This window comes from Capricornis sumatraensis, chromosome 6, assembly GCF_032405125.1.
Source record: "Capricornis sumatraensis isolate serow.1 chromosome 6, serow.2, whole genome shotgun sequence".
Taxonomy (NCBI): domain Eukaryota; kingdom Metazoa; phylum Chordata; class Mammalia; order Artiodactyla; family Bovidae; genus Capricornis; species Capricornis sumatraensis.
This window is the reverse complement of record NC_091074.1, coordinates 57,848,404-57,920,492: the sequence shown is the minus strand read 5'-3', so window position 1 is coordinate 57,920,492 and position 72,089 is coordinate 57,848,404.

The following is a 72,089-nucleotide window of genomic DNA, read 5'->3' as shown; positions in this document are numbered from 1 at the left end:
AGTTGCAAAGAATAGCAAGGAGCGATAAGAAAGCCTTCCTCAGTGATCAGCGCAAAAAATAGATGAAAAAAGTAGAATGGGAAAGTCTAGAGATCTCTTCAAGAAACTTCGAGACACCAAGGGAACATTTCATGGGTACAATAAAGGACAGAAATGGTATCAACCTAACAGAAGCAGAAGATATTAAGAAGAGGTGGCAAGAATACACAGAAGAACTATACAAGAAATGTCTTCATGATCCAGATAACCACGATCACTCACCTAGAGCCAGACATCCTGGAATGCAAAGTCAAGTGGGCCTTAGGAAGCATCACTATGAACAAAGCTAGTGGAGGTGATGGAATTCTAGTTGAGCTATTTTGAATTCTAAAAGATGATGCTAGAAAGTGCTGTACTCAATATGCCAGCAGATTTGGGACTCAACAGTGGCCACAGGACTGGAAAAGGTCAGTTTTCATTTCAATCCCAAAGAAAGGCAATGCCAAAGAATTTTCAAAATACTGCACAATTGTATTCATCTCACTCACTAGCAAAGTAATCCTCAAAATTCTCCAAGCCAGGCTTCAACAGTATGTGAACTGGGAACTTTCAGATGGTCAAGCTGGATTTGGAAGAGGCAGAGGAACTGGAGATCAAATTACCTACATCTGTTGGATCATTGAAAAAGCAAGAGAGTTCCAGAAAAACATTTACTTCTCTTTTATTGACTATGCCGAAGCTTTTGGCTGTGTGGATCACAACAATCTGTGGGAAATTCTTAAAGAGATGGGAATAGCAGAACACCTTACCTGCCTCCTGAGAATACTGTATGCAGGTCAAGCAGCAACAGTTAGAACTAGACATAGAACAGCCTGGTTTCAAATCGGGAAAAGAGTATGCCAAGGCTGTATATTGTCGCCAAGCTGATTTAACTTATATGCAGAGTACATCGTGAGTAATGCTGGTCTGGATGAATCACAAGTTGGAATCAAGAGTACCAGGAGAAATATCAATAACCTCAGATAGGAAGATGACACCACACTTATGGCAGAAAGCGAAGAACTAATGAAAATGAAAGAGGTGAGTGAAAAGTTTGGCTCAAGAAACAACATTCAGAAAGCTAAGATCATGGTATCCAGCTCCATCATTTCATGGCAAATAGATGGAGAAACAATGGAAATTGTAAGAGACTTTATTTTCTTGGGCTCCAAAATCACTGCAGGTGGTGACTGCAGCCTTAAAAACAAAAGATGCTTGCTACTTGTAAGAAAAGCTATGACTAACCTAGACAGTATATTAAAAAGCAGAGACATTACTTTGCCGACAAAGGTCCAAGTAGTCAAAGCTGTGGTTTTTTCAGTAGGAATCTATTCATGTGAGAATTGGAGTATCAAGAGAGCTGAGACTGGAGAACTGATGCTTTTGAACTGTGGTGTTGGAGAAGACTCTTGAAACTCCCTTTGACCGCAAGGAGATCCATCTAGACAATCCTAAAGGAAATCAGCCCTGAATATTCATTGCAGGACTGATGCTAAAGCTGAAACTCCAGTACTTTGGCCACCTGAAGTGAAAGAACAGACTCTTTGGAAAAAAAACTGATGCTGTGAAAGGTTGAAGATGGGAGGAAAAGGGATGACAGAGAATGAGATTGTTGTATGGCATCACCGACTTGATGGACATGAGTTTGAGCAAGCTCTGGGAGTTGGTGATGGACAGGGCAGCCTGGCGTGTTGTATTCCATGGGATCAAAAAGAGTCTGACATGACTGAGTGACTCAACTGAACTTAATGATATGCACAGACAATTTTAGCCATTTAATTTAAATGAGTTTCCTCACATATAGTAATAACTAAAGGGTGGCAGATTAAAGATGACTAGAGATTCTTTGATGCTCCACCATCCAGAGGTGTGTTCTCTGCCCTTCTCCCTGTTTTGATTCTGAGATTTCTCTGTGACTGTTCTGAACAATTAGATTCAGCAGAAATGGTGCTGTGCCAGTAATGGGTCCAGGCCCTCAGAGACTGGCAGCTTCTTTTCTCTCTTGGAATGCTCATGTTTAGGATACTGTCTGTCAGAACACAGCTGCCATGCTGGAAGAAGCCCTGCCGCATGGAAAGACTACATATTGGTGCTTCAGTGATCAACCCCAAATAAGAGCCTAGCCAAAAGGCCAGCAAAAACTGTGAGTCATGTAAGGGAGATATTTTGAACTTCCAATTCTGTCAACCTTAAGATGACTGCAAGACCAGTCTACATCTTCCTTCACCTTCATGACAGGCCCAAGGAAAGAACCCCTTAGTTTTGTGCTGCTTTCACTCAGAGTCATGTGGGATGATACATTATTGCTATATAATTATGTTCTGATTTTTAAAATTATTTTTGCACAACAATAGAAGGCTAGAACTTAAACTAAAAATTAAAAATCAGTGTGATCAAAGTTTCATTCAATCAGATTTTTTTTTTCTTTCTTTGACCTTCCATAGCTGTGTTCAGCCATATTGTGGTAACTATCACGATGTTGATATTCCCAACAGCTAGAACTGCAAAATGATAATGAAATAGAAGCATATTCTTACTTAGATACTAAAAAGGACATTGCAGAGTTGAGAAATAGCTGCCAGATTCTGCCTCCCTCTTGCCTTTTCCCCTCCCCCAAACACACAGATAAACTCAGCCAGGAAACTGAAGGCAATGGAATGTAACTGGCAGTGGTAATGCTGATATATTCTTTTTGGTGCCAAAGCAGTCTCTTGGCTATATCCACAGCACTGTTGCCCAAACAGAGGATCTTCTGTTTTAGGGCTGAGCATGGAAAGAATTCTAGTCCTTTGCCTTCTTCTTTTTACCATTTAAATTAGTAGAAAACATTTCCTTATTTTGCTCTCTAAATAATTTTGCATAAATGGAAAGGGTACCTGAATTTACAACATAAAAGAGATCCTTAAATGCTTGCTGGAATTAGCAAAGTTATTTTTCATTCAGGGACACTGGATTTGAATGCCCTGAGCTTCTTACTAAAGTGCTCCTTGTTTTCATTTATGCCTTCACCCTTTGGGGCCTTGCTCTCTTCTCAGTGCTGTTTAGGAGAGTAATACAACATGTGCTAATATCATAGCCCTTGGTGCTCAGAAGCATAAAGCAGAAATAACAGGCTGAATCAGTACTGATCTTGGAAAATGCAGTCTGCTTAGACAGAAGTCTAGGAGAGAAAATTGGCAAGAATGAAGAAATCAGACAACTTCATGGGAAAACCACTGAGGAAACAGAGAAGTGTTGAAAGCAAATGATGGCCAAGTCTATTTTTCCATGAAGATATTGAGAGAAAGCTTGATGTCTATCTGTCTGGAGTACACTAAATGAAGACTGTGGATGTGGAAAGAAACCCTTCATTTTTGGAGAGACCTCTCAGCTCTATCTTTCTTTGGATTGCGAGCCAAGTATATATTTTTTTCTTCATCACTGTTAGTAAGAACCAGAAATAGATCCTATAGGCTAATGAAAAATAGACTTCTAGCTGCTTCATGTTTGTTGAAGCTTCTTCTATATTTACTAATAGAAGTTATTCAGTGCCTGTCACATTTAACTTTAATTTAACCTCAACTCAATTCTTCTGAACAGGAATTTCAGGCAACTTCAAATAAATTGATATAAACAAAAAAGGAGGAAAAGGGAAATGGAATGACATTGATAATATTAACATATTCTATGATGAGCTTAAAATCTGGCTATGTTTATCCACAGAGGGTAGGCAGAAAGAAAAATTTAAGAGAAATCATAGCTCAGATATTACAAAAGAGATGTACTTTTGAGAGTGGAGATACACTTTTATTTGATGTAAAATGTTCAGTGTTGTCAATTACATGGGACTTTGAGTGACATAATAGGCAATATATTCACATCAGTTTATATGAAACGCAGAAGCAATTTTTTATACTTTTACAGAACTGATAGAAGAAACTCTGGGGTGAGAGAAATTATATGAATTTGGCTTCAGATAAGACTACATTCAAATTTTGGCTGTCTTATTTTCTTCTCATCTGAACTTGGTCAAGTGACATCTCTCAAAATATGGAAATTATTGCTTTTAGCATCTTTTTTCATCTTTATCATCAGTACCATAACTTGTATCTCCTACTCAGTGCAAAACTTATTATTATGAATAAGGATTTGGTATTTAAAAAAATAAATATTGTGCACTTGTTATAGGCAATGATTGACAACTTCATTTTTAATTTTGAACAAAATCAAGTTGTCGTATTCATTACTCATAATTATTCAAAATATCTTCTTCAGAGACCTCAAAGTGTAATATAATCAATTTTGTGTCATTTTGTGTTTTAGTTAGTCCCAATATAGATTTATCAGCATAATCATTCCATAAGTATCCTAAATGATAAGTATATATTTGTCATTTGCTTCCTATTCTGGATTAAAATTTAATCCATCATTTTGACAGATGACCCTTCTGTAGGTAGTTTAAATTACAAAAGATCTATACCAAAAGTATCTCTTTTAAATTGAATTATTATCTCCTTTATAGCAGGAACCATGTCTGATATTTTCTCATTACTCTTCAGGCTGCCTAGGAAAGGATTAAGCACAAGATTAGTGATGAATAAATACTTGGTGATTTATTGTTACAGGATTTAAGACTGATAATTTTCACATTTTTTTTCACTGAAACTCAGACTTTATAACTCTAGAAAAGACTGATCAGTGGTCCTTGAATTGATTGTAATGTTAGCACTGATTAGACATAGAAATATAATTTAGTAGTTATGACAGTCCTCTGGGCTTTCAAGTCAAAAGTAAAGAGAGGCAAGATTTTCACTATGAAAAAAATATATATAATTAATGATTTATGAAACTAAGTTTAATTTGGGAAATCAAATTTCTTTGGTCAGCTCATTTCTGTTGGAGTAAATTTGACATAGAAAATACCTTGATTTAATTTTGTCATCCTAAAACTAACATAACAAAAAACTAGCCTAATAAAAATTATCTGGCCTAGATATGGTTCAGCATTCTTGAAATTACTCTGTGAGTGAGATATATTTTCTTTAAATCACAGAATTGAATATTATAAACACATATATAAATATGCAGTTTTGTTTCTTATTTTGTTGAGATAGATGGTCGTAGGAATGGGTTCAGAGACTATACGTGTTTTACAGTTTGTTTTTTTGACTTTACAGTGTGTCTTGGAAATACTTCTATGTAAATATATAGAGTTATAACTCTATTTTTTTTCTAATTTTAAAGTTCAAATGTTAAAGTTAATAATCGCAAAAATATGATAATTTCATTTCTAAAATGAAAATGCCTGTAAAACCAACTCATCAGATGGATAAATATTAAAATATTACCAGCACCTCAGATAGCCCCAGTATGGCTTTCTCAGTCAATATACCCTAAAGATAACTATCATTCTTGATTTCAACCATTATAATTTATTTTGCTGCTTCTAAAAATGGATTTATAGCACATGTACACTTTTGTTTTAATATTCTTTTGTTCAACATTATTTTGTGAGATTTAGCCATATTATTGTGAGTAGCAACTTTTTCATTCCATGTACTATTTCTTTAAATGAACAATTTTATGGATTTTTATGTTATTTATATTTTTGGTCATTTTAGATAAAGCTAGCATGAATATTTCTGAACATATTTCAGTGGACAGAAGTACTCATTTTCATTTGGATATTTGTATAGGAGTAAAACTGGTAGGTCATCGCTTTGCCAGCAAAGGTCCGTACAGTGAGGGAAAGCTATGGTTTTTCCAATTGTCATGTACGGATGTGAGCATTGGACCACAAAGCTGAGTGCCAAAGAATTGATGCTTTCTAACTGTGGTGCTAGAGAAGACTCTTGAAAGTCCCTAGGATTGCAAGGAGATCAAACCTGTCAATCCTAAAAGAAAATCAACCCTGAATATCCACTGGAAGAACTGCTGCTGAAACTGAAGCCCCAAAACTTTGGCCACCTGATGTGAAGAGCCAACTCTTTGGAAAAGACCATGAGACTGGGAAAGGTTGAGGGCAAGGGAAGAAAGGGATGACAGAAGATGAGATGGTTGGATGGCATCACCAATTCAATGAACATGAATTTGAACAAATTCTGGGAAATAGTGAAGGACAGACAGACGTGGTGTGCTGCAGTCCACGGAGTCACAAAGCATCAAACATGACTTAGCAACTGAATAACAACAAATTTCCCATGATAAATATGCTGTTGTTTCCCCAAGCCATAAATATATTTATTCATTGGCTCTGCCATTTCAAGTAACAATGTAGAACTAAAATAATTGTCTCTTTGCTCCACAATTCACACAGTTACATTTTACATAATCAGACTAGATATGATACATTCTGACTACAATCCTCCCTAGTTTAATATAAAATTATATTTATCATATTATTAACAAAAACCAGTGACAAAGTAAAGTGTGTTGCCCTGCTAGGTTGCATATAGTAGAATTTATAAGCGTTTTTTCAACTTAGACTTATTTAACAACTTTGCCAACAAAGGTCTGTCTAGTCAAGGCTATGGTTTTTCCAGTGGTCATGTATGGATGTGAAAGTTGGACTGTGAAGAAAGCTGAGCAACAAAGAACTGATGCTTTTGAACTGTGGTGTTGGAGAAGACTCCTGAGAGTCCCTTGGACTGCAAGGAGATCCAGCCAGTCCATTCTAAAGGAGATCAGCCCTGGGTGTTCTTTGGAAGGAATGATGCTAAAGCTGAAGCTCCAGTACTTTGGCCACCTCATGCGGAGAGTTGACTCATTGGAAAAGACTCTGATGCTGGGAGGGATTGGGGGCAGGAGGTAAAGGGGATGACCGAGGATGAGATGGCTGGATGACATCACTGACTCGATGGATGTGAGTTTGAGTGAACTCCGAGTTTGAGTGAACTCCGGCAGTTGGTGATGGACAGGGAGGCCTGGTGTGTTGCAATTCATGGGGTCGCAAAGTGTTGGACATGACTGAGCGACTGAACTGAACTGATATATTATTGTGACTCACCATTCTTGTTAAGTATAGGTTAGGAGCTTCAACATAGAGAAAAGAGTGTGTTCTACTCACAAAAATTCATCATAATTTATAGCTTCACATTTTTTCTTCCTTTCATATTCAATGCAAGTGAATGACAATGACTTTTTTGCAGGAATAATCTTCAGTCCAATATAATTTGCATTTAAAAAAGCAAACAAACATTAAATTTTACATAAACATTCTATTGAAGTATACAGGTATGCAGAAACTTACAAAGATCACAGTGAACAGTTTGATGAATTTTCACAAACAAAACACACCTAGGTAACTGACCACTGACTCAAGAAACAGAACATCTGAAAAACAGGAAAAAATAAACTCTCATAACATTTTTCATTCATGAATAGCGACTCAGTCGTGTCCCATGGGATTTTCCAGGCAAGAGTACTGGAGTGGGTTGCCATTGGTTAACTATTAAAAAAGCAAAAGCAGTATTTGTGTTTTCAATTTTTGATTGGTAGCTAAATGATTTCCAGTTTTCTTATTATTAATTTAAGAATATAAATATGTGGGTAATGTATTTTAGTGATCATATATTTGCATTTCTATTGGATATATATAGGTAAAATTGGATTTGTCTGGGTAAATTATAATTCTTATTTAGACTTGGTACAAACTACGAAGTGATTTTCCAAAATGAGCCCAACTCTTTATACTTTCACCAGAAATGTTTGAAAGATCTGTGACCACTTCCTCCAAACTCTTCTCTAGTTTTTGTCTGTTCTTTCTCTCATTCTTTTTTTTTCCTCTGTATTAATATTTTATTCTTTATTTCTGCCCACTCCACAGTTTGTCTCCCTTGCCCCCTCTTTCTCACTTCCTCTCTCTCTCCTTTCTTTTTTCTTATTTTGTCCTTTTTGTTTTACTCTTTCCATTGGTATGCATAATATCTGATTATGTTTTACATTTGCACTTATCAGAAGAATAATTATGTTGAGAACATTTTCACGTTTTTGGTCCTTTGGATGCCTGCTTTTGTGATGTGCCTGTGAAACATTTTGTCACTTCTTTTCTTGGGCTGTAATTTTTATTATTTTTTATATATATTAAGAAATAATACTTATTATTTTCTTATATATTTTTATAATATTTTTCTTAAAATATTATTTTAAGAAAATAATATTTTATTATTTTTTATACATTCTATACATAACATAAAACAACCCTGTTATCCCATGCTGTGGCTTGCCTCTTTTCTGTATCAATGGTGTTATTTGCTGACCAGTATTTATGCTTGATGTTGTCTAAACATCAGTCGTCTTTGATTCATGCTTTTTATGTTCTACTTAAGAAATTTTTGTGTATTTCAGTGTCATAAAGATATTCTCCCTGATTTTCTCCCAAAACTTTATTGTTTTTGTCTTTGCATTTAGACATATACTTTTAGAAGCATTTCAGTCTATGACGACAGGTGGGATAAATTTCATTTTTTAAATATGTGTATCTGTTTGAACTAGCAGTGATTATTGAAAATAATTTTTCTCTAACTGTATTGGATTATCAAGGGTTGTCACACACACAATTTACTGTATGTATAGATTGCTGTTTCTGGATTCTCTATTTTGTAGTATTGTTTTGTCTTTTTTTGCTCTAACACTACATTATTTTAATTAGTAAAGCTTTTTAATAGATCTTGATTTCAGTATGTAATTCCTTCAGCTTTATTCTTTTTCAAGATTACTATTCTTCGGAATATCTTATCTATTTATACACCCCTCCGCACACACACATGCACAAACAAGCAAACCCAAATACTGGGATTTTTACTAAAATTGAGTTTACAAGTCTATTTGTCTAAAACTGAAATCTTTACCAAGTCATGCCTTCCTACTAGGCACAGGTTATGTCTCTCTCCATTATTTTGTGTCTTAATTAGTGATTTCTAAATCTCATTGTAGAGGTCTTTCAAGTCTGTTAGACATATTCCTAGGTTTTTGATGATTAGTGATGCTATTAAAACTGAATTATATTTTCAAACATAATTTTCTAGTTGTCTAATGCTTGCATTGTGATATAATTTATCTTTGCATATAGGTAGTTTATATAGAACCTTGAGAGTTGTGAAGGTGAGACCTTCAAACATCCAGGTTGACCAGAGGCTGTGTACATTTGCCACATGAATCATGTGCACGTGTCAACCACTTGCACATCCCTGGCAGAAGGAGCCTGCGACGCCCAGAGATGATACCAGAGAGACCATATGAAACAGAAAGCAGGCTGAAAAATGACCTGAATTTGTATTAATACATGCTCCCTGCCTGCCCCCCTCATCTTTCACCACATGATGGAAACCTTACTGGCTTGCAGTGTTTGAGCCCTATCTTTGGCTAAAATATAAGCTATGTAGACACAAGCTTGACCTTTAAAGAGTCAGGCTTAAAATCAAAACAAGGAAAAAGAAAAAGAAAGCTAAACCGAGGCATCAGCAGCTGCACATTGTTCAGGAAACAGACTTCACAAATTGACTCCAGCTGTAATACCTATACAAAATGCATGAGAATGGCCTTTGAAGGCTCTGAAAAGTAATCATACCTGATAGACTGAGGAAGGGGCTTTCCTGACGGCTCAGAGGGTAAAAATTCTTCCTGCAATGCAGAAGACCCAGGTTCGATCCCTGGGTTGGGAAGATCCCCTGGAAAGAGAATTCTTGCCTGAAGAATACTATGGATAGAAGAGCCTAGTGTACTACAGCCCATCGAATCACAAAGAGTCAGACACGAATGAGAGACCAACACACACACACACACACACACACACACAGACTGAAGAAGAAGACCACAATGCAAAGCATCATTCACCTGATAATAAGATTGCTATTGTTTGCCTCCAATATTTCTGGCCAGTGAGGAAGTGAGCGCTGGGTAACAGAAACCTTCCAGTTCTGGCTCAGAGAATAAAAGAACACACATCATGCTCTGAGAGAGTGAGGCACCTCCTCTCCTTTTCTTATATTTTCCTTCCACTACTGTGTCTCAGGCCATTCCACAGCAGCATTGGCAGCAGCACAACAGAAACCCTGAGGAGCCCAAACTCTAAAAGAGAAGCATCTTCAGCTCCCGTTGCTGGATCTGTGTTCTAAGGATGGTGGGATCAGCCCCCATTGCTTTTTTTTTAATAATTAATTCTTTTTGGAGTATAGTGGATTTGCAAAATTGTATTAGTTTCTTCTGTACAGCAAAGTGAATCAGTAGCCCCATTGCTTTTATTCTCTTTCTTTCTCTCTTTTTCCACTGCTTGACTTACACTTTTATCCTTTTAGTGATGCCCTTCATTAATATAATGTGGTCTAATTTTCCCACTTTTAGTAAAACACAAAACATATAGATATCATATAATTCTACTGTACAAAGTTCAAAATAGGCAAACGTTTAGAGAAGTATTTTGGGGTGATAAACCTATGTTAAAAAGCATGGAACTAATTACCATACAAATCAAGATAGAATTTAATGGAAAGGGACATTGTAGTGAGCTCAGTCAAAAGCAAAAGTGAGTGAGTGACTCCAGGGTCATGAAAAATGAAAGTGAAAGTAGCTCAGTCATGTCCGACACTTTGCGACCTCATGGACTATACAGTCCATGGAATCTTCCAGGCCAGAATACTGGAGTGGGTAGCGTTTCCCTTCTCCAGGGGATCTTCCCAACCCAGGGATCGAACCCAGTGTGCAGTGGAAACTTGAACTGAATGCACACTACATAAGTAGAAAGAATAATACTCCTTCCTCTACTTTGTACATATTTGTATTAAAGTTTTTTATTCATATCAAGTAACTTACTTTGGTTCTATGATACTCTTGGGTTTTAAAATGCCAGCTTGCTTTAGTCTCTGTGTGCGACTATTGGCTTCATAAATATCGGCCCATCATTTTACACACACACTCAGGTTACAAGGCATTCTCAGTGAGACATTTCATTTTGAATTATTGTGCTTTAACTTAGCATATATGCATTACATTACTCTTAGCAGGACATTCTTAGCCCTCTTCCTCTGTTTCATTTCTTGATGAGACACTGAGTATCCTTTGTGAGACTCTTAAGTATCTTCATTGTCTGTCACTACCTCCTTTCGATTCTTTAGTGCTCCTTTTAGACCTAAACTTTTTGAAAGACATCTGTAATAGCCATCACTTCTCAAGCGCTTGCTATACATTTTATATATATCATCTCATGTCATCCTTAAAATAGTGAGGTTAATATTTCACAAGTTTAAAGAATTGAGATTCAGAGAAGTTGAATAGCTTGGCCAACATCAGACAGATAATTTGACATACTTGAATTTTAGATCTCTCTCCTTCATTCATTCATTCATCCACTCAGTATATATTATTGGCCTGCTCTCATGCCTTTTGTTTGTAACACACTGGCAATGGGGGACAGTCAGAGTCCTTTCCCTCATGGAGTTGACAACTATATAAAAACTAATGTGTGAATAAACAAGCAACACTTAAATAAATCCATAATTACAAATACTTTCTATATGCTATAGTGAATGCAAATCTTCTGTAGTAGAGATTGCTAATTGACTTGTACAGAGACTGACATGTCTAAACTAACCCTTTGCATTATACAACATAACCCTTCATATTGGGAGTGGTACAGCATCTGTTGAGGTGGGACAAGCATATCTGAAAATTAGTTTCAGAGTGATTCCACCAGATTTCTACCTCACAGAATGAGGTATTAATTAGTACTCAGTAACATCAGTCAGAACTTCAGTCATCCACAGACATAACACGGGTCCTCAGTGTAATGAACAGGCTGGAAGGGGCTTCAGAAGCTGAGTTCTGAGAGGCTGTTCATGAAAAATTGATCTAATTGGTTTTTCATGTTTATCTTCTAAGACAGTTGTTTCCAGCTTTTGGCAATAAGAGGACCCCTTTTAATTTATGTGTATTCACACATAATACAAAAATGTATTTTTGATAATTTTGAATTGGAAAAATCCAAGTCTAAAAGCTTTCAAAATATCAGAGACAATAAAATTATTTTATATGTTATTAATTAGTAAAGCATCTTGATGTATTTGAAAACAATAGAATGTGTGTTTGGTCTCCAAGTACTCTTTTATTAACTTTACTAGGGGACTGAGGGATGTGTCCCCAAACTGTGGGTACAAAATGCCCTGGCTACAATACTTGTTAGTTGTGTGATCTGAGCATGATTACTTAACCTCTATATGCCTCAGTATCTAAACAATGATAATATCAAGAACAAATATAATGAAATATATACCTCAAGAAAAATTTAAAGGCTTAATGGTATGTGTTCGTGTGTGTGGGTGTGGGTGTGAGAGTGTGCACTATGCCTGCAGGAGACACCAGGGGCATGGGCTTGATCCCTGGGTCAGAAGAATCCCCTGGAGGAGAAAATGGCAGCCCATTCCAGTATTCTTGCTTGGGGAATTCTATGGGCAAAGGAGCCCAGCAGGCTACAGTCCATGGGGCCACAAAGAGTTGGACACAACTGAGCGACTGAGCACATTTAGCCATTTAGCACATAGTTAATATCAGTATAGTTAATGTAACAAAAGTGAAAGTATTAGTCACTCAGTTGTGTCCGACTCTTTGCGACTCCATGGATTGTAGCCCACCAGTCTCCTCTGTCCATGGAATTCTCCAGACAAGAATACTCTAGTGGGTAGCCGTTCCCTTCTCCAGGGGATCTTCCCAACCCAGGGACTGAGCCCAGGTCTCTTGCATTGCAGGCAAATTCTTTATCATCTGAGCCAGTAATGAAAAATATTAATTTATTGGCGTGTACACATTATGCTGGTGTACACAATGGAAACAGTGAGAGACTTTATTTTCAGGGGTTCGAAAATCACTGCAGATGGTGACTGCAGCCATGAAATTAAAAGATGCTTGCTCGGAGAAGGCAATGACACCCCACTCCAGTACTCTTGCCTGGAAAATCCCATGGACGGAGGAGCATGGTGGTCTCCAGTCCATGGGGTTGCTAAGAATCAGACACAACTGAGCGACTTCACTTTCACTTTTCACTTTGATGCATTGGAGAAGGAAATGGCAACCCACTCCAGTATTCTTGCCTGGAGAATCCCAGGGACGGGGGAGCCTGGTGGCCTGCTGTCTATGGGGTTGCACAGAGTCGGACACGACTGAAGCGACTTAGCAGCAGCAGCAGCAGCAGCTCTTTGAAAGAAAAGCTATAACCAACCTATACAACATGTTAAAAAGCAGAGACATTACTTTGCCAACAAATGTCAATCTAGTCAAAACTATGGTTTTTCCAGTAGGATGTGAGAGTTGGATTATAAAAAAAGCTGAGCACAGAAGAATTGATACTTTTGAACTGTGGTGTTGGAGAAGACGCTTGAGAGTCCCTTGAAGGACTGATGCTGAAACTGAAAACCCAATACTTTGGCCACCTGATGCGAAGAACTGACTCATTGGAAAATGCTGGCAAAGATTGAAGGCAGGAGGAGAAGGGGATGACAAAGGATGAGATGGTTGAATGGCATCACTGACTCAATGGGCATGAGTTTGAGTAAGCTCTGGGAGTTGGTGATGGACAGGGAAGCCTGACATGCTGCAGTCCGTGGGGTTGGAAAGAGTCGGACATGACTGAGAGTCTGAACTGAACTGATGTACACATTTCATTTGAACATAATTTGTGTCTAACTCTTCACTTCCCCTGGTCTGTGCAGATGTGGCCTCAATACATGACACTGTAATATTATGTCCCTGAGTGGTTATTGAGTACTATCTAGAAGTACCTGAAGGCCCTATGCGGGGCACAGTGGATCACTCCTTGTTGGCTATTCTGGGTATAGAGAGAAACTAAGTGCAAACAATGCAGACCATGTGCTCACTGGGGCACACCCCGGCACCCAATACCACAGTTAGTGTTTTTCATTAGGTCTGCATCCCCAGAAGCTGCTTTCTTGTTTACCATGCCCCATTTACTAATCAGGTTCCAGGATGGATGTCAGTTGGACACCATGGACCCAGGCTTCCTGACCCGCCTACCGGAGATCCTAAAAGAAAGAGGAAATGTTTGACGTCTCCTGAGACTGGAAAGAGGCCTGAAACTTTGTGATGATCAAGAGGCAAGTGGTTGGAAGACTGGATGAATGTGTGATGCTGTGTGTGTGGTCTAAGCAGTGAAAATGTCCATCTCTCTAGACCTTGCCTGGGGGTGGGGCCATCCAGGCATCACTGCCCCCAAAGCCCCTCATACATAAGGTAGGAACACTAGGGCTAAAGTGTGGACACAGTTGGATCCTGACTCTTCGGCAGGATTCCTGAAGGTTTCACAGAAGAGGTCTTTAGGAAAAGAAGGGAGTTATTGATTTAGAGGAGCCGTTTTCTGTGACTTTTCATAAACTTAGACATGGATGACTCTGTCTGTGACTTTCTCCTGTTTGCTGTTTTAAAACTTTTTTCATTAAACCTGAAATTGTCAAGTCAATCACCTTTGTGGTGACTAATAGTGTTGGGAAGACACGAGATGAAAATAAGCCCACACCAATATACACATAAGAAACAAATGGACATGATCCCCCCCTTTTTTTTTCTTTAATTTTATGATTTCAAGTGGAGTTTTGAGGAATGAAACTTCTTTCAAAGTCATCAGATCTCTCATAGCAAAATTCAAGGAATGATTATACAGATAAATTTAACTCGAAAAAAATTTATAATCAGTGCAAATACCTGGGTACACTCCAGACAAATCTTATGCTCATCTTCATAGAAGCAGCAGCTATTCCTCCTGAGTCTATACCTCTAACTGCATATTTGTACTCTCCATTCCTGTTTCCATTTAGAAAAGAAAGTTAGTCATGCCTAGAATTTCCTTAAAGTATATCAACAAAATGATTTATATTTTCCTGTCTATAAGTATAAAGGAAAAAAAAAAAAACACTAAGTTTTCATACTATTTTGGAGAAAAAGGATGAAATTCCCAAAAGCAAAACAATAACAATACCAAAAAAGTCAATTATAGATATAACAAAATAAGAAACATAAGAATATAAGAAAGCAATAAAAGACAACATTTGTTTACAAGCTGTATAGTGACGAGGACCAGAGAAGGCAATGGCAGCCCACTGCAATACTCTTGCCTGGAAAATCCCATGGATGGAGGAGCCTGGTAGGCTGCAGTCCATGGGTCACTAAGAGTCAGACATGACTGAATGACTTCACTTTCACTTTTCACTTTCATGCATTGGAGAAGGAAATGGCAACCTACTCCAGTGTTCTTGCCTGGAGAATCCCAGGGACAGGGGAGACTGGTGGGCTGCCGTCTCTGGGGTCGCACAAGGTCGGACACGATTGAAGCAACTTAGCAGCAGCAGCAGCAGCATCAGTGATGAGGACATTTGTACATTAAAAGGAAAGTATAAGGCTGAATTATTGTGGAAAGTTTCAAAAATATTACCCAAAATGGTCCTTGATATTCTAGATGGGCAGCACATGAAATTAATTGAATTGAAGTAAAATACAAGTTATAAAGATAGAGAAATGGGGAAATGTCATGTGGATTTATCTGGTAGTGGGCTGTGCATTGGACTTCTTTAAACACTGACTAAGGCTGACATATAGGGAAGAAGCTTCAATTAAGTCAGTCAGTCGGTTCAGTTCGCTCAGTCGTATCTGACTCTTTGCAACCCAATGGACTGCAGCTCGCCAGGCTCCCTTGTCCATCACCAACACCAGGAGCCATTTCAAACTCGTTTCCATCACATCGGTGATCCCATCCAACCATCTCATCCTCTGATTTCCTTGAGGATGGACTGGCTTTATCTCCTTGCAGTCCAGGGGACTCTCAAGAGTCTTCTCCAACACCACAGATCAAAAACATCAATTCTTCAGCGCTCAGCTTTCTTTATAGTTCAACTCTCACACCCATACATGACTACTGGAAAAACCATACCCTGACTAGATGACCTTTGTTGGTAAAGTAATGTCTCTGCATTTTAATAAGCTATCTAGATTGGTCATAACTTTTCTTCCAAGGAGCAAGCATCTTTTAATTTTCATGGCTGCAGTCACCACCTGCAGTGATTTTGGAGGCCCCCAAAATAAAATCTCTCACTGTTTCCATTGTTTCCCCATCTATTTGCCATGAAGTGATGGGACCCTCTGCCATGATCTTTGTTTTCTGAAGGTTGAGCTTTAAGCCAACTTTTTCACTCTCTTCTTTCACTTTCTTCAAGAGGCTCTTTAGTTCTACACTTTCTGCCATAAGGGTGGTATCATCTCCATACCTGGGGTTATTGATATGTCTTCCAGCAATCTTGATTCCAGCTTATGTTTCATCCAGCCTGGCATTTTGCATTTCTACATATAAGTTAAATAAGCAGGGTGGAAATATACAGCCTTGACATACTCCTTTCCTGATTTGGAACCAGGCTGTTGTTCCATGTCCAGTTCTAACTGTTGCTTCTTGACCTGTATACAGATTTCTCCAGAGGCAGATCAAGTGGTCTGGTATTTCCATCTCTTTAAGAATTTTCCACAGTTTGTTGTGATCCACAGAGTCAAAGGCTTTGGCATAGTCAATAAAGCAGAAGTACATGTTTTTCTGGAACTCTCTTGATTTTTCAATGATCCAACAAATGTTGGCAATTTGATCTCTGGTTCCTCTTCTTCTTTCAAATCCAGTTTGAGCATCTTAACATTCCTGGCTCATATACTGTTGAAGCCTGGCTTGGAGAATTTTGAACATTACTTTGCTAGCGTGTGATATGAGTACAATTCTGTGGTAGTTTGAAAATTCTTTGGCATTGCCTTTCTTAGGGATTGGAATGAAAACTGACTTCTTCCAGTCCTGTGGCCACCACTGACTTTTCCAAATTTACTGGCATATTGAGTGCAGCACTTTCACAACATCATCTTTCAGGATTTGAAATAGCTCAACTAGAATTCCATCACCTCCACTAGCTTTGTTCATAGTGATGTTTCCTAAGGCCCACTTGACTTTGCATTCTAGGATGTCTGGCTCTAGGTGTGTGATCACACCATTGTTGTTATCTGGGTCATGAAGATTTTTTCTGTATAGTACTTCTGTGTATTCTTGCCACCTATTCTTAATATCTTCTGCTTCTTTTAGGTTGATACCATCTCTGTCCTTTATTGTGCCCATCTTTGCATGAAATATTCCCTTGGTATCTCTAATTTTCTTGGAGAGATCCTTAGTCTTTCCTATTCTATTGTTTTCCTCTATTTCTTTGCATTGATTGCTGAGAAAGGCTTTCTTATCTCTCCTTGCTATTCTTTGGAACTCTGTGAAGTACTTTGAATTATTTAAGGATTAGTTTTAACTCATCCTATAGTGTGTTTCATGTAAGAACAGTCAAGAAACACTGCATAAGAAAACCTGGTTTTTGCCACTTCTTAGTAAGTTTTTACATTGAGCAATTCATTTAACTTTCAGTTTTCTAATAAACGATCTTTAACTTTCAAAACACCATGGGTATAAATGAAGAAACAGAACAACTGCCTGAGCTTTTCATAAAGCTCTAAAGCCAAATAAAATAATGTGTGTGAATTTATTTAACATACTATATAGAGTAAACTAATAAACTTGACCCTAATACATGCATTGTAAGTTAAGCATTATCAGGTGAAACAAGCTGTCTGGATAAGTTTTTGAAAAGAGAAAAATTGAATTTTATTTGGAAGCATTCTTTTATAAACTAGTATCCATCAAAATGTAAAATTATGTAGGTTTTATCTCACAAAAAAGAAGTATGTTTGAAATTCTCATTGTAATGTTCTTCAAATTATTGCAGAAAAATAACAACAAAAGGCAATAGGATGAGTGCGATCTTGAGCATAAAGATTGCTTACATGTTTAAAAGCAGTTAATAGTCACTAGTTGTGAAGAATCCATCTGCCAATGCAGGAAATGTAAGAGACATGGCTTCCCCAGTGGCTCAGAGGTTAAAGCGTCTGCCTGGAATGCGGAAGACCTGGGTTCAATCCCTGGATTGGGAAGATCCCCTGGAGAAGGAAATGGCAACCCACTCCAGTATTCTTGCCTGGAGAATCCCATGGAGGGAGGAGCCTAGTAGGCTACTAGTCCATGGGGTTGCAAAGAGTCGGACACGACTGGGCGACTTCACTTTCTTTCTATGGGTTTGATCCCTGATTTGGGAAGATCCCCTGGAGAAGGAAAAGGCTCCCCACTCTAGTATTCTTGTCTGGGAAATCCCATGGGCAGAGGAGCCTAGTGGGCTACAGTCCACAGGGTCACAAAGAGTTGGACACAACTGAGTGAGCATCTGTGCATACTAGTCACATGTCCTTAAGAAAACTTTTATCTAAGTATATGAAGAATTTGGCAGATAAAATCAAATTATTATGATTATAGCTCTCAAGAATTCCTTAAAACTATTTTCTCTAAGCGATTTGGAGAATTGAGTAAGAGGGTATGGAAGAAACAGTATTCTTGACCTGTTTGAGAAGCAGTGTAATATGTTATGTTGTAAGTAAAACTGAGTTGAAAATACAGATATCAATGACAATTTAGTTTCAGAAAGGGGAAGATTCCCTCACAGAGCTCTCTGTTGTATAAGCTAGATTAATAAATGTAACTCTGAGAATTTTAGAAGAAAATCAGTACGTAGAAATATGTAAAGTAAAATGTATATAAACAGTAACATAATAAAAAGATGAGACACCTTCTAGTTCCTTTCCAATGAGTGGACTAAGGGATTTTTTGGGGAAATTTTTTGATACTAAGATGAACATGTAACATAATGACCAGAAGAAAATTTGCTTTCGCAACAGAATGAACTCTTTCTAGACAATGACACACAGAAAAGAAGCAGGGAAACAGATTTTGACATCTTGATAAATCTCTCAGGTGTGAACTATCTAATTAGGAATTTGTTTGAAAACAATTAATTCACAGAAAAATGAATTGCTCACTATAGAGCAACCTACCTGGAACAAAGAACCAGAAATCTTGAGAGATGTGGCTCTTGGAAGTTCTCTCACTCAAGAGGAGAAAGTACTTGGGATCTAAATGAATATTTTCAACACTTCCTGAAAAATGCAGTTACCTCCGTTAGCTTCATTTATCTTTAATTGCTTTTTCCCATTCTCACTCTTTGTTAATGTTTCCATGCATTTTATTTCCACATATATTTTACACTACCAGGCATTTGAAATGATCTTTTATACTTTTCAGTATGCATGTATATTTACAATTTCATTTTGCTTCATCCTTTTGCATTTTCATGCACATTTCTAGGCTTGGTATTCTAGTGCCTTGAGAACTTTTATCTGAGGTTTTTAGGGTTGATTTTTCTGTTTGTTTGCCTGAAAATATTTCATCTTGTCTGCCTTTTGGAATTGCAGTTGCATGCTTACTAGATCTTCTCATCATGTACGATTGTCTCTCATTATTTTCTTCACGTTTTCCTCTTTTGTTTTCTCTGTATGATTTTACCTGAGTATTTTACATTGATTTATATTTCTACTTACTGATTCTCTTCTAAAAGTATCTGATTTGCTGTTAAATTCATCAATTTGATTCATAATATTAGTTAATATATTTTTCAGTTCTTGAATTCTAAATTCATTTCTTAAAGATTTTCTTCTCCATTGAAATTACCCACTCTTTCTCTTGATTTTTTGCATATATTAATCATAGTGTTATGAATTTGTTAGATTAATATTTTTTAAGAAGAGTCACAGGGTACTGCATAGAGAACTTTGGTTCAACAAAAGGCCACAGGGAGTGATACAAGGAGTTTCTTACATTCCTGGAGGAAGTAAGCCTCAAGACTTCACATAGGAAGGTCAAGGCAGGGTATAGACAGAGACAGAGATGGGACCCGGGACCTATGCTTTTATTAGAGTTATGGCGGTCGGTGTTTTGTGTTCCTAGGCTAAGACTGATTGGTCAATTCAGACCAAAAATTTTAACTGGATTTTGGTAAGCATGGTTAAGGTCTTACCTGAGTGATGCACAAGAGAAAGACACTGGAAGGCAAGGGAGACTGTCAATAACAAAGGCTATTGGAAAAGATGTATCAGGAATTTACATCTATTCATGTCTCTGCAGAATGTTGTCTACAGCAAGCAGTCACATGAAGGGTGTAATGTCATCTAAGGTGTTCCATGGGCTGCTCAGCCGAAAAAAAAAAAAAAAAAAAAAAAAAAGGATGCTTAAGCAGCAATACCATGAGATTGGTTAAACTCTTGATGATATGCTTAAAACTCACATCTATTTTCCAGAAACCTGAAATTCTTATATTTATAGGACAATCTGATGCTGTCTTAACCCTGTCTCTCGTGATGTTTAAGGAATATGTTTTAATTGAAAACTTGGTTTTGCTTTAGACATGCAATTAGGGTATCGACAAACTACTTGTGTAAAAAAAAAAAAAAAAAAAACCCTGAGTGAATTCAAAGCTGTTTTTCAGTCTTTGTAAGAAATGTGTTATTCTGGTTTCTGCCTTACTCCTACATTATAGCTCTTCAGGGCTTCTAAGTGAAAATCTAGGATGTTTATCATAGCCTCTTCTCTTTGACCATTTCTGAATTATATCTTATCACCTCCTCAGCATTGTAAAGCCCACAAAAGCTCTACTTTGCTTCAGTTTTTCACACTGTAGATCAACTTGGCAATTAGTAAATCCCTTGAGGTAAAATATGGTGAAATATCAGAATTTCCTGATTGCTTTTCCAGTGATTCAAATATATGTGCCTCTCAAGTCCTTTCAATGTTGGTTCTTTTGAATGAGTCAAACTGATTTTTATTTTTATTTTTTTTAGAAATTTTTACCTAATTAAGAACCTACTGTATAGCACAATGAACCCTACTCAATTCTCTTTAATGACCTGTATTGGGGAAAGAATCTAAAAAATAGTGGAGATATATGTATGTATATATATGTGTGTGTGTGTGTGTAATTAATTTATTTACTGTACAACAGAAACTAACACAACATTTTAAATCAACTATACGCCAGTAAAAATTAAAAACAAAATTTTAGAAGTTTTATGTTTATTCTTATCATGGATCTACTTCTCCTCTAAGTTATAACCTCATAGTTAGCCATGGAAGCTCTTGATCTTTTTTCAATATTTGCTCTGAATAACATTTCTTTGTCTGTCCTGGGAATAATTGTATAATATAATGGTTATATCTTTTACAAAATATATTTTTTAAATAAAATTCTGCTTTTTGTACTGGTCTGCATTTATTTGAAGGAAATAATAAATTATTACCAAATACTAGTTCCATTTTGATGGATTTTTCTCAAACTACATCCATATAGTCCCTGAAGACAAAGTAAGTATCCATGGACCTTGCTTTTTAGATTGCAATGAAAACTGCTATCAAATATCCTCAAGAGGTGAGATGAGAAAACAGAACAAAAGCAAAGCAAACTGTTCATCACATTTTTTATTGTTACTCTTGAATTGAAACTGCTTTCAGGAATAATATTTCAGAATATTTCTGACTGCTGAATTGAATACAATGATAATTACTACACATTTTAAAAATTACATCCATTGCATCACTAAATTTCAGGAAAGGACTTAAAAAATCATCAACTCTGACAATATATGAGTAAGGGAATGGAAGTCCTTAGAAGTTAAATAATTTTGGAAAAAGTTACCATAGAAACACTGAATTTGTATCACTATTTGCACCAATGTGGAATTCTAATGTAAAATATTAGACATGTCTATAGAATCATATATTGCTCGTATTCTCACAATCTTAAAATATGTAAATATATTCATATATATTTAAAACACCTTATATGCATTCATACTTGACTTCCCTGGTGGCTCAGACGGTAAAGCATCTGCCTACAATGCAGGAGACCCGGGTTCGATCTCTGGGTTGGGAAGATCCCCTGGAGAAGGAAATGGTGACCCACTCCAGTATTCTTGCCTGGAAAATCCCATGGACAGAGGAACCTGGTTGGCTACAGTCCATGGGGTTGCAAAGAGTTGGACACGACTGAGTGACTTCACTTTCACTTTATACTTGAAAATGATTAGCGAGTCATTGAGACTTACTAGAAAATAATGTGGGGGCCACTTTTAAAACATGAATAAATGCATTGAAATCTTTTAAAACTGTAATAACGTTTCCAAATAAGTCTGGCTTTTGAAAGAAAACTTACTCAATAGTTTAATATTTTGAACTTTTATCAACCTCTCTGTTATCTGTATCTTGCTGAGTGAGCTAAGGCTATGTATTATATATATAAATAAATATATAAGAATATAAAGATCAAAAGCATTTGTATGTTATTTGGGGAAGATGCTTTTAAAGAGGAACTCTAAAGAATGTCTCTAAGTGTATGAAAGTGGGACAGAAAGTTCCAATACTCTGTTCCATTTTTCAAAATTCAAAATATGTGATATTAAAATTATTTTTGACTATAATAAATGTGAACACACTGTATCTGAGTAATTTTGAGTCAATACTAAATTTAACCTTATAGCTAACATTTTAAATTTGTAACACTCTGCACTGTGATTAGTTAGATAAAAATAAGTATCAACTTTCATTGTTCTGTGTATTTCCAGTTTCCCATTAGAGCATACATATATTTTTTCATATTGTGAGATATCTCTCACTTGTGACTTGACTTTTGACAAAAATATGCAGTTATTTGAACACAAAATATAGCCAAGTTTTTTGCTTCTTTTTCCTCCTATTTCATTTGCTTCGGACTTTGTAGTGTGTAGAAGAATGACCTCTGTGCTTGGATTCAGTGATTTCTTCTCTTCTGGCTTCCTGAGTCAACTTCGTGGAAGTAAACCTTCACTTCTACAGTTTTGATGTATTGACCTTGAAAAAGAGTCAGTTTATTACAAAATCTTTTAAAGGAAATCTTTAAAGTATTCTTCAAAATATGAACATAGCACACTTTTTGGAAGGTAAAAAGACTGAATAAAAGGAATACATATATATGGAATTTAGAAAGATGTTAATGATAATCCTGTATGCAAGACAGCAAAAGAGACACAGATGTATAGAACAGACTCTTGGACTCTGCGGGAGAGGGAGAGGGTGGGATGATTTGCGACAATGGCATTGAAACATGTATACTATCATGTAAGAAATGAATTGCCAGTCTAGGTTCGATACAGGATACAGGATGCTTGGGGCTGGTGCACTGGGATGACCCAGAGAGATGATATGGGGAGGGTGGTGGGAGGGGGGTTCAGGATTGGGAACTCATGTACACTTGTGGCAGATTCATGTCAATGTATGGCAAAACCAATACAGTATTGTAAAGTAAAATAAAGTAAAATCAAAAGAAAAAAAAATGAACAAAGGTAACAAATGGTGTGGAAATGCAAAAAAAAAAATATATATATATATGCAGGAAAACAACAGAATGGGAAAGACTAGAAATTTCTTCAAGAAATTTAGAAATACCAAAACTCCAGTACTTTGGTCAACTCATGCGAAGAGTTGACTCATTGGAAAAGACTCTGATGCTGGGAGGGATTGGGGGCAGGAGGAGAATGGGATGACGAATGATGAGATGGCTGGATGGCATCACTGACTCGATGGACATGAGTCTGAGTGAACTCTGGGAGTTGGTGATGGACAGGGAGGCCTGGCGTGCTGCGATTCATGGGGTTGCAAAGAGTCGGACACGACTGAGTGACTGAACTGAAGGGAACATTTCATGCAATAAAGGACAAAAATGGTATCAACCTAACAGAAGCGGAAGATATTAAGAAGAACTGGCAAGAATACACAGAACTATACAGAAAAGATTTTCATAACACAGATAATTATGATGGTGTGATCACTTACCTAGAGCCAGACATCCTGGAATGCAAAGTCAAGTGAGCCTTAGGAAGCATCGCTATGAACAAAGCTACTGGAGGTGATGGAATTCCAGTTGAGCTATTTCAAATCCTGTAAGATGATGCTATGAAAGCACTATACTCAATATGCCAGCAAATGTGGAAAACTCAGCAGTGGCCACAGGACTGGGAAAGGTCAATTTTCATTCCAATCCCAAAGAAAAGCAATGCCAAAGAATTTTCAAACTACCACAGAATTGCACTGATCTCACAGGCTAGTAAAGTAATGCTCAAAATTCTCCAAGCCAGGCTTCAACAGTATGTGAACTATGTGCTTCCAGATGTTCAAGCTGCATTTAGAAAAGGCAGAGGAACGAGAGATCAAATTGCCAACATCTATTGGATCATTGAAAAAGCAAGAGAGTTCCAGAAAATATCTACTTCTGTTTTGTTGACTATGCCAAAGCCTTTGACTGTGTGGATCACAACAAACTGTGGAAAATTCTTAAAGAGAAGGAAATAGCACAACATCTGACCCATCTCCTGAGAAATCTGTATGCAGGTCAGGAAGCAACAGTTAGAATCAAACATGGAACTATAGCCTGGTTTCAAATTGGGAAAGGAGTATGTCAAGGCTGTATATTGTCACCCAGTTTATTTAAGTTATATGCAGAGAACATCATGTGAATTACCAGGCTTTATGAAGCACAAGCTGGAATCAAGATTGCCGGGAAAAATATCAATAACCTCAGATATGCAGATGACACCACCCTTATGGCAGAAAGTGAAGAGGAACTAAAAAGCCTCTTGGTGAAAGTGAAAGAGGAGAGTGAAAAATTTGGCTTAAAACTCAACATTCAGAAGATTAAGATTATGGCATCTGGTCCCATCACTTCATGGCAAACAGATGGGGAAACAGTAGAAACAGTGAGAGATTTTATTTTGGGGGGCTCCAAAAACACTGAAGATGGTGACTGCAGCCATGAAATTAAAAGACACTTGTTCCTTGCAAGAAAAGTTATGACCAACCTAGACAGCATATTAAAAAACAGAGACATTTCTTTACCAACAAAGGTCCATCCAATCAAAGCTATGGTTATTCTAGTAGTCATGTATGGATGTAAGAGTTGGACTATAAAGAAAGCTGAGTGCCAAAGAATTGATGGTTTTCAACTGTGATGCTGGAGAAGACTCTTGAGAGTCCCTTGGACTTTAAAGAGATCAAATCAGTCAATCCTAAAGGAAATCAGTACTGAATATTCATTCGAAGGACTGATGTTGAAGCTGAAACTCCAATACTTTGACCACCTGTTGCAAAGAACTGACTCACTGGAAAAGTCCCTGGTGCTGGGAAAGACTGAAGGTGGGATGAGAAGGGGACGACAAAGGATGAGGTGGTTGGATGGCCTCACCGACTCAATGGACATAAGTTTGAGTAAAGTCCGGGAGTTGGTGACGAAGGGGAAGCCTGGCGTGTTACAGTCCATGAGGTCGCAAAGAGTCAGACACGACTGAGCGACTGAACTGAACTGAACTGAACACCGCGTTAGAATGGACTAAATCTAGAACACTGACAACACCAAACACTAATGTGGTTGTGGAACAGCAGGATCTCTCATTCATTGCAAGTAGGAATGGAAAATAGTACAATTATATGGAAGACCATTCGGTAATTTCTTACAAAATCAGAAATGTTATGATACAATTAGCAATCATTCTTCTTGGTATTTAGAGAAAGAAACTGAAAACCTTGTTATTGTCATTCAGTTGCTAATTCGTGTCCAACTCTTTGTAACCCCATGAACTTACAGCACACAGGGCTTCTCTGTCCTTCACTGTCTCCCAGAATTTGCTCAAACCCATGTCTATTGAGTCAGTGATGCCACCTAACCATCTCATCCTCAGTCGTCCCTGTCTCCTGCTCTCAGTCTTTCCCAGCATCAGGGTCTTTTCCAGTGAGCTGGCTCTTTGCATCAGGTGGCCAAAGTATTGGAGCTTCAGCTTCAGCATCCAGTCCTTCCAATGAATATTCAGGGTAGATTTTCTTTAGGATTGACTGGTTAGATCTGCTTGCTCTCCGAGGAACTCTCAAGAGTCTTCTCCAGCACAACAAATCAAAAGCATCAATTCTTCCATGCTCAGCTTTCTACTCACATACATATAATGCACAATATTCGCTTTTCTCTTTCTGACTTAACCTCACTCTGTATGACAGACCCTAGGTTCATCCCTGTCTCTACAATTGAGCCAATATTGTTCCTTTGTATGGCTGAGTAATATTCTATTATATATATGTACCACACCTTTATCCATTCATCCATCAGTGGATATTTAGGTTGCTTCCACGTCCTATTGTAAACAGTTCTGCAGTGAACACTGGGATGCATGTGTCTTTTCGCATTACAGTTTTCTCAGAGTATATGTCCAGTAGTGGATTGCTACCTCATGTAAGTTTTATTTTTAGTTTTTGAGGAACCACAATATTGTTCTTCCTAGTTTGCTGTATTAATTAACATTCCACCCAACACTACAAGAGGGTTCCCTTTTCTACACACCCCCTCCAACATTTATTGTTTACAGATTTTTTTGATGATGGACATTCTTATTGATGTGAGGTGATTACCTGAAATATCAGATCAGATACTATAAAACTCTTAGAGAGAAACATAGGAAGAACACTCTTGGACATAAATTACAGCAAGATCTTATTTGAGCCACCTCCTAGAGTAATGAAAATAAGCAAATGGGACGTAATTCAGCTTAAGTTTTTGCACAACAAAGGAAACCATAAACATGACAAAAAGACACTCTTACAATGGAAGAAAATATTTGCAAACAAGGCAACTGATGTGGGATTAATCTCCAAAATAAATAAACATCTTATGAAACTCAATATAAAAAAACCAAGTAACCTAATAAAAGAATAGTTAGCTGATATAAATAGACATTTCTCCAAAGAAGACTGACAGATAATCAAGAGGCACATGAAAAGATGCTCAACATCACTAATTATTAGAGAAGTGAGGGTCAAAGTATGTGCTTTTTTTACAGTTCTCCAGACTCATAGAATTTATAACACAGAGTGTGGACCCTGAAGTAAACTGTGGAATTTGAGTGACTGTAATGTGTCAGTGTATGTTTATCAGTTGTGACAAGTGTTCTTCATGGTGAAGAATGTTGATAACGGAGGAGATTATGCATGTGTGGGGCAATAAATATATGGAAAATCTGTGGACTTTCCCCCAATTTTGCTGTGAATCTAAAACTACTCTTTCTAAAACATAAGACCCTTTTTTAAAAAGTTATTTCTACATTCTAACATGAATACAGGAGGCACAGATCAATACCTATCCATCAGAGTTCAAGAGCAGCTAATTTTGAAAGCCATTATTAAAAATTAAATTATAGAAATTCACAATTAAACACATTGAAACAAAGATTTTTAAAAACCTGGAAATTTAATTATGATGATCTTGTAACTCTAGAAATGAGATTCTCCCATGGTTTACTATTTTTTGATTTCTAAAAGATTTAGTTGTTCATTTCTCTGGTGACTTTTCCACACTGGTTTTGAAAATGAATATTTGTATTTTTAAAAATAATTCCAGCTTTATTGAGGTATAAGTAGTGTATAATATTATGAGATATTTAAAGTTGATTATGTTGATGTGATACACATTATTTATTGTGAAAGAAATCCCCCCACTAGTTAATTTACACATGCAGAAAGGACTGTATTTCCTATTGTATATTGTCACTGTCTCTTCCTTTAGCTCACATTCATCTAATATTTTATGCCAAACATTTGACTGTGTAGATCACAGCAAACTATGGAAAATTCTTACAGAGATGGGAATACCAGACCACTTTATCTGCCTCCTGAGAAATCTATATACAGGTCAAGAAGCAACAGTTAGAATTGGACATGGAACAACAGAATGGTTTCAAATTGGGAATGGAGTATGTCAAGGCTGTATATTGTCACCCTGCTTATTTAACTTATATGCAAAGTACATCATGAGAAATGCTGGCCTGGATGAAGCACAAGCTGGAATCAAGATTGCAGGGAGAAATATCAATAACCTCAGATATGTAGATGACACTACACTTATGGCAGAAAGTGAAGAGGAACTAAAGAGCCTCTTGATAAAAGTGAAAGAGGAGAGTGAAAGAGCTGGCCGAAATCTCAACATTCAGAAAACTAACATCATAGCATACTATCCCATCACTTCATTTCAAATAGATGGGGAAACAATGGAAACAGTGAGAGATTTTATTTTGGGGGGCTCTAAAATCACTGCAGATGGTGACTGCAGCCATGAAATTAAAAGATGCTTGCTCCTTGGAAGAAAAGCTATGACCAACATAGACAGTATATTAAAGAGCAGAGCCATTACTTTGCCAACAAAGGTCAAAGCTATAGTTTTTCCATTAGTCATGTATGGATGTGAGAGTTGGACAATAAAGAAAGCTAAGCACTGAAGAACTGATGCTTTTGAACTGTGGTGTTGGAGAAGACTCTTGAGAGTCCCTTGGACTGCAAGGAGATTCAACCAGTCCATCCTAAAGGAGATCAGTCCTGAATATTCATTGGAAAGATTGATCCTGAAGCTGAAGCCCCAATACTTTTGCCACCTGATGTGAAGAACTGCTAGCTGGAAAAGACCTTGATGCTGGGAATGATTGAAGGCAGGAGGAGAAGGGGATGACAGAGGATGAAATTGTTGGATGCCATCACCAATGCGATGGACATGAGTTTGAGCAAGCTCCATGAGTTGGTGATGGACAGGTAAGCCTGGAGTGCTGCAGCCCATGGGGTCGCAAAGCGTTGAACATGACTGAGCAACTGAACTGAACTGAACTGAAATATTTTTATAGTAACTTCCTCAAATTCCAAGAACAAAGAAACAGAAAACAAAGGAAAAAAGTCTTCTATTATTTGCAAACTGGTTCCATTTGAAACAACTCTTAGTCAGCCTTGCACTAAGTCTTTAGAAAAGTGGGAGGATCTTAGGCTAGGATCTCTTGAGTCCTTTCTGAACACACATCTCTGATTATGCATGTGGCTTTACAAGCTCCCTAGTGGGTGCTTTCCTGGTGGCTCAGACAAGAAAGAATCCCCCTGCAGTGTGGGAGACCTGGGTTCAATCTCTGGTTTGGGAAGATCCCCTGGAAGAGGGCAAGGCAACCCACTCAACTATTCTTTCTTGGAAAATCCCCATAGACAGTGGAGTCTGGTGGGCTACAATCCATGGGGTTGCATAGAGTCAGACATAACTGAGCAACTAAGCATACAATATACATGGGAGCTTTTGATTACCCTAATTTACCAAAATTCTCTCCCTATCTTTTCCTCTGAGGCTTTAGATAGTCTCTTTATGCCTAAATAGTAATCTTTTGGCCTGGGTGGCTACAGGTTGTTAGCTTTATAATATTTTTTGTGATGCCTGTCACTTTTTCATTCTGAATTGGGTTGTCATTAAATGAAACAGAGGTAAGTGCCTTGGGTCAGTCCTTCAGGTTGACCTCTGTTTAGAGCAGATATACATAATACTTTATGAATAAGTCCATCTCTGCCCCACCAGAACCAGGGACCAAGTTCTCACACTAAGAATATGGCTCCTGTCTTTAAGCTCCTACTGAGCCAAAGAAGGAGGAGGGCAAGGAAAAGAAAAAAAATATATATCCACAAAACTTTTCTATCATTTTGAAGTTGGCATTTTCTTAATTCACTATTTACTTGCTTTTTATAAACCTTTGACTGTTCTCCAAAGTTATGATAAAGTTAGTTCTCCAACTGAGTTAATATAGTAAATGACAAGTACTTCACATTGCATATTGAGGTGATGAGGCCACATGAGTCACCTTTGAAAATAAGTTTTCAGAACCAAGAATACATCCAACCATTAGTTGATTATTCAATCTGTAAATTACCAAGAGAAGTTGGAAAGGCCAGTGGGAAGGCATTAAATTCAAGAGAGGAATTTCAGAATTAACCAGCTTATACTCTGGTAGTCTCATTTTTTTCCTTGAAAGATGATCATGTGGGTTGTTTTCCTTTTGTGAGAAGGGCTTGGGCTTCGTGTGTACCCTGGGATTTAAGGGGTAAATTAAACTGTTCTCTATCCAGTATATGATAAATAAGAATAAAGGATTGCCTGAAGCAGCAGAATATACAGCTAGGATTTGGGAAATAACTTGATTATCTCATATGATGGATCAAATGTGCACATTTTCCATTTACTCAAAGTGGACCATTTATGTGTACAAGCAAGCGAGAGAAAAACTAGAGTACTTGAGCTGAAAGGATTGCCGATTGAAATAATGAGGCCAAAACCAAGAAGCATTTTTAAAACTTCTTTTGGACTAAACCAGTACATTACTTCTTAATTATTTGTAAAATTACTCTAAAATACGACCTCTGTAGGCTGCCATGGCAAGACACATGTAGATGAGAACATGTGTCAACAAAGTTGACTTACATGGATTATTGACATGAAACATTTTGCTTTACTCAAGCAACTGGCATCATCTCACCTGGAATGCTTATATCATAGAGTTTACTTATACAGCTATACAACTCTAAACCTTGGATATGTCCTACTCTTTGTAAGCCCATAAACTGTTGCCCAGCACTAGGCTCCTCTGTCCATGAAATTTTCCAGGCAAGAATACTGGAGTTTATTGACATTTCTTGCTCCAGGCGATCTTGCCAGCACAGGGATTGACTCTGCATCTCCTGCATCTCCTGCATTGGCAAACAGATTTTTTCTTACCATTGGCCACCTGGAAATCCCTTAAAGCGTTAGTTGCTAAGTTGTATCCCATAAGTTCTTTTTTAGCAATCATAGTAAGATTTACTGGAAAAATCAATACATAGTAAAAAGTGATATCTTTTATTTACTTTAAACAAAGATGTGGGGAAAAGCAACTAAAAAACTTTGATGATTTACCCTCAGTTGATAATGAATCTTTTAGCTCCTTGTTTTCTTTTTATTTTTAACTTTTTTCTTCCAAGAATATATTTCTTACATATGTCAAATATTGCCTTTATACTTCCCAAACCACTGAAAAAATAAGTCTGAAGCTGCATAAGCCAATGAGGGAAGTCTTCTCAAACCTCTGTAACCGTTAAAATATAACTTGTTGAAATCATTTGTGAACTTAAGGAGAACAGAGAAAGCATATATTTTGCAAATTGTCTCTCATGACCACACACTACTATGAACAAATTTGTTATGTAATTAAACATTCTTGATTTATTAAAATGGAACCATTTTATAATTCCTGTAATTGGGAAATTATATTATTCTTAAATGAATTAGTGTTAGAATTATTTAAACAGATCTCATGCCCAAACTACAAACATTCTAAAAATGATACTCAATTGATAGACAGTTCTCAAATCTTCACTTATTTAATGTTCACTTAGTTGTTGATCTCTTTCAGTTTATTTATATTTGCCTCTAAGGATAATTTAATTCTAGTTGAGCTATTTTCATTCTTCATTAAGATACTGTGAAACTTATCTATAACTCAGTTTTCAATTTTTGGTTAGAAATATGAAGAGATAACTTGGAAGTATATATATTAATTCTGGAAGTATTGTGTGAGAATGAGGATATTTCATTTGTGTCTCTCCATAAACAGTGATTATAGCCCTGTAATTATTCTGCTTCTGAAGTTAGTACTCATGAATTCAGCTAGTATTCACGTATCCCTTATTTCACCCAAATATTTTTGTGTCTACCATGAGCCTGGCATGTTGCTACACAGTGGCTATATAAAGCAAGTCTGTCAAGTCTTCTTTATTTGGAGGAAAGATCATTATTTAGTATTTAATACTAATACTAGAAAGTTTGTAGAAGTTTCCAAGCAGAAAAATAACAACTTCGAGTAGTACAGGAAAGGATATGTTTTGCCCTCTTCTCCTTTTATTTAATTTGTTACAGTGATTTTCTTCTACTTTTGAATAAGCCATATATAATTATGAAGTCAAATGTAAGTTTCTGTGATAGAAAGCTTTTGTTATCAAGTACTAAAAGCAATCTCAGCAAATCAGTAGTTCTTCTGTTTAACTTTGCCAGGAGAAGATGGCTTACATATGATTACTACAAATATATATATTTGGGGCAGGTGTTAAAATTTCATAGAGGGAAACATATCACATGTGTTTCAAGAAGAGATAAAATCATTCAGTTCTCTAAGTATTAACAGTGAAATTGAAAACTAATTCATCATCAAATATTCAACTGTGTGATCTAAGTTTCTGGTAGATAACTAGTTTGAAAATGTTTAACACTAAACTTTATAGGCTGGTTTTCATGTACTTCAGTTGCATGACCATGCTGAGATGGGCAAGAATTGATATCTTAAGTAAGATTTTGGCTCAGCTAATTGGTTCTTTCTTGGTACATATACATTTAGGACAGTGATGATTATCTCTTCAGTCATATGCCTTATTCAAGTTCATTAATTTTCACTACTGGTCATTAATTAAATCCCATACCTGGGATCCCAGGCAATAGTGAAACAAGCAAACAAAAAACTAATAAAATGTTACATTAAACACAGTTAAATAGGTTGCTCAAATAAGGGTATTTCAGATACCCAAATATGCTAATTTGGGCTCTGCAGCATAAAAAATTGGTGTAAAATTCTAAGTTTCATAAGCCAATTTGTGTGAACCATGTTATAATATTAGTGTTCTGTAGATGAAACTTCAGAAAGAGTTCTAGATGTTATAAATTATTCTTTTAGACAAAACCAGAATGACATTCCTGGACCCCATTGATTTGAAAGTCATCAAATACGTTTACTCAATTACACATTAGTATCCTTATAACCTACTCAAAAGGATGTTGGAATCACTAAACGTTAATATTTTTCACTAAAATTGTGTCAGGCGCTGAACTAAGTACTGCACTAAACTAAACTCATTTTTTCTTCCCATGAACCTTGTAAAATATATGCCACTTTACAGATGAAACAACGAGCTCTTAGTTGGTCATAAGTATCTCATCTGTTCTAAAATCAGGATTCAATCCTAAACAACATGATTTCATCCTTTCTTAACCATGCAGAGCATGTGTTATGGGGGGAAAAAATGGACATCAAAAACATCACTCTATTTATAAAAACCCATGAGAGAAATTGACAAAGGTCTCACTGAGGAAAAGTTCAGTTCAGTTCAGTTCAGTTGCTCAGTCATGTCCAACTCTTTGCAACCCCATGAATCTCAGCACTCCAGGCCTCCCTGTCCATCACGAACTCCTGGAGTTCACTCAGAGTCACATCCATTGAGTCGGTGATGCCATCCAGCCATCTCATCTTCTGTTGTATCCTTCTCCTCCTGCCCCCAATCCCTCTCAGCATCAGAGTCTTTTCCAATGAGTCAACTCTTCGCATGAGGTGGCCAAAGTACTGGAGTTTCAGCTTTAGCATCATTCCTTCCAACGTGTTTCCCTTAAACAATTCGTTTATTGGATGCTGTGATTATCATAACTTCACTTTTCGTTTGTGTTTGATCAAAACACAATCTTCACAATCAGATTTGGTATCCACATTTATAAACTATATATGGTCACATAATATGCCTTTCTAGCTTATAATCTTGCCTTTATTAATGTTCTCAGATACGTTTAATCCCAATTTTGTTAATATATGTTCTCTTCTTCATTTAAATCTATTTTGGTAACAACTTCAAACTTTAGATAAAAATAAACTATAAACAAATTCATTCATACAGGTAACTGAAATTCATATTTGCATTCTTTGCTATATTGAAACTCAAAATAGAAAGTGTAAAATCAGTTTGCTAAAACACATTTTCATTAAAAAAGTTCATTGGAAATATGAGCATTCAAGTCAATTTTTATCTGAAAATGTATGTAGATTCTCAAGAGATGGGATATGCTCTATGGATTTTTATTTACAGCTGCAAACTTATCACATTGGTCCCATACAAAGACAAACGCAAAATCTGGTTGTTCTCCAATATATCCTGGAATATTTTGTGTTAAAAAATATGCTTCTTATACCTCTAATGATTTGTATGCCCAGTAATTGTAAACAATTGCTGCTAACCCCTATGATTTCAATGACAGAGACAAAAATGTCAGAGAACACAGCAATCGTTTCAAATGAAAATGTCAAGATATCCATTAGAGAGGCATCAGAGGCACATGATAAATGTGAAAAGGTCAATGTTCTACCATGCTGTCATTGCATGTAATGCTGCTTTTCTTTAACTTTTGATGAGGTACATATTATTTACACAGCTTGAAACATGCTCCAAAAGCAGACGTTATAAAATGTGGCTCATAAGTCATGGTAGACTGGAGACTACACCATATTACAGAGTTTACCATTTACTTATAAGTAAGCCTCCCATGTGCAAAGTCACAAACTAAATCACCATGGAGAAGAATTTGATATAAAGAATTAATGTTTTCCTTTGGGAGGACTAGGGCTTGTTTTGTTCTTGGTGTATAACCAGGTGAATTCCCTGGCCCTGTGTTGACATGATTTCATCACCTACAGCAATGGTAAGATTACCTCACCTCACTTATCATGTTTGTGTCTATGAAATGTCAGAGAAATATTGAGCTCTGACACCCTAATTTCAACATTACTGCTTCCAAATGGATATTACAATTTGTCTTATTGGTCCTATAGTCAGTGAGTGCTTCTCACACTGTGAAAAATTTGGCTTTGAAGAATTAAGATGTTGAAAAGAGCTAACCTAGTATCCTCACCAACTAGTTTCAAGTGTAAGAAACTCATTCTGTTAAAACAGTAATAGCTGAAAGGAAGAAATAAATAACTTGAGGATTTTAATTGATGCATTGTTTTTACAGAAATCAAATCTTAAGTACAAATTCCTTCTCTGTAATTAGTTCTACAAACATAAATCACCACTATTAGGGTATCAGCATGGAGCATTTTTTGGTGATAATGACAAACAACTAAAAAAAACAACACTAGTCTTTTTCTCTCTTTTCTATAAGCATTAAAAGAGAAAAAGTATATAGCTGCCAAGTGTTTCTCTGTTCCTTTCAACTGGGGAAAAATGGAAATAAAATTATATTTGAACTTAAATCCAATCAATTTCAGTACAAAATAAATGAAAATGTGAGACATTTATTTAGTCTCAAATGGTATTTGTCATTAACTTGGTTATTATACTGCATGTGTGTTTTCATACTCAAATTTAATTATATATAGATGTAAATATAAAGAGAGAGATGGCTAGATACTTCCAATAGTAATATTAACTATTAATAATAGCATTGTGCAAATTATACTTTTCTTATCTAATCTTCGATATTAAAACACAGAATATTTTTGTGTGCTGGGTATTCCCACATATGAAAATTTCTTCTTTCTTCTCAATGGCATGATTTACTTTTCTATCATTTTAAAACATTTAATATTAAATTCTGTAAAGTTAGGTTTTTTAGAGTCTGTCTCAGATATTTTACATGTAAAATGAAGCTATTTTGGGTCTCTGTATCAAAAGATTGCAATGAAAGGTAATACATGAACGGCATTTAATACTGTGGTGTCTTAGTACATAATAGTCATTAATATTATTATTGTTGCTGTGTTTGCTGTTATGTGAGAGACACTAAAACTGAATGAATTATCAGATATTTGGAAACCAGACGATTTGCTTCCTGATAGCATTCTCCAGCACCAGTTTTCAAGCATCAGTTCATTTGCGCTCAGCCTTTATGATCCAGCTCTCACATCCATACATGACTACTGGAAAAAAAAAAAAAAAAGCTTTGGCTTTCTGGACCTTTGTGGGCAAAGTGACGTCTCTGCTTTTTAATACCCTGTCTAGGTTTGTGACAGCTTTTCTTCCAAGGAATAAGATCTTTTAATTTCATGGCTGCAGTCACCATCGGCAGTGTTTTTGGACCGCACAAAAATAAAGTCTGTCACTGTTTCCATTGTTTCCCCATCTATTTGCCATGAAGTGATGGGACTGGATGCCGGGATCTTAGTTTTTTGAATATTGAATTTTAAATCAGCTTTTGCTCTCTCTTCTTTCACCTTCATCAAGAGGCTTTTTGGTTCCTCTTCACTTTCTGCCCTAAGTCTCTTGGATCTCCTGCATTTTCAGGTGGGCTCTTTACCACTAGCGCCACCTGAGAAACTCCAGTGTATTCTGCATATAAGTTAAATAAGCAGGGTGACAATACATGGCCTTGATGTACTCCTTTCCCAGTTTTGAACCAGCCCATGGCTTCCCTGATGGCTCAGGGAATAAAGAATCTGCCTGCAATGCAGGAGATGCAGGAGCTGTGGATTCGATCCCTTGGTTGTGGAGAGCCCCTGGAGGAGGAAATGGCAAACTGCTCCAGTATTCTTGCCTATAGAATCCCATGGACAGATGAGCCTGGTAGAAACACACACACATAAACTCAGAACTGGGATTGATGGATCATATGGCAGTTCTATTTGGTTTCCTCATGACTCAGATGGTAGAGAATCTGCCTGCAATGCAGGAGACCCAGGTTCTATCCCTAGGTCGGGAAGATCCCTTGGAGAAGTAAATGGTAACCCACTCCAGTATCTTTCCTGGAGAATCTCATGGACAGAGGAGCCTGGCTATAGTCCATCTGTTTGCAAAGAGTGGGACATAACTGAGTGACTAACACTTCCACTTTCATTGTTCCATGTCGGGTTCTAGTGGTTGCTTCTTGAGCTGTGTACAGGTTTCTTAGGAGGCTGATAAGGTGGTCTGGTATTCCTGTCACTTTAAGAATTTTTCCGCAGTTGTTTTTGATACACACAGTCTGCCCCAAAAGGCTTTAGTATAGTCAGTGAGGCAGAAGTAGATGTTATGAAAGTAAGCAAATCACTCCCTTGCCATTTGAGATAGGCTGTTGTCAGGGAATCCACCAGTTTCTTACTGTTTCTTCTGCTCCCATACTCCTTTGGGGCCAAGATATCCTGTAAAAGAATATTATAAACTAATATTTCCTTTTCCCCAAAAGGAAAAATACACTATTCTAGATTTCTCTGGAATTTATGATCCCTGAATTAAAAATTTAAGACCTCAAATAAACTGCCGTTTTGCCTCCTTGTGGTACTTTTCAGTTGACAATGGAGACAGATGGATAAATAAGTTTATATATATATATGCATACCGGCATCATATTGGTTCTGTTTCTCTGGAGAACCCAGAAAAATACAGTAATGCTATCCATAACATGGATTATATATATATATGTATCCAGTGTATTTGTGACTGTATTTTATATTGCACTGAGCCTAGCATAATTGACATTTTCAAGATTTCGTTTTTCCTTCAGTGGTTTCTATCTTCATTTCTTTCCGTACTATTTTTCCTTCCTCCACAGGCCAAGGGCTACACTGACTTCTTCAGTCTGGTAAAATTATCTATATCCACTTATATGCACCAAAAATGATTCTCTAAATGAATAAATATTTTTGGAGTAATAAATATCTAATGTTGACATCTCACACAATATTCAGAGATTATTTGAAAACAATGTGTGCATTTTGAAGTCTTTAAAGGCCTAGCCACAAAAGTGACCAGCTTTTACTTAAATCACATAAAATAATCAATACTAGGGTGTCAATGCTCATTACATAAGAGTAAATTCTAGGCATTTGAAAGATGTTGTGAATTGAATTCTTGTTGCCAATAATTTAGAGCTACAAGTTGCCTGAGATTATTTTTTAAGATGTGGTATTCCAAGTGTAAGTTTGCTTTTCTACCTTTAAAACATGATCTTCACGAAGAATATTATCTCATAAGGCACTGAAAATTCAGTCACTTTCTTGTCATAGTTAGTGATCTACTACCATCTGTAGCGTTTGAAATGCTTTCCATTTTCCTTTTATTCTAAAGTAGCTCTTTGCCAAGAAGTGGCTCTTTTTATTCCTCAAAAACATTAAGGATGACTTGTTTATTCAGCAGAGGATTCCCTTCTCTGCAACTGAAGTGGATCTATCTTTTCAGGAGTTCTTAGAGACGATTAGATGGCAAATACAGAACCGATCTTTTCGTTCTTTTAGAAATTCTCCTGGTTTACCAGTTGAGTCTAATACTGTCACAAGGAATGCACAGTTTGGAATTTCAGATGTGTAAATATAAATAAAATTTTTATTATTTTTTTCCTCTTCTTAAAAATCTCTTTATTGGGGTTATAATTGACATACAGAAAGCTATAGATATTTAATACATACAACTTGAGAAGTTTGGAGACAAGTATAAAAAGCAAGAGAGTTCCAGAAAAACATATATTTCTGCTATATTGACTATGCCAAAGCCTTTGACTGTGTGGATCACAATAAACTGTGGAAAATTCTTCAAGAGATGGGAATACCAGACCACTTGAACTGCCTCTTGAGAAATCTGTATGCAGGTCAGGAAGCAACAGTTAGAACTGGACATGGAACAACAGACTGGTTCCAAATAGGAAAAGGAGTACGTCAAAGCTGTATATTGTCACCCTGCTTATTTAACTTCTATGCAGAGTACATCATGAGAAATGCTGGGCTGGAAGAAGCACAAGCTAGAATCAAGATTGCCAGGAGAAATATCAATAACCTCAGATATGCAGATGACACCACCCTTATGGCAGAAAGTGAAGAGGAACTCAAAAGCCTCTTCATGAAAGTGAAAGAGGAGAGTGAACAAGATGGCTTAAAGCTCAACATTCAGAAAACAAAGATCATGGAATCTGGTCCCATCACTTCATGGGAAGTAAATGAGGAAACAGTGGAAGCAGTGTCAGACTTTATTTTGAGGGGGCTCCAAAATCACTGCACATGGTGATTGCAACCATGAAATTAAAAGACACTTGCTCCTTGGAAGGAAAGTTATGACCAACCTAGATAGCATATTCAAAAGCAAAGACATTACTTTGCCAATAAAGGTCCATCTTGTCAAGGCTATGGTTTTTCCCCTGGTCATGTATAGATGTGAGAGTTGGACTGTGAAGAACCCTGAGCACCGAAGAATTGATGCTTTTGAACTACAGTGTTGGAGAAGTCTCTTGAGAGTCCCTGGACTGCAAGGAGATTCAACCAGTCCATTCTAAAGATCAGTCCTTGGTGTTTATTGGAAGGAATGATGCTGAAGCTGAAACTCCAATACTTTGGCCACCTCATGGGAAGAGTTGACTCATTGGAAAAGACTCTGATGCTGGGAGGGATTGGACAGGAGAAAGGGGTGACAGAGGATGAGATGGCTGATGGCATCACCGACTCAATGGACATGAGTTAGAGTAAACTCCGGGAGTTGGTGATAGACAGGGAGGCCTGGCGTGCTGTGATTCATGGGGTCGCAAAGAGTCGGACACAACTGAGCGACTGAACTGAACTGAATTTACCTATGAAATCATCACCACACCCAGGGTATAAATTTATTTATCACCTTCAAATGTTTCCCCCCAGCCATGTTTAGATTATTTTTATATTGATTTTTCTTCTGTGGTAAAAGACGTAAAATAAGATCTGCTCTCTCACTCAATTTTTAATCTATTATTTCTTTATAAAGCTCATCAAGGCAGTGCTAAGATGGCTGAGGAATAGGATGGGGAGACCACTTTCTCCCCCACAAATTCATCAAAAGGACATTTCAACGCTGAGTAAAATCCACAAAACAACTTCTGAACACCGGCAGAGAACATCAGGTACCCAGAAAAGCAGCCCATTGTCTTTGAAAGGAGGTAGGAAAATATATAAAAGACAAAAAGAGAGACAAAAGAGTTAGGGATGGAGCTCTGTCTGGAAGAGAGTCTTCAAAAAGAGAGAATTTTCCAAACACCAGGAAACACTCTCACTGCTGAGTCTGTGGTGAGCCTTGGAACCACAGAGGGCAACATGACTGGGAGGATAAAGAAATAAAAAATTAAAACCCACAGATTATGTGCCCATCCATAACTCACCCAGCGGAGAAGCAGTGCAGATGCCTATACCCGCCACTAGCAAGCAGGGGCTGGGCAGGGAGGCACGGGCTGTATTGCTTAGAGTAAGGACTGGGCCAGAATGCCCCAAGGGCAATCTGAGAGAACTAACTTGGGCTAGCAAACTAGGCTATGGGATAGCTACCACACAAAAAGCCTTAACCTAAGACACCGACAGGCCCGCTCACAGAACAAAGGACTGAGTAGAGATAGCCGGCTGCAGACCATCCCCCTCTGGTGACAGACAGCCAGAGCCATAAGGGGGCAATCGCGGCCCCAGAGAGGCATTATCTACCAAACTGCAAGCAGGCTTCATTGCTAACTAAGACTTCTTGGGATTCTGGATGGTCAACATCCGCCTGAGAAGGTGCCCAGAAAACTGAGTGACAGGGACGGCAGAGGCGATAAGTCGCAGTGACCACACTTGCCAAACACCTGGTCAACTGATCTGCTTGGACCTAGGAAGGGCACAAAATGCAGGCCCAACTGAGTCTGTGCCTCTGAGGACTACCTGAGTACCTGAACCTGAGCAGCTTAGACCTGGGAAGTGCATACAACCCAGGGCTGGCCTCAGACAGTTCCCGGCAGAGCAACCTAGAGCCTAAGCAGTTTAGACAGTGAAAGCACACACTCCATGAGCAGGGGCAAACCCAGTGTGGCTGAGACACTGGGAACACACACGAGTGTTATTTGTTTGCAGAGTCCCCCACAACCCCCCACCCCACCCCCCACCCCCTCTGCCACCAGGACGACTGAACAAGTGAGCCTTAGAAATTGTCCACCACTGCCCCCTTGGATCAGGGCAGAAATTAGACAATGACAAGACCAGCAATCAGAAGAAGCTGGCAAGTGCAATAGATTAAAACCCTGCAGTTAGTACTGACTACATATGAAGGGGCCTATAGATCTTGAGAAATATAATCAGATCAAGGAACTATCTGAAAATGAACTGATCCCACACTGCCCACAACACCAGAGAAAGTCCTAGATATATTTTGACTATTTCTACTATCATTATTTTTTTTAATTTTTAAAAAAATTTAAGTCCTCTATTACTCCTTTAATTTTCGTTTCTATAACCTACTATTACTTTGTAAAAAAAAAAAAAAAAAGAAAGAAAGAAAGAGAGAGAGAGACCCTATTTTTTAAAGCAAACTTCATATATATCTATTTTATAATTTTATGACTTTTTTTCTTTAATATTGTATTTTTGAAAATCCAACCTCTACTCTAGATTTTTAATCTTTGCTTTTTGGTATTTGTTATCAATTTTGTACCTTTAAGAATGGAATCTTCAGTACCCATTTTTACTTGGGTGCGAGATTACTGGCTTGACTGTTCTCCCCCCCTTTGGAATCTCCTTTTTCTCCACCCTGTCACCTCTATCTCCTCCCTCTCCATTCTCTTCTCTACCCAACTCTGTGAATCTCTTTGTGTGTTCCCAATGGTGGAGAACACTTAGGGAACTGATTACTGGTTGGACCTGTCTCTCTCCTTTTGATTCCCCCCTGTATCCTCCTGGCCACCTCTTTCTCCTTCCTCCCTCTTTTCTTCTCCATGTAATTCTGTGAACCTCTCTGGGTATTCCTCACTGTGGAGAAACTTTTCATCTTTAACCTAGATGTTTTATAAATGGTGCTGTATAGATGGAGAAGTCTTGAGGCTACTGTAAAAATAAGACTGAAAACCAGAGACAGGACACATATTAATCAAATTAACAAAGATCAAACACAAAGAACAAATATTAAAAGCAGCAAGGGAAAAACAACAAATAACACACAAGGGGATTCCCATAAGGATAACAGCTGATCTTTTAATAGAAACTCTTCAGGCTAGTAGGGAATGGCAGGACATACTTAAAGTGATGAAAGGAAATAACTTACAGCCCAGATTACTGTACCCAGCAAGGATCTCATTCAAATATGAAGGAGAAATCAAAAGTTTTACAGACAAGCAAAAGCTGAGAGAATTCAGCACCACCAAACCAGCTCTCCAACAAATGCTAAAGGATCTTCTCTAGACTGGAAACACAAAAACAATAACCCCAAACAATAACCCCAAAACAATAAAGTAAATGGCAACATGATCATACTTATCAATAATTACCTTAAACGTAAATGGGTTGAATGCCCCAACCAAAAGACAAAGACTGGCTGAATGGATAAAAAAACAAGTCCCCTATATATGTTGTCTACAAGAGACCCACCTCAAAACAGGGGACTCATACAGACTAAAAGTGAAGGGCTGAAAAAAGATATTCCACGCAAATTGTGACCAAAAGAAAGCAGGAGTAGCAATACTCATATCAGATAAAATAGACTTTAAAACACAGGCTGTGAAAAGGAACAAAGAAGGACACTACATAATGACCAAAGGATCAATCCAAGAAAAAGATATAACAATTATAAATATATATGCACCCAACATAGGAGCACTGCAATGTGTAAGACAAATGCTAACAAGTATGAAAAAGGAAATTAACAATAACACAATAATAGTGGGAGACTTTAATACCCCACTCACACCTATGGATAGATCAACTAAACAAATTTAACAAGGAAACACAAACTTTAAATTATACAATAGACCAGTTAGACCTAATTGATATCTATAGAACATTTGACCCCAAAACAATGAATTTCACGTTTTACTCAAGCACACACGAAACTTTCTCCAGGATAGATCACATCCTGGGCCATAAATCTAAACTTGATAAATTCAAAAATATCAAAATCATTCCAAGCATCTTTTCTGACCACAATGCAATAACATTAAATCTCAATTACATGAGAAAAACTATTAAAAATTCCAACATATGGAGGCTGAACAACACTGCTGAATAACCAACAAATCACAGAAGAAATCAAAAAAGAAATCCAAATATGCATAGAAATGAATGAAAATGAAAACACAACAACCTAAAACCTATGGAACACTGTAAAAGCAGTGCTAAGGGAAAAGTTCATAGCAATACAGGCATACCTCAAGAAACAAGAAAAGAGCCAAATAAATACCCTAACTCTACACCTAGAGCAACTAGAAAAGGAAGAAATGAAGAACCCCGCAAGTAGTAGAAGGAAAGAAATATTAAAAATTAGGGCAGAAATAAATGCAAAAGAAACAAACAAACAAACAAAAAAACCATAGCAAAAATCAATTAAGGCAAAAGCTGGTTCTTTGAGAGGATAAATAAAATTGACAAACCATTAGCTAGACTCATCAAGAAACAAAGGGAGAGAAATCAAATTAATAAAATTAGAAATGAAAATAGAGATCACAACAGACAACACAGAAATACAGAGGATCATAAGAGACTACTATCCGCAATTATATGCCAACAAAATGGACAACGTGGAAGAAATGGACAAATTCTTAGAAAAGTACAACTTTCCAAAACTGAACCAGGAAGAAACAGAAAATCTTAGACCCATCACAAGCACGGAAAATGAAACTGTAATTAGAAATCTTCCAGAAAACAAAAGCCCAGGTCCAGACGGCTTCACAGCTGAATTCTACCAAAAATTTCGAGAAGAGCTAACACCTATCATACTCAAACTCTTCCAGAAAATTGCAGAGGAAGTTAAACTTCCAAACTCATTCTATGAGCCCACCATCACCCTAATACCAAAACCTGACAAAGATACCAGAAAAAAAGAAAACTACAGGCCAATATCACTGATGAACACAGATGCAAAAATCCTCAACAGAATTCTAGCAATCAAAATCCAACAACACATTAAAAAGATCATACGCCATGACCAAGTGGGCTTTATCCCAGGGATGCAAGGATTCTTCTATATCTGCAATTATCTTTAATTTAAAAATTAAGTCATATGATTATCTCAATAGATGCAGAGAAAGCCTTTGACAAAATTCAACATCTATTTATGATAAAAAAAACTCTCCAGAAAGCAGGAATAGAAGGAACATACTTCAACATAATAAAAGCTATATATGACAAACCCACAGCAAACATTATCCTCAACCGTGAAAAATTGAGAGCATTTCTCGTAAAGTTAGGAACAAGACAAGGGCGCCCACATTCACCACTACTATTCAACATAGTTTTGGAAATTTTGGCTGCAGCAATCAGAGCAGAAAAAAAAATAAAAGGAATCCAAATTGGAAAAGAAGTAAAACTCTCACTGTTTGCAGATGACATGATCCTCTACATAAAAACCCCTAAAGACTCCACCAGAAAATTACTAGAGCTAATCAGTGAATATAGTAAAGTTGCAGGATATAAAATCAACACACAGAAATCCCTTGCATTCTTATATACTAATAATGAGAAAATAGAAAGAGAAATTAAGGAAACAATTCCATTCACCATTGCAACAAAAAGAATAAAATAGGAATATATCTACCTAAAGAAACTAAAGACCTATATATAGAAACTATAAAACACTGGTGAAAGAAATCAAAGAGGACACTAATAGATGGAGAAATACACTGTGTTCATGGATCGAAAGAATCAAGATAGTGAAAACGAGTATACTGCTCAAAGCAATCTATAGATTCAATGCAATCCCTATCAAGCTACTAGCGGTATTTTTCACAGAGCTAGAACAAATAATTTCACAATTTGTATGGAAATACAAAAAACCTCAAATAGCCAAAGCACTCTTGAGAAAGAAGAATGGAACTGGAGGAATCAACCTGCCTGACTTCAGGCTCTACTACAAAGCCACAGTCATCAAGACAGTATGGTACTAGCACAAAGACAGAAATATAGATCAATGGAACAAAATAGGAAGACCAGAGATAAATCCATGCACCTATGGACATCTTATCTTTGACAAAGGAGGCAAGAATATTCAATGGAGTAAAGACAATCTCTTTAACAAGTGGTGCTGGGAAAACTGGTCAACCACTTGTAAAAGAATGAAACTAGAACACTTTCTAACACCATACACAAAAATAAACTCAAGATGGATTAAAGATCTAAACGTAAGACCAGAAACTATAAAACCCCTAGAGGAGAACATAGGCAAAACACTGTCTGACATAAATCACAACAGGATCCTCTATGATCCACCTCCCAGAATACTAGAAATAAAAGGAAAAATAAACAAATGGTATCTAATTAAAATTAAAAGCTTCTGCACAACAAAGGAAACTATAAGTAAGGTGAAAAGACAGCCTTCAGAATGGGAGAAAATAATAGCAAATGAAGCAACTGACAAACAACTAATCTCAAAAATATGCAAGCAACTCCTGCAGCTCAATTCCAGAAAAATAAGCGACCCAATCAAAAAATGGGCCAAAGAACTAAATAGACATTTCTCCAAAGAAGACATACAGATGGCTAACAAACACATGAAAATATGCTCAACATCACTCATTATCAGAGAAATGCAAATCAAACCACAATGAGGTACCATTTCACACTAGTCAGAATGGCTGCTATCCAAAAGTCTATAATCAATAAATGCTGGAGAGGGTGTGGAGAAAAGGGAACCCCTAAGAGGGTGTAAGACACTGTTGGTGGGAATGTAAACTAGTACAGTCACTGTGGAGAACAGTGTGCAGATTCCTTCAAAAATTGGGAATAGAACTGCCATATGACCCAGCAATCCCACTGCTGGGCATACACACTGAGGAAACCAGAATTGAAAGAGACATGTGTACCCCAATGTTCATCACAGCACTGTTTATAATAGCCAAGACATGGAAGCAACCTAGATGTCCATCAGCAGAAGAATGGATAAGAAAGCTGTGGTACATATACACCATAGAGTATTACTCAGCCATTAAAAAGAATGCATTTGGATCAATTCTAATAAGGTGGATGAAACTGGAGCCTATTATACAGAGTGAAGTAAGCCAGAAAGAAAAACACCAATACAGTATACTAACACATATATATGGAATTTAGAAAGATGATAATGATAACCCTGTATGCAAGACAGCAAAAGAGGCACAGATGTATAGTACAGTCTTTTGGACTCTGTGGGAGAGGCCAAGGGTGGGATGAATGGGAGAATGGCATTGAAACATGTATAATATCATATGTGAAACGAATTGCCAGACCAGACTTGATGCATGATACAGCGTGCTCAGTGCTGGTGCACTGGGATGACCCAGGGAGATGGTATGGGGAGGGAGATGGGAGGGGGGCTTCACTATGGGGAACACGTGTACACTCGGGGCGGATTTATGTTGATGTATAGCAAAACCAATGCATTATTGTAAAGTAATTATCCTCCAATTAAAATAAATAAATTTATGTTAAAAATATATATAAAGCTCATCAAATCAAATGGATAAATATTACTAGTTGTCAATGAGTACTTGATTTCAATTTCAGATAGTAGTGAGTTAATTCTTAATGGTTCTAGTGTTGACATGTAATAATGACATCATGTAAGCTTGCCATCCCTTGAGTTCAGTTAGTCTCCATTCTCCCCTCCAAATTATTAGCGGATGAAGCACTGACACAGATGCCACATGCAAACCAAAGTAAAGTATCAGTTTTATTTTGGCTGTGTGGTATAAGCCAGTTTTGAGAATGGTTGAGATTTCCTTCCTATTCCTAAATCTTTACCTCATCTATTGCCATCTTTCCCAACCTGGGCCTTGGGGCCTGCCTGAGGCAGAGGGAGATCTGCAGAACAGACTCTGAGTGCACACTTGCCCATTGAGCCTAGAAAACAGAGCCCGAGAGATGCTGACCTCTGCCTCAGCTGTGCTGAGTTTAGAAGCAGAACTACAGATTATACTCTGCTTGAGGGCCATTTGTGACTCTATTTCTGAGACTGTCATACTGAGTGAAGGAGGTCAGACAAGACAAATATCATATGATATTACTTATGTGTAGAAGCTAAAAAATAGTACAAGTGAACTTATTTACAAAATTGTTCTCTATCATGACACATTGATGGTAGCACCAAAGAGATTCCACACTGTCCAGAATAATTGTGTATACAAAGATTTTTATCTTAGGATTTAATAATTTAGGTATTAGAAACTACTATAGAAAATATATTTTTCCTTTAAAAATCTCTACTTTAAAAAGTTCAAGGCTTTTTACATTTCTGCTTAATTAAATCTATGATAACAAAGAAAGTATGTGGTGATGTTTCCTTTCTTCAAATGCATCAAACTACAGTTATTGCCTTAATCCCTGGTAAATTTCAAAATCATACTTTATAAAAATTAAATGGCAAAATTCCATAGATAACTTGGCATTTGGGCTGCTTTTTTGTATTTGGCTCCATGATTTGCGTGTGTTTAATGAAATTAAAAGACACTCCTTGGAAGGAAAGTTATGACCAACCTAGATGGCATATTGAAAGGAGAGACATTACTTTGTCTACAAAGGTCTGTCTAGTCAGGGCTATGGTTTTTCCAGTGGTCATGTATGGATGTGAGAGTTGGACTGTGAAGAAAGCTGAGTGCCAAAGAATTGATGCTTTTAAAGTGTAGTGTTGGAGAAGAATATGAGAGTCCTTTGGACTGCAAGGAGATCCAACTAGTCCATCCTAAAAGAGATCAGTCCTCCAGTTCATTGGAGGGACTGACGCTGAAGCTGAAACTCCAATACTTTGGCCACCTCATGAAAAGAGTTGACTCATTGGAAAAGACTCTGATGCTGGGAGGGATTGGGGGAAGGAGGAGAAGGGAACGACAGAGGATGAGATGGCTGGATGGCATCACCAACTTGGTGGACGTGACTTTGGGTAAACTCTGGGAGTTGGTGATGGACAGGGAGGCCTGGTGTGCTGCAATTCATGGGGTCACAAAGAGACAGGACAAGCAACGGAACTGACCTGAACTGAACTGAATGAGATTAATAACTTGTTTAATTTATTTTCATTACATAGCACAACCAAATCTGTGTCATAGATGATTTCCTAAAATCAGAAGCAAGTAGAGTAGAATAACTGGAATAGATTTCTCACTCTAATTTGCCTTTTTAAACTACATCGTTTGAAAAACAAAGTTTGTACTCTTGATAACCTCATTTTATCATTTTTTCTTTATATTTTCTCCTTTTGTGCCATGCTTAGACAAAATAGTTTACTTAACTCAGTATCAAAAACATTTCTTCTAAGCCTCCCCTGTAAGTTGAATGATTTTATCCCTTATACCTAGGTCTATAGTCCATTTTGGAAAACTCAGCAGTGGCCACAGGACTGGAAAAAGTCAGTTTTCATTCCAATCCCTAAGAAAGGCAAAGCCAAAGAATGCTCAAACTACTGCACAATTGCACTCATATCACACTCTAGTAAACTAATGCTCAAAATTTTCCAAGCCAGGCTTCAGCAATATGTGAACTGTGAACTTCCAGAGGTGCAAGCTGGATTTAGAAAAGGCAGAGGAACCAGAGATCAAATTGCCAACATCCACTCGATCATTGAAAAAGCAAGAGTTCCAGAAAAATGTCTATTTCTGCTTTATTGACTATGCCAAAGCCTTTGACTGTTTGGTCACAACAAACTGCGGAAAATTCTGAAAGAGATGGGAATACCAGACCACCTAACCTGCCTCTTGAGAAATCTGTATGCAGGTCAGGAAGCAACAGTTAGAACTGGACATGGAACAGACTGGTTCCAAATGGGAAAAGGAGTACGTCAAGGCTGTGTATTGTTACCTTGCTTATTTGGTTTATATGCAGGGTACATCATGAGAAACGCTGGGGCTGGGCTGGATGAAGCACAAGCTGGAATCAAGATTGCCAGGAGAAATATCAATCACCTCAGATATGCAGATGACACCACCCTTATGACAGAAAGTGAAGAAGAACTAAAGAGCCTCTTGATGAAAGTGAAAGAGGAGTGAAAAAGTTGGCTTAAAGCTCAACATTCAGAAAACAAAGATCATGGCATCTGGTTCCATCACTTCATGGCGAATAGACGGGTAAACAATGGAAACGGTAGCAGACTTTATTTTGGGGGGGTCCAAAATCACTGCAGATTGTGACTGCAGCCATGAAATAAAAAGACACTTGTTCCTTGGAAGAAAAGTTATGACCAACATAGACAGCGTTTTAAAAAGCAAAGACATTACTTTGCCAACAAAGGTCCATCTAGTCAAGGCTATGGTTTTTCCAGTAGTCATGTATAGATGTGAGTGTTGGACTATAAAGAAAGCTGAGCACAGAATTGTTGCTTTTGAACTGTGGTGTTGGAGAAGACTCTTGAGAGTCCTTTGGACTGCAAGGAGATCCAACCAGTCCATTCTAAAGGATACCATTCCTGAATGTTCATTGGGAGGACTGTTGTTGAAGCTGAAACTCCAATACTTTGGCCACCTGATGCAGAGAGCTGACTCATTTGAAAAGACCCTGATGCTGGGAAAGATTGAAGGTGAGAGGAGAAGGGACAACAGAGGATGAGATGGTTGGATGGCATCACCGACTCAATGGACATGAATTTGAGTAAACTACGGGAGCTGGTGATAGATAGGGAAGACTGGCATGCTGCAGTCTGTGGGTCACAAAAAGTCAGACACAACTGAGCGACTGAACTGAACTGAACTGATGGTCCATTTTGAGTTAACTTGTGTATATCTGTGAGGTGAAGTTCAAGCTTCATTTTTTCTTCTATACTCATATCCAGTTGTTCTAGCACCATATGTTGAAAAACCTACCTGTTTCTTATTGAATTGATTCAGAAATTCTGTTGGAAAACAATTAGCCATACAAACCTGACTCTCTTGGACTCTCCATTCTATTACACTGGCAATTACTCACACTTACATTGATACTGCAGGGCAATGACTTTTACCTTTACAGTAAGTCTTGACAGATATTTCACATTCTGCATTTTTCTTTAATTTTTGAAATAGTTTTTCCTATTCTAAAACTTTTGGCCTTCCATAAAAATTTTAATATTGAGTTGTCAGCTTTGTCAAAAACACCTGTTTGTATTTTGATCATGAATTCACTGAATGTATAGATTACTTTGTGTAAAATTGTCATATTTTTAAAATATCAAGTCTTCCAAGCCAGACCTTGGCCTGTCAGTATTATTTTGTATTTTTAAACATACAGAGCTTTGAAAATTTCTTTCATATTTGTTCCTAAATATTTTTATAGTATTGAAATATTCTAGTTTTTAAAATTTTGTATAGGAAACGTTCATTGTTCGTCTATAGAAGTAGAGTTGATTTTTATATTATAACTTTTTATCTTAAAATATTGCTAATTCAGTTATTAAAAATTCAGTTATTAATCTAGCAGGCTTTTGGTAAATGCCTTAACGGTTTTGGACATACGTTGTCACACTGTCTGCTAGCAATGGAAGTTTTACTTCTTCCTTTCCAATCTGTAAAACCTTTTATTCTTGACTAGTATTACTTTCAAGCATCTACAGTGTTAAATAGAAGTAGTAAAACGAGACAACCTTACCTTTTTTTCCTAATTTTTTGGTAAGAAATATTGAGTTTTTCATTTGAGAATGACAAAGCTGTAATTTTTTGTAGATGCTCTTAATTTTGATATTGATGTTCCCTTCTTTTCCTAGTTTGCTCAGAGCATTTTTTCTTTCTTTCTTGGGGGTGAAAACTGTGTGCAGTAAAGTTATCTATTTAATGTACAGTTTTGTTCAGTTCAGTCGCTCAGTTGTGTCCGACTCTTTGTGACCCCATGAATCGCAGCACGCCAGGCCTCCCTGTCCATCACCAACTCCCAGAGTTCACTCAGACTCACGTCCATCGTGTCAGTGATGCCATCCAGCTATCTCATCCTCTGTCATCCCCTTCTCCTCCTGCCCTAATCCCTCCCAGCATCAGAGTCATTTCCAATGAGTCAACTCTACGCATGAGGTGGGCAAAGTACTGGAGTTTCAGCTTTAGCATCATTCCTTCCAAAGAAATCCCAGGGCTGATCTCCTTCAGAATGGACTGGTTGGATCTCCTTGCAGTCCAAGGGACTCTCAAGAGTCTTCTCCAACACCGCAGTTCAAAAGCATCAGTTCTTCGGTGCTCAGCTTTCCTCACAGTCTACCTCTCACATCCATACATGACTACTGGAAAAACCTTAGCCTTGAGTAGACGGACCTTTGTTGGCAAACTAATGTCTCTGCTTTTGAATATGCTGTCTAGGTTGGTCATAACTTTCCTTCCAAGGAGTAAGCAATCACCATCTGCAGTGATTTTGGAGCCCAGAAAATTAAAGTCAACCACTGTTTCCACTGTTTCCCCATCTATTTCCCATGAAGTGATGGGACAAGATACCATGATCTTCGTTTTCTGAATGTTGAGCTTTAAGCCAACTTTTTCACTCTCTTCTTTCACTTTCATCAAGAGGCTTTTTAGTTCCTCTTCACTTTCTGCCATGAGTGTTGTCATCTACATATCTGAGGTTATTGATATTTCTCCCAGCAGTCTTGATTCCAGCTTGTGCTTCTTCCATCCCAACATTTCTCATGATTTTGTAAGTATTGTCAGATACAGAGAGTTATTTAACAACCTTTACATAAGGATCTGAAATAGTCAACTTCTATTTTTCAGCCACACCATCAGCCCTCATATCCATTTGTAGTCTGTCATTCCCCAACCTGAGACTCTGGAGACTACTCATCTATTCTTTAAGTTCTATAGTTTTGCTTTGTAAAATATTAGGTAAAGGAAATTATATAGGATGCAGTTTAGAGTCTGGCTTCTTTCATTTACATTTTTTATTGAAATTTATTCATGATGTCACATGTATCAGTACTGTTCTTCATTCCACATTATTGCTCTGGTTATTATTTCACTTCTTTTAGTGAAGAGGAAATGGAAAATCAAAATATCGGTGTAACATTCCAAAGGACACACAGCTAGCAAGTGGTTAAACTAGTATTTATATTCAGTTTTGTCCCACTCTAAAGCCCATATTTTTTTTCCACACAGCCATTCTGATTAAAATATGTTCATATATGTGTTTTTGTATGCATGAAAAGATACTTTGAAGTAAAATACCATTATATTAATAACAGATATCTATAGATGATAGAAATTTAAATATTTTTATTTTAATCTCCATTCCTTTCTTTGTATTTCACTTAAAAAAAATAAGCCTGCCTTAACTTTACTAATCCATATATATGTACACATGTACACATGCACTAAATATTATTTTTAAAGGAACTTATCTTTTTATCATTATGAATCACATTTGGATAATAGATACATTCCATTATCAGAACTAAACAAGTCCTCACATAGCAAGACCTAAAAATCTACTCAGAAAAAAAATAATAAATTTCCTTATTAAAAAAAATATGATTCCTGAAGTATATTTTAAATACTAAAGATGACTCAGTTATAAATAATCTGCCTGCCAAGCAGAAGACCCAGGTTCAATCTCGGGGTCAGGAAGATCCCCTGGAGAAGTAAATGGCAACCCACTCCAGTATTCTTACTTCAGAAATCCCATGGACAGAGGAACTTGGCCAGCTACAGTCCATGAGGTTTCAAAGAGTCAGTCACAATTTAGTGATTAAACAGAAACAGCAGCAGCTGTAGCTGTTGGGTTCCCATTATTACCCCAGACTGGAAACCTCTGCTTTACACCCTTGAGCTAAATGTGTTTTCTTTAGTTTTTAACGAGGTTCATTTTTAAATCTGAACATAATTTCTTTATATCTAGTGTTTTTTGAAGACTCAGCTATCCTTTATTATTGTTATGTCAAATAATTATTTATCACAATCCATCTTGACACTTTTTGGTCCTCAGATATGACATGAACATATCTATTTCTGTTTCCATTGCCTTTATCTCAGTGAAGCCACGATCATCCCTTATCTGAATGGATTACTTAGTTTCTTAACTGTTATTCCCACTTTTACTCTCTGCTTGCCTTGCTTCAGGGTCTCATTATGCAATATCGGTAGTTTTTCAGCTCAGCTCAGTTCATTTCAGTCACTCAGTCGTGTCTGCCTCTTTGCGACCCCATGGACTGCAGCATACCAGGCCTCCTTGTCCATCACTGACTCCCGGAGTTTACTCAAACTTCTGTCCATTGAGTCAGTGATATCATCCAACCATCTTATACTCTGCCATCTCCTTCTCCTCCTGCCTCCAATCTTTCCCAGCGTCAGGGTCTTTTCCAATGAGTCAGTTCTTCAAATCAGGTGACCAAAATATTGGAATGTCAGCTTCAGCATCAGTCCTTCCAATGAGCACTCAAGACTGATTTCCTTTAAGATGGACTGATTGGATCTCCTTGCAGTCCAAGGGACTCTCAAGCGTCTTCTCCAACACCACAGTTCAAAAGTATAAATTCTTTGGCGCTCAGTTTTCTTTATAGTCCAACTCTCACATCCATACATGGCTACTGGAAAAAACATAGCTTTGATTAGATAGACCTTTGTTGGCAAAATAATGTCAATAATGTCAACTAGTTTAGCTATCACTCTTATACTTAAAGGTTGGCAGTTGCTCCATACTGTATTAAGAATAAAATCCAGACCATTAAATATACTTTACAAGGACCTGTATGATCAAGCCATTACACATAGCACCATTCTCAATTTGAGGTCTTTTTTTTCCACTTTCTCTTCTCCAGCTGTGCTGGTCTTTGATAATTTCAATATTGTTAAATTCTTTTCTGCTTCATTGCTCTCTGAACACACGTATTTGCTTCTGCCTTTAGTGCTCAGTCTCCAGGCTCTTCGTTTGACTGGTTCTTTTTCAAATTTCAGGCCTTACTGCCTTAATAAAGCTTTCCCTTGACCACTCTTTCTCATTATTATCTTCAAGGTACATTGTACATAACCATTTTATGTTTATTTCCTTATTTGTTAACTTTCCTACCCCTCTAAACATAGATTATTGAACATTAACATCATGCTGGTTTGATTAATCAATATGTAAAGCATCTGGCAGAGGCCTGCCATTTTATATAGCTCTATATTAAACAATGTAATTGGTGCTCTTGTAGGACAACCTTAGCAGTCAGGTTGTATTTGTGAATGGGTGTGTGTGCCTGTTTGTGTGTGTGCCCGGATGTGCAACCATGTATTCAGATACTTACTTTCATACATATGTACGTATATATCTGTGTAAGAGTCTTAATACATTTGTATTGATCTATTTAATTCTCATAGTAACATGCATAATTAAATCGTACACTTATAAAATCTACATAGGCTCATCATCAGCTCATATAAATAGAACATGGTTTATAAGCAGCAGAGTTATATTGGTGATGTCTCTTGTTCTGAGTTTTAGAAAGTCTACCACTTTTTTATCCTGCTGATTGTGGATAATATTTTGTATATAGAAAACTAAAGTTCAGAAATTCAAGAATTATTGATCTCCAGAAACATTTCATCAAAATTCCTGATGTATCATCTGCCTTGTCATATAGTTTGAAACTATGACATCAAAACAGGGATTTTCTCAGATGTATATTCACTCTGTTCCAACATCAAGATCCTCCTATTAAACCAAGGTAAATGGGTCATAAAACTAGAAGATTTGTGGGTCAGTTGTACATACAGAATGGTATAGAATCTATTAGACCTGTCAGACATTATCACATAATCCTACAGGCAGAAAGGAGCATAGAGAGACTCGTTGGTTTACTTGATTAAAATTATAATGCAGCCAAAGAACAGTCTTTTTAAAAGCTAATTTATAGATATTGAATATATTGAAATATGTTGAATGTATTGAATATAACCTAAGGGAAAGATCAGCCAGTTTTTACAAACTGCTTATAAGCTGCATTTAACACAGTGTCCTTTTAGTGAATGGAGTGGTACCCATTCTTCAGTGTGTGCAGTGAGGTCTGTAATACGACTGTAATAAAGATGTTTCTAGGATACTAAAATAAAACAGTTTGCTAATGTTTTATAAGCTTATTCATTATCAGTTCACAATAAAACATGAAAAAATCAGGATATTAATTTCTATGGTTCTATTGGATTTATTAAAATTGAGAGGTATATACGTAGACACCTGTAAACTGACATGAAAATATGTATTTAAAGCATCTAGGAGTTATAGTTGTTCATTTTCATCACAAGATAATCAATAACTATTGTCATAGGGTCAAAAGAGATCCTTTTATCTTTACTGCCTGACCACAGGACACATTCAGCATTATATTCCTTTGAATCACTTATTTCTTCTGAATCTCCTACAAGTTCAAGCAATTGTCAAGCTTCTCTATGAAGTGGTATCTCTACAAAGATTTTTCTAATAGAAATTATGCAACCAGAAGTTAGGTCTTCATTGCTAATGGTTCTATTGGACAGGAACAATGGTAGATCCAAGTCTGAGACACTGTTTTGCATTTATGATGCTCAGAATATCTGAAACCTTGAAATGGGTTTTGAGTTACATCATCAATTTTATAAATGCAGGGTATAATGTTTTATTACTGACTGGAAGGGGAGGGAACGGTTATTGCTGTAGTGGGTTCCTGGTAATTCCTCAGATAATTCTAGACAAGGAAGATTCAGTAAAAGCTTTTTTAAATTGCTATTTGAAAACAGTAAACAAGTAATAAGTGTTTTATGTGTTCCCAGAATTGTTCTAAGTATATATATAGGACTGTATGTCTTATTTATATGTTGTATTTTGTAATCCTCACAAAAGACCTCTTTTATGTATAAGAAAACTGAGGTCCAGGTAGTCATATAATTTGTTTGATATGCAAATAGTTAACAAGTGGTAGTTTGGTATTCAAACCTAGAAAATTGCCCATAACAGGAATCGGCAATTTGTTTCCATCAAAGGGCCAGATGGTAAAAGTTTTAGTCTTCACCAACCATGCAGTCTCATTTGCAGCTATACCATTCTGCTTCTGCAGTATGAATGCAACCACAGATACTATATGGTCATATATCAATGAAACTTTCCTTGAAACAAGTAGCTACAGACAAAAAGCAGACAAAGGGAATGGATATGGTTAAAGTATTAGAATGCTCTGAAAACTTGAAAAAATAACAAAACAAAACTGGTAGTTGTCGACATTTGCACTGTTGACTGCCTTCTACTGGACCAAGGTCAAAATAAATAGGTCATCTGAAAGATCAAATGGTCTTATCAGCAAAGAAGAAATTGACACTGACCTATCTCTATCCAATTCTATATTATACTTGGAGAATGTAATTTGAAATGCAATGTATAAATATGCCAAGTTTTAAATTAATGCATGTATTAAAATCATCCTCTTTCAACTCTCAAAAGATTATATTTTTGTAAGTTTCATATAATTAAGTGGAAAATATTAAAATAGGAAGCTTCTACATAAATAAAAAAATCACAAATATTTTATACTGTATTTATTAGAAACATTCCTGGTGGCTCAGACTGTAAAGAATCTGCCCACAATGTGGGAGACCCAGGTTTGATCCCTGAGTCAGGAAGATCCCATGGAGAAGGGAATGGCTTCCCACTCCAGTATTCTTGCCTGGAGAATCCCATGGACAGAGGGGCCTGGTGGGCTACAGTCCATGGGGTGACAAAGAGTCAGACATGACTGAGAGACCAATGCTTTCAATTCTTAACATTAATAGTTCATCCAAATTCAAATGTCTATTGTTAATTATTATGATTTGTATAATATTTTATTGGCTTAAGTTACATATTCAAGAATAATAATGTAGTAAATGTGGGTTAATTTTAGAGTACAGATATTTTTTCCTGTTTAAAACTATTTAAAAATATCTTTTCCTGTTGGTAATATTAACTAATATAATAAAAAGAATATTAATATGATATTATATTTAACAAATAAGACAGAGTCATAAATGTAAATGACCACTTATTTTTCTAACCTTTTTTTTTTTATTTTTCAATGAGGAATTAAGTAACATGTTTAATCAGTTTTAAAGCATAATAAAAGCAAATGAATTATCATTAATTTTCCCTCTACTTTGAGGCACTGAGCCAAGTGGTTATTTTTACTTAATTTCTTTTTATAAATTCACATATGTTTTGATCCAAAATAAGTGCATGCATGTGTACTCAGTCACTCTAGTCTTGTCCAGTTCTTTATGACCTTATGGACTGTAGCCTGCCAGGTTCCTCTGTCCATGGGATTCTCCAGGCAAGAATACTGGAATGGGTTGCCATGCCCTTCTCCAAAGGATCTTCCTGACCCAGGAATCAAACCAGCATCTCCTACATTGCAGGCAGATGCTTTGCCACTGAGCCACCAGGAAATCCCTGATTTAATACAAAACGTTAAAGACTGAAAGTCAGACTTTTGTACTCAGTGGGAGAAAGTGAGGGTGGAATGATTTGAGAGAATAGCATTGAAACATGTACATTACCATATGTAAAATAGATGACCAGTGCAAGTTTGATGCATGAAGCAGGGCCCCCAAAGCCAGTGTTCTGGGACAACGGAGAGGGATGAGGTAGGGATGGAGTTGGGAGGGGGTTTCATGATGAGGGGAACACATTTATATCTGTGATTGATTCATGTTGATATATGGCAAAAACCACCACAATATTGTTAAGTAATTATCCACCAATCAAAATCAATTAATTAGTTAATTAATTAAAAAAAGACTAAATGATAATGCTACTAAGTCATGTTTTGGGCTTTTAGGATCTTTCCCCTTCCTAACCATTTAGTGAGTACTAATTAAGCACTTCTAGTTGAGGGGCAAGCATGGGAGCAGGGTATCACACACCAAAAAGAATCAATGCATTTGAATTATATTCCAGTTTTGATATGGCCATCTTTCATCCTGAATGAAGAGTTAAGTGAATCAGTAGACACAGTGCTTTAGTAAAATTCTGAATAGAAATTCAGAATCAAAATACTGTATATTGAAAACCTAATACCAGGAGCAGTCTGTTTGGTAGTGGACTGTCTTTTGAATTCTCCTTGTATTTGGAATGTTTTAATTTTTCCTCAAATATCTTCCATGCCATCTGGCCCATGACCTCTTCTGGAGTTGTGGAAACTGTAAAATGGCAAATGGCTTTCTCGTATGATTACCATATTCTTTTGCTAAAAATAATCTCATTCTGTGCTCCTAAAACAGAGTTAAACCCTTGATGAACCATTGTTTTGATAACAGTGTATCACATGACAAATGTAATAGAAGAGTAGCAGCTTTCCTTAGTGTTCTCTTAAGAAGGATTTTAACAGGAAACCTATCAAAGTAATCCAGAAACTATACCAGTACCAGTTGGTGACATTCACCACAAACAACTGTCAGCAAACATACTATATATTTACTCCCTAATAACTATTGGTATAACTCTGCTGCTGCTGCTAAGTCGCTTTAGTCATGTCCATGCGACCCCATAGACAGCAGCCCACCATGATCCCTGTCCCTGGGATTCTCTAGGCAAGAACCCTGGAGTGGGTTGCCATTTCCTTCTCCGGTGCATGCAAGTGAAAAGTGAAAGTGAAAAGTGAAAGTGAAGTCGCTCAGTCATGTCTGACTCTTCTCGACCCCATGGACTGCAGCCCACCAGGCTCCTCCATCCATGGGATTTTCCAGGCAAGAGTACTGGAGTGGGGTGCCATTGCCTTCTCTAATGATTATAATTACATTATTTTTTCATTTTTATTTATTGTCTTTCTTTTACCTTTATTGAGGTATAATTGGCATATAAAATTGTAATATATAAAGTATACTTCATGATTTGATATACATTGTAAAAGGATTCATGTCATCTAGTTAGCACATATCACCTAACATGTTTATCTTTTTTTAAGGATACTTTTTCTTGTTTTTTTAACATATATTTTTATTTTTAAAATTTTTATTTCTTTGTTTTTTGGCATCACTTTGCAACATGCCAGATCTTAGTTCCCTTACCTGGGATCAGACCCGTGTCCCCTGAAGTGTAAGTGCAGAGTCTTAACCACTGGATGACTAAAGAGGTCCTGTTTATCTTTTTTCTTGTATGTGTGAGAACATTTACATTCTATTTTCTTAGCAAATTTAGATTATACAACATAGACTAATCAACTTTAGTCATCATATTAATACACTAGGCACTTATTCATCTTGTACCTGAGAGTTTCTACCTTTTTATCAATTGCTCTCTATTTCCCCAACCTCCAGTTCCTGGTAGCCACTTTTAAACATTCTGTTTCTATGGATTTCACATTTATTTTAATATTCCACATAGAAGTGATACCATACAGTATTTTTATATTCTCTGTTTGCCTTATTTCACTTAGCATACTACCTCAAGATCCATCTATGCTGTGGCAAGCAGGAGAATTTCCTTCTTTTTCATGACTGAAGAATTTTCCTTTCTCATGACTAAAGTATATATATATATATATAATCTTCTTTATCTATTTATCTATTAGTGAACATTTAGATTATTTCTATATCTAAGTTATTGTAAATAATGTTGTAATGAACATAGAATTCAGATATCTCTCTGAAATATTTTCTTTGATTATATACCTAGAATTAGGATGGCTGGATCATGTGGTAAAGTTCTAGTTTTAATTTCTCAAAGAACCTCCATACTGTTTCCCAAAGTGGCTGTACCAATTTACATTCTCACCAATGTGTGCATGAAGATTCCCCTTTCTTTCTCATCAACACTTATCTCTTCTTTTTTAATCACAGTCTTTGTCTTTAAATTTTGACATTTTAATTATAATGTGGTTTGGTATGGATCCTTTGGGTTTATCTTATTTTGAACTCTCTGGGCTTCCTGAATCTGGATGTTTGTTATTTTCCCCGTATTAAGCCATTATTTCTTAGAATAAGTTTCTAATCTTTTCTCTCTCCTCTACTAGGCTCCTCTAGAAAGTGTATGGGATCACAAAGAGTTGGACATGATTTAGCGACTAAACCACACCACACAGAAAGTGTATATTGGTCCACTTGATGATGTCCTATATATTCCTTATGCTGTATTGATTCAAATTTCTTGTTATCCCTCTGATTGGATAAATTCCTCCGTCCTGTCCTACAGTTCACAGATGCTTTATTCTACTTCATCCAGTCATCTATTGAATCCCATGATTGAATTTTTCAGTTCATTTATTATATTTATCATCTCTGTGATTTATGTTTGGTACTTCCTTACATATTTTGCCTCTGTTGATATTCTCATTTTCTTCATGCATTTTTTTTTCCTTCTGACCTCTGTGAGCAATTTTGTGACTGTCATTTTGAACTTTTTAGCCTGTAAATTACTTATCTCCATTTCATTAAATTCTGCTTCTGGGGTTTTATGTGGAACATATTCCTATATCTTCATTTTTACTTACTTTCTGTGTTGATTTCTGCACATTAGATAAAACAACCATCTCCCCTAATCTTGAGTGAAGTGGACTTGTGTAGAGTAGGAAACATTGATAAGCTTAGCCTGAGCTTATGGTTTCCTCTCCAATTTCTGTGTTTGTCCAAGCTTCCTTTATTGTTCTTAGTAACTCCCAATAGTTTGTTAAGATTTGCCAGGGTTCCAAAGGGGAGAAATGACAGTGAGCACCTAGAAGCAGGTTGGCTGGAAGCCAGGTCATCAGGCAGCAGCTAAAAATGTATGTAGTTTCCCTTTCCAGAGATAAACTGGGAAATAAGAATTTTGCTTGCTCCCAAGTGTATAGCCAAATGTCAAGAGTAGGGCTGTGTGATTTTGCTCCACTAAAAACTACTTCTGTGTTTGCTACAGTCCCATGGGACTCATAAATACAAGACCCATTGGCTATCAAGCAAAATGATCCAGCAACCTACCCTTTGGGTAGTAGTCACAAAAGCTGGGGCACCACACCTGCATACAAATCCCTTCTAGGGAGACAGTGGTGATTTGGAGAGAGGGAATAAGAAGGCAAAGGTGGCGTCTGCTGGCTTCTCTGGTCTCTGGAAGGTTTACAGTCAGTCCCTACATAAACTTAACTTTCTTACTTGAACTTTATTTAAGAAGTTTAGTCCTTCCTATCAATCATTTTGAAATATTTGCTACACAAAAATTATTAATTTTGCCATATGTTTTAGTTGGCCAGAAAATGTTCTTCAGTTCAGTTCAGTTGCTCAGTCGTGTCCAACTCTTTGCGACCCCATGAATCACAGCACACCAGGCCTCCCTGTTCATCACCATCTCTCGGGGTTCACTCAGACTCACATCCATCAAGTCCGTGATACCATCCAGCCATCTCATCCTCTGTCGTCCCCCTCTCCTCCTGCCCCCAATCCTTCCCAGCATCAAAGTCTTTTCCAATGAGTAAACTCTTTGCATGAGGCGGCCAAAGTACTGGAGTTTCAGCTTTAGCATCATTCCTTCCAAAGAAATCCCAGGGCTGATCTCCTTCAGTATGGACTGGTTGGATCTCCTTGCAGTCCAAGGGATTCTCAAGAGCCTTCTCCAACACCACAGTTCAAAAGCATCAATTCTTTGGCGCTCAGCCTTCCTCACAGTCCAACTCTCACATCCATACATGATAGATGATAGGTTTTCTGATTTCTTTTTTAAACTTCAGAATACTCATAAATTCCTTTTCCACATGAATTTCAATCTTTTAATTTTAAAATTCTTGACTATATGAAATTTTTCTTTCAGATATTCATAATTTCTGTTATATTGTCCTTTAAATATTTTTCTTCCTTAATGTTTATTCTTTGTGCTAGATTATGTTTTAAGTACACATAAGTCAGAGTGATAATGCCCTCCAGGTTTTGTGCAATAAGTTGACTGTCTTGTGGTCAAAATGTCCAATAGTAAATTAAATTATTTTCTTTCCCCTTATTTTGGTACATTTCCTATTTATTTTTCTTTAGTATAACATTGAGAGAATTTGTGTCAGAAATTATCAAGCAGGACTAATAGTAAGCCTAAATCTATACGTTATTTTGCTTATGCTATTATCACGTGATAGCAATGAATTCCATAATCTCACAAAGAATAGTAATATTTAGAATGAGGTGACCATTTAGAAATTAGTGGTTACCAATCCTTTAGACATGAGTAAACTGAGGCCCAGAGACATGTTTTAAAGAAGTTCATAGAGTTGTTTGTCAATAATATCAAGACTAAAATTTTCATCCTTTTTTCTTCTGGTATTTACTTACCTGACTATTCCATTTATCATTTCCTTCTTATTCATTTCTGTCTGAATCTCTATTCTTCTCACGGCACACTTCTAGCCCTTTGTGAACCAGGCCTCTGTTCACCCTGCTTGAAGAACTGTCAGATATCACTGTCCAAAGGACCTTTCATTTTTAGAACGAGGTATGAATACCCCCATCTGATTCATGCATGAGCTTTACTTTGTTCAAAAAGACATTTTTGTTTTGTTTTTGTTGTTGTATGTTTTCTGAATTCTGTGTGGTCATTGAATTAATTTTCTCTAAAAGAAAAAGTTACTTGTTTTTTATTATTATACTTTATTCTATTCACTTATTCTATAGGTTGGCATAAAATTTAATTTTACTTTGTAAAAAACAGTACAATTTAAAACAACTTTTGTTCTGGGTTTCAATTTCATGGGTTATATTTTATTTTTTGGTATTTATTCCACATGTTTGTAATGACTGAGACTTGAATCATTAATTGTTGTTTTGTAAGAGTCATTTGATGTCTAAACATTAATTTAATCCACTTAAAATAATTTTAAACTGTTTTTCTAAAAACAAGAAGTTGATGACAAAAAGCCAATAAAACTAAATCTGTCTCACTTTAAATTCAGTAGCTCTTTTTTTTTCTTTTAACCAAATCCCGTTTTATCAACTTTTGTTCCTTGTATCAATACATCTAGATCACAATGGGCTCTTGACAAATAATAATATATAAACTTAGAGATTCAAGTGATGGCAGATAGATACATAGGTGATAAATCGATATAGATATGAATTTATTGGCTGGTTGAGTTACATATGTCCTTCCTCATTAATGTGCTCTTTTATCAAATACACACATTTAGCAAAACTAAGTATCTTGTTTTTTGCTTTCATTAAAATTTGTTAAATTACCAAATACCATATAATAGGCAGCCAGGATAAATTACTAGTCTTTTACTTGACTCATTTTCCCAGTAAGGAGATTAGCAGGATTTGTTGCACATAAATAGAATTATCATTTTCTTAAAACAGAAAATCATAGAGATCCTTGCTAGTCAATGTGTGGTTCACTAACCAGCAGCTTGAAAGCAAACATACAGAAACACATGGAAAATATGTAACATCTTCCATACATCTACCACCAAGAATTAACAAATGGTTACATTTGCTTCAAGTATTATTTTTTTAAATAAAATGCTGCAGATATAACTGACGTCTTTTGAACCTTCTGGTCCCTTTAACTTCTTTGTCTCCATATCCAGTATTCAAACCTGTTAACATAGTTCATTTTTGAAATTACATATGTATACTGATATTCAATATGTAGTACTGTTTTCTATGCTTTATATGTTTTGTATAAATTATGTGATACTTGTTTATAATTATGTGACTTCTTGTTTCACTCAACATTTGTTTTGAAATTACCCATTAAGATATATTTCTATGTTTAAAAATTTTTTCTTTTATATGCTTTAAAATTTTGCCAGTCACATTCACAATTTAGTCTAACTAGTACTCATGTGTATTTCTGCAACCTGATATAGAAAAAAAATATTTAAATCTTTATAAAAATTCCTTCACCTTGATCTCTGAAATCTTCTCGGCTTTCTTTTTTACCTATGTATACATATACATATACATGTATGTATATATATATATTCTCTGCTTATATTTTTTCCTATTAAGAGGAGTTATATCATAGAGAAATTTTGTAAAGATCCATGAAAAGTTCTTTGGGATGTTCAGTGAAATTGAAATGAATGTATAGATTGGAGAAAAACTAATAGTTGAATAATATTATATCATTTATATAGTATATAATATAGCATATAGTATATATATATTATATACTATATCATTTTTATTTATAAACAAAGTGCACCTATTCTTGCATTTTTTTCATACCCTTCAAAAAGTTTTATATTTTTGTCTATTAAATTTCTTGTGCTACTTTTATAAATTTAACCTGAGATAACTTATACATATTCTTTCTATTTTGAATAATTTTACTTTATATATGCAGATATAGACATAGAAATAGACATAGAGGCAGATATAGGTTGTGTATATGCATGTGTGTATCCAGCCATCTTGCTGAGTTCTTTTCATTTTTTATATGTGTATACTCTTGTCCTCTTATACACATACACAAAAACACCTACAAACTTCTATGCCAGTTTTCTATCTTATGCCTTATTTTGTTTTATTTTATTTTACTTTGCATCACTGTATTATATTTTATTTCTTTTTGACATTACAGAATTGGCAAGGACTTCCAGTAGTTAAGTAACAGCAGGAAGCCTTGTGTTTCATTGATTTCAGTGGGACTATTTCAGCAACTATATACTTAACATTTCTTCTAAGTATTTTTTTTTTGTTTTTTACATAAGACACACACTTTGCCTATAAGGAAGTTTCATCCTATCTGTAATTTGCTAAATTTTGTTTAAAATCATAAATAGTTGTTGAACTGTATGTTGTTTCTACCTGTGCTGTTTATATTTTTCTCATATACATTGTTGCTTGAGTAAAGTATATTAATAAGTGTACTTGTATTAAAATCACATTGTATTCTTGAGATAAGCTTTTTAAAAAAATTTTGATGCATTGATTATAATGCATCTTACATGGATTATACATGCATTATATTTAATCTCTGGAGGAAGATCTGTTTTTATCTTATTTAGATGTTAACCATTTTATACAGTAATGATATTGGTTTATAATTTTTATTTCATTGTACCGTTCATGCCTATTTTGGCATTATACTATACTAGCTTCATAAAACAAGGATAGTAGTTTTCTCTACTTTTTCTAGTTTTATCAATTTGTGTAAGCTATATATGATCTATAATAGTGAGATAACCTCATTTAAAACAATATCTGAGCTGTTTACAAAGGATTTTATCTTGAATGAGACTAGTGGACAGTGGACAACATAATCCATAGAGAAGTGGATTCTGTAATCTAGGGAAAAACAGCACTACCGTAAAGTCTGGGAAGGATCACCATTAGAATTGAAGCTAATAAATATCTACACTTAAACTTCCAGTTTAAAAAAAATAAACCTGATGTGGATTTGAGTCATAGTTACACAGATCAACTCTGAATTGCTAATTGAGCTGAAAAAAACTTTTAATTTCAATTAGGGGACAAAAGAGATGCATGTTCAATCCCTGGGTCAGAGCCTCTGAAAGAGGAATGGCAACACACCCCAGTATTCTTGCCTAGAGAATCCCATGGAAAGAGGAGCCTGGTGGGCTACCCAGTCCATGGGGTTGCATAGAGTTGGACATGACTGAAGTGACTAAGCACATGAGCACAGGTTGTCAATTATTACTTACTGATAAAGGCTGCCTGTATTGATGAGTATTTTGAGGGTAAGTTAAGCCCATCATGTAAATACAATGATTTATTATCAGTGTTACCCTAGGATGAGAAAGAAGGATTGACAGTATAAATATCACATATTTTCTGTCCTTATACTCATTTTTAGCCACTTAACATACAAGTGCAGCCTAATCTAAAACAGATATTTTTGTCTTATCTTTCTACAATAACTATACTATAGATGTCTATTAATTGAGAGCCACCTAACAAGGGTGAGTCTGTACCATACATCATGGGCAAGAATGCTGCAGTAAGATGGAACTGATTGACTTCATTGCAGGAAATACAGAAATGCATTAACAGTCTTTAATTGGTAAAAGTGCTCTTGGATCTAGTGATTAGTGCTACTGCTACAATGACTAACTCAACTTAAATAGTCTAATTATCTAAACTACCTTAACTTTCTACTAGGAACCACATATTTTTACATATTTAATTTTTACTTTTTAAGGTTACTCTTCAAAAATAATAGTGTTATATCCACTTTACATACAAGGAAACTGAGGCTCAGAAATGTTCACTAATTTGCCAAATGTCTAAAATAGGTAAATTGTTTAACTCAACCTGGTGAGTTATATTTACCACTGCAGATGGTGATTCAGTTCAGTTCAGTCACTCAGTCGTGTCCGACTCTTTGCAACCCCATGAATCGCAGCACGCCAGGCCTCCCTGTGCATCACCATCTCCCGGAGTTCACTCAGACTCACGTCCATTGAGTCCGTGATGCCATCCAGCCATCTCATCCTCTGTCGTCTCCTTCTCCTCCTGCCCCCAATCCCTCCAAGCATCAGAGTCTTTTCCAATGAGTCAACTCTTCACATGAGGTGGCCAAATTACTGGAGCTTCAGCTTTAGCATCATTCCTTCCAAAGAAATCCCAGGGTTGATCTCCTTCAGAATGGACTGGTTGGATTTCCTTGAAGTCCAAGGGTCTTCTCCAACACCACAGTTCAAAAGCATCAATGCTTCAGCGCTCAGCCATCTTCACTGTCCAACTCTCACATCCATACATGACCACAGGAAAAACAATAGCCTTGACTAGACGGACCTTAGTTGGCAAGGTAATGTCTCTGCTTTTGAGTATGCTATCTAGGTTGGTCATAACTTGTCTTCCAAGGAGTAAGCGTCTTTTAATTTCATGGCTGCAGTCACCATCTGCAGTGATTTTGGAGCCCCCAAAAATAAAGTTTGACACTGTTTCTACTGTTTCCCCATCTATTTCCCATGAAGTGATGGGACCGGATGCCATGATCTTAGTTTTCTGAATGTTGAGCTTTAAGCCAACTTTTTTGCTCTCCTCTTTCACTTTCATCAAGAGACTTTTTAGCTCCTCTTCACTTTCTGCCATAAAGGTGGTGTCATCTGCATATTTGAGGTTATTGATATTTCTCCCGGCAATCTTGATTCCAGCTTGTGTTTCTTCCAGCCCAGCGTTTCTCATGATGTACTCTGCATAGAAGTTAAATAAGCAGGGTGACAATATACAGCCTTTACATACTCCTTTTCCTATTTGGAACCAGTCTGTTGTTCCATGTCCAGTTCTAACCGTTGCTTCCTGACCTGCATACAGATTTCTCAAGAGGCAGGTCAGGTGGTCTGGTATTCGCATCTCTTTCAGAATTTTCCACAGTTTATTGTGAGCCACACAGTCAAAGGCTTTGGCATAGTCAATCAAGCCAAAATAGATGTTTTTCTGGAACTCTCTCACTTTTTCCATGACCCAGCGGATGCTGGCAATTTGATCTCTGGTTCCTCTGCCTTTTCTAAACCCAGCTTGAACATCAGGAAGCTCACGGTTCACGTATTGCTGAAGCCTGGCTTGGAGAATTTTGAGCATTACTTTACTAGCATGTGAGATGAGTGCAATTGTGCGGTAGTTTGAGCATTCTTTTGCATTGCCTTTCTTTGGAATTGGAATGAAAACTGACCTTTTCCAGTCCTGTGGCCACTGCTGAGTTTTCCAAATTTGCTGGCATATTGAGTGCAGCACTTTCACAGCATCATCTTCCAGGATTTGAAACAGCTCAACTGGAATTCCAGATTGCAGCCATGAAATTAAAAGACGCTTACTCCTCGGAAGGAAAGTTATGACCAACCTAGACAGCATATTCAAAAGCAGAGACATTACTTTGCCGACTAAGGTCCGTCTACTCAAGGTTATGGTTTTTCCAGTAGTCATGTATGGATGTGAGAGTTGGACTGTGAAGAAAGCTGAACACTGAAGAACTGATGCTTTTGAACTGTGGTGTTGGAGAAGACTCTTGAGAGTCCCTTGGACTGCAAGGAGATCCAACCAGTCCATTCTAAAGGAGATCAGTCCTGGGTATTCTTTGGAAGGAATGATGCTAAAGCTGAAACTCCCGTTCTTTGGCCACTTCATGAGAAGAGTTGACTCATTGGAAAATACTCCGATGTTGGGAGGGATTAGGGGCAGGAGGAAAAGGGGACGACAGAGGATGAGGTGGCTGGATGGCATCACAGACTCGATGGACGTGAGTCTGAGTGAACTCCAGGAGTTGGTGATGGACAGGAGGGCCTGGCGTGCTGCAATTCATGGGGTCACAAAGAATCGGACACAACTGAGCAACTCAACTGAACTGAACTGAAAGTTACAAGAATATTAGATTTCACAATTATAATTTGAATCCACTCAAATGGCCTATTGTCATTCTAGTATAATGTAACTCCTCCCATACTGTTTTAGAGAAAAAGTCCCCATGCTTTTTTTGCTAACATTCTAATACTCAAAGAATGTTAAAGATTTTATTCACATATTTATTATGCAGGTGATGTCCTTAGAGATGATTGTTATAACTAAAAAGACCATTCTGTTAGCATGAAATTTTCTAGAAGAAAATATATATTCACATATGTGTACATATATAATGTTAATTCATTTAGCATTATATTCATTTGGAAATTTGGAGTCATTTAAAATGGCAAACTGAGAGATTAAGAGAAGATCTAATTCCTCCTATTCCTCTTCAGATTACTTACAAACTGAAAGCTACTCTACAATAGATACTGTCAAATTCATCATTTTTTCCAATGCCTAAAAGGCATTAAGTATTCAAAAAGTAGTTTCAGTGAATACATGAAAAACACTAAGTGTAATCTATTAATTAGAGGTAATGGGGCTTACTTTGCAAGAATACTAAGAATATTAAATGAATGAATATGTGCAAAGCATCTACATAGTGTCCAGAATGTGCATTTATTTTCAAGACCAACTCCTTGTTGCATAAAAGATATTGAACATTTAAACTCTAGAACAAGTTTTTTCACAGTTTCGTGTGCTTAAGAACCATGTGAGAAAATTACCTTCAGTGAATATTCCTAGATAAACTAATTCAAGTGAGTAGCCCAGAAATCTATCTCTTAAACAAGTAAAATAGGACATCTAGATGCATAAAAAGCATGGACTATATTTTAGAAAATATAGCCCTAAAAAATGTTATTAATAGAGTGAATTGTTTAGAGTTCAAGCAGTTGACACTTGACATAATTTTAAAAGCAATAGTACTTAGAAATTTTAAAAATATAATATTTAAAAAGCATATTGCAATATGTGTTTTTAAGGAGATAAGAACTTCATGGATCTAGATGAAGAGTTACTGAATTATTCCTGTTGATCTGTGACCATCTGGTCATGGGGATTAAGAACTAGTCCTGTCTCCATTAAATAATAATGCATTATCATTTCATTCATCCTCCTTTCCTTCCACACCACCTACATGTGATTTGGTAATCATTTTCCTCCTAGCTACAGTACACAAAATGCTTTTCAGAACATGGTTTAGAAAATTCATAAGTAAGGAGGTGTCCTTTTCTCATATCTACCATTTACATCTAAGATAATAGTTTGTGAAGCAGTAGCATATGTGAGATTCACGCAAAGTACAGTCTGAGGCTTGGTATTCACTTTTTGAAGTCCAAGAATGCTTTTCCTTCAAAGAGCTCCAGGCTCTGAACAATTTGCTTTCAGAGTGTACAAATCACTTTTCCAATGAAGATTTCTAAATGCCCTTTGAGTATATGAGAGTGGGAGCACAGAGAAGTAAAAAAGAGTGAAAATATGGAGGGGGGAGGGCGGTAAGAAGGGAGAGAAAGAAAGCAATTGCAGTTCCAAATGACTGGAAACATTATGAACGGCCTAATGACTTCATCTGAGGGGTTATGAGGGCTTTGATAGTGGTGCTGAAAGTAGAAAGATACCAGGTATGGAGGCTTCTCATAGCACTAGATCATACTTAGCTGTTCTGCTTTCCTTAACACGGCTCTGGCGGTTTTTCTCAGGCTTCTTCCCAGTTATTATGTCATCAAATTTCTCACATCTGAACACAAACTAGGAATCTTTGCAAAGCCTGCTCTTCAGGTGAAACATCTAATTCCAGTGAAACAGAAAATAAATAGATATATTTATTCTGCATATGGTATAAATCTGATAAATGAATAGGGCAGTTTTTGTGCAGTAGCTCAAAAGTAGCTTTTCATGTACACTCAAGTCACTTCCTTAAATTTTGGGGTCATTTCAGTCTTACAAGCTATGCTTTCCTTTAGAAATCACAGGTATTGATGAGGCTTATAGAAATTAACTCTGATGAGATTGGGAAAATACTATTATTAGTTTTTATATAACCATTCTTTACTACAACATTCACACTCTGACTTAAAACATATGCTCCTGTTGAAAATATTCATTAACCTTTCACATGATGTATAACTAGCTTTATCACAGTGGATAAAAAAAAAAAAAAAATCCCACTTAGAGTTTTGAAAGAGAGACCCAGTGGGAAATACACAAATGGTAAACTCTACCAAAGGACACAAAAAGGCCCATAAAACATCAGAAGGGTTATAGAGGTCTATGGATTTTAATTGCTATGTGCCATTGGGCCTTTACAAAGCAATCAAGCAGGCAATCTCCAAAGACAGTCTTGCCATAATACATTTAACAATAGAGTTCTCACCCCACCGGCAGACTAGGGTTTATGAAGGTCCCAATAGCAATTAATGACCTTGTAGGCTGAGAGGAAAAAAAAGAGACAGAGAGAAAAAGAGAGTTAAATTGGCTCTCTTTTTTGATGCATAATATAAGTATAGAAATGATAATTATGAAGGAGGAAAGTAAAAGAGTAAGGGATATAATAATGTTTGTAAGTGCTCTTTATATTTTCTTTTTTTTAACTTTTCTCCAAAGGTAGAGAATTATTGAAAATAATGTTTGTCACCAAAGTGGGTTGTTACTTAAACGATGATTTGATTTTGTTGATTTAGTGGGGTGAGGAAAGTAAAATTGATTGATTTATTGTTGACCATTACACAAAATTTCAACTATTTGAATATAAAAGGATAATAATTATAAACATTAAGTTGTCCCAAATATCCATTATACATTGATCCCAACTCACAGAAGCTAGCTAATATTATTTATCAGTTCAGTTCAGTTGCTCAGTCATGTCCAACTCTTTGAGACTCTATGGACTGCAGCATGCCAGGCCACCCTGTCCGTCACCAACTCCAGGAGCTTTCTCAAACTCATGTCCATTGAGTTGGTGATGCCATGCAACCATCTCATCCTCTGTCTCCTTCTCCTCCTTTCAATCTTTCCCAGCAACAGGGTCTTTTCCAATGAGTTAGTTCTTCACATCAGGTGCCCAAAGTATTGGGGCTTCAGCTTCAGCATCAGTTTTCCCAGTGAATATTCAGGACTGATTTTCCTTTAAGATTGACTGTGGCCAATCCTAAAGTATAATATTAATATTAATAATTAATAATATTAATATTCTTCTAAGTATAGCATTATTTGTGCTACATTACATACCTGCTATGTATCATGCACTGCACGTTATTTTATTTAACCATAAAATGTTAGTGTTATATCTTTTCAGTAATGGAGTAGAGAAGGTAAAAAGGTGGCTCAAGACCAGACTTCTTATAAGTGACTACCCTGGAATTCAAATCTAAGACCCTGAATTCAATATCTTTGTACTACTTATATGTCGCTGGAGTCAGTAATGCACATCTGTGTTGTGGAGAGTCTCCTGCTTTACAACAACTTTCTCCCGACCTTGGTCTAGGTTTCAGGAAGAATTGGAGAGTATTTGGATATGATAGATACAACCTTCCTTGTGGCCTTGAAATGCCCGCTAAGCAGAGATCTGGTACTATATTTGGAGAATCTTCCCTACACGTCCACAGAGACTGTAAATAGCCTTCTGCTCAGTGTCCTGGTGCTTTATATTGACTAGACCTATTTGCCTCCAGAGAATGTTGTTCAGTAGTTCTTCATTTAATTTCCATTATCTGTAACTATTTTGACACACCGGACACTGGCATTTTGGCTTAGTTTTCCCAGAGTAGAGTTTCTGTCTGTTACTTCATGTAGTGGACACTGGGAGAAGACAAGTCTGAATCAAAGTTTGAAGCAAAAAAAAAAAGAAAAAGAAATCAGCAACTTGTGAATTGCATCTATAACCCTTTAAATTGTTAAAATTTAGAACTTTTTCTTTTTGGAGTATGACTTTTGTTTTCTCTATACACAATTAACATTAAATTCAGAGTATAGTCTTTTAACCCCTCATCACAAGCCCTGCTTAATGGAATATAAAATCAATTTCAGTTTGCCTCACACATCACTTTTAGTCGTTATCATTTAACTCTTGCTTTTTTCCTCTTACGTAACATGTCAACTGGAGAACAATTTGTGTTGAAGGGGAAATATTATGACAATACAAATACTTCCTTTAAAACTAGCCAAGAAAAAAATGTGTTATAAAGGAGATTTTTCTCACATAAAGCATTGTTTAGCCTGTCTTTTATGTAACTGATGTGTTAGTCCCACAGGATTGTTCTCACAAGAAGAGGGAGAAAGCAATAATAATAGTCGCCTTTTATTTAGTACTTGATAAAGATAGGGTCTTTGGCAACAAAGTTTTTAGTTTTACATAACAAATGTTTAAATAAAACTCTATATAGTGTCTGAAGGTAATTTCACAGCAGCAACATCATACCCATATTTTTAATA